Raw genomic sequence first — 72089 nt, 5'->3', positions numbered from 1 at the left:
ATTCTTTACTGGTTATGGGTCTGTTCAAATTTTCTATTTCTTCCTCTTTCAGTTTTCATAGTTTGTGTATTTCTAGGAATTTGTCCATTTCTTCCAGATTGTCCATTTTATTTGGTATATAATTGCTGATAATATTCTCTTATTCTTGTTTGTATTTCTCCTGTGTTGGTTGTGATCTCTCCTCTTTCATTCTTGATTTTATTTATTTGGGTCCTTTCTTTATTCTTTTTGATCCAACTGGCTGGTGGTTTATCAATTTTATTAATTATTTCAAAGAACTAGCTTCTGGTTACATTGATCTCTTCTACTGTTTGTGTGTGGGGGGGGGGTTGTTGTTTGTTTTTGTTTTCAGTTTTGAAAGCATTGATTTTTGCTGTAATCTTTATCATTTCTTGTCTTCTGCTGGATTTGGATTTTATTTGATGATCTTTTTTCCATTACTTTAAGGTATAAGCTTACGTTGTGTATCTGAGACTTTTCTTCCCTCTTTAGGAAGGCCTGGATTGTTAAACTTCCTCTTGTGACTACCTTTGTTGCATCCCAGAGGTTTTGGACTGTGGTGTTATCAGTTTTATTGGCTTCCATGTACTTTTTAATTTTCCCTTTAACTTCTTGGTTCACCCATTCATTCTTTTTTTTTTTAATTTTAGTTTTTATTATTTACAATTTACATCCAAATTAGTTACCGTATAGTGCAACAGTTATTTCATGAGTAGATTCCTTAGTGCCCCTTACCCATTTAGTCCATCCCCCCCACAACCCCTCCAGTAACCCCATGTTTGTTCTCCATATTTATGTGTGCTCTTCTTTTGTACACCTCCCTGTTTTTATTTTTGTTTCCCTTCCATTATATGTTCATCTGTTTTGTGTCTCAAAGACCTCCTATGAGTAAAGTCATATGATATTTGTCTTTCTCTGACTACTAATTTCACTTAGCAGAATACCCTCTAGTTCCAACCATGTAGTTACAAATGGCAAGATTTCATTCTTTTTGATTGCTGAGTAATACTCCATCACACACACACACACACACACACACACACACACACCACATCTTCTTTATCCATTCACCCATCAATGGACATTTGGGCTTTTTCCATACTTTGGCTATTGTTGATCGTGGTGCTATAATCATGGGGGTGCATGTGTCCCTTCAAAACAGCACACCTGTATCCCTTAGATAAATGCCTTGTATTGCAATTGCTGTGTCGTAGGATAGTTCTCTTTTTAGCTTTTTGAGGAGCCTCCGTACTGTTTTCCAGAGTGGCTGCAGCAGCTTGCATTCCACTATTCATTGTTCCATAGGATGTTCTTCAGTCTACAAGTATTTGTTATCTTTCCAAATTTTTTCTTGTGGTTGATTTAGAGTTTCATAGCATTGGGGTCTGAAACTGTGTATGGTATGATCTCTATCTTTTTGTATGTGTTGAGTACAAGTAAACATAAAATTATTTATGTTTATTTATTTTAGAGAGAGAGAGACGGGCAGAGAGAGAGGGAGACACAGAATCCAAAGCAGGCCTCAGGCTCTGAGCTGTCAGCACAGAGTCCGACACAGGGCTCAAACTCACAAACCATGAGATGACGACCAGAGCTGAAGTCAGATGCTTAACTGAATGAGCCTCGCAGGCACCCACTTTAGTGACATTTTAAATGACACCGTTCAAAGTGCACTTGCTACCTTGCAAACTCAGAGAGAGAGAAAGAAATGTGAAGAATCAGGAAGTAGTTAAGAGTTGGCTGCTGAGTTTTACCGTAATTTGGCTTTGGAGGGTTTTTGTTCATTGGGTGTAGTGAGCACAGCATATTTGCCTGCCATTTACCACAGTAGACAGCGGGCCTCTGGGAGCCAAAACTCTTTCTGACCAATGAGCTGGAATTTTACTAGGACCGCCAAGATGAGATTTGCTATTTCAAGGACTAGGAGTTATCTTTTATTTTCACAACTCAGTAATTATCACATCATTCAACTCTGCCCTCCAAGATATGTAGAAAATACCCAAATATAGTTGAGAGAGAAAGGGTGATAGCCAAAGTGTATAATCCTTTCCCTTTAAAAAATATGTTTAAATTATGCTTTATGATTTTTTTTAATTTTAGTGAGGGGGCATGCAAGTGGGGGAGAGGGAAAGAGAGAGAATCTTAAGCAGGATTCACTCTCAGTGTGGAGCCCAACACAGGTCTGGATCACATGATCCTACAATCGTGACCTGACACAAAATCAAGAATCTGATGCTCAACTGACTGAGCCACCCAGGTGCTCAATAGTCTCTTTCTCTCTGAATGCTGAATAGTAAATTTTCAACGTGAATGGGGGATAAACAGGCATACATACATACATACATACACCGCTAAGAAAGCCATGAGTTGTTAGACATGAACTATTTCCATCATCTTTGTCTTCTAGTTATATTCATGCCTCTAGTGTTTGTTGATTGCAATGCACGATCTTGCTGTGTGAGGTACAAATTGTTGTGTGATCAGTTTTCCGTGAAAGTCTTTCCTCATATCTGTCTTAACCACAAGGTGCCAATGTTGAATTTGAGGATGTAGAGCTAAGAGCCTTGAGGTCCAATAACTGTCAACTAGAAGTTATATTTTCTGTTGGGGAGAAATCCCCATATGATGGCAATGACTTTGCATTGGTAAGGGAAAGAATACTTTCATGCCTTCATGGTTCTTGCGCTTTTTGTGTCTCACCAAAATCAAGACTCAGGTCATGTGCATGTTTATCAAGCAAACACCTTTTTTTTTTTTTTCCAGAAAATAAAAACGCCCTGGAAGACAAGTGTAATGCACTGAGGTCTGTGAAAGCCACAAAGGAAGCAAAAGTCAAACAGCTGAAAGAGAAAGCACATAACCTGGAAGAATTCTATGAACAAAGAAAAGTGCCTACAAAAAAAGTAAGATGGGGGCGCTTGGGTGGCTCAGTCGGTTGAGCGTCCAAATTCGGCTCAGGTCATGATCTCACAGTCCATAAGTTCAAGCCCCATGTCAGGCTCTGTGTTGACAGTTCAGAGCCTGGAGCTTGCTTTGGATTCTATATATTCCTCTGGCCCTACCCAACTCTCACTCTGTCTCTATCAAAAAAATGAATAAACGTTAAAAAAATTTAGAAAAGTAAGATGTTCATGTGAGAACTGTCACAAGGACCGTAATGTATGGGAGAACAGGGCAGCCAGTAGAGATAATTGTATTTCTTTTGGAACTGGGTCCAGAGTATTTTTGCCCAATGCATTCAGTAGAATTGGACCTTCCCTTCCTACCTTGCTTTTTGTAACGTAACCTGCATTTTCCTTTCTCCTAAGTGCTTGCCACACATTGTGTTATCTTTTGGGGGCGGCAGAGGGAAGGTACCATCATTAATAACGTTAATACCTGGATTCACTCTGGATCCATCTGCACTGTCCTATAGATTTCAATCGCATCACACTGTTTTGTCACCCAGCAGTTAGGTCATTTTTGTTCAGGACCAGACATGGGTCAAAAGTGTGTGGGGAAAAAAATGAATTCTCTTGCTGCAGAAACAATTGAAGTTGCTTTCTGGAAAGTGGGTAGGGGTACCAGCATCCATTATGCCAGTGAGATTGCTCACTGCAGGCCCAATCCCTAAGAACGTCAAGTTGTTTCCTGTCCCCTGATTTTTCAAGTGTAACTTTTCTGAGTCTTGGCCAAAGCCCGCAGCTTCACTAGGGATCATCTTTGCTGGCCTCCCCTGAGGGATGGCTTTGTCCTGGGCTTCCTTCTTCTCCATCTTGGTCTTGTGTGTCTTTGTGGGGTTGTCAGATACTTGGTGCATTCAGTCCCATGTTTCCTCCTTTGTACAGTATTTCCTTTTGTTCTCAGGAGGAGATGGGGGACTTTAGAGTCCCTCACTCGTGTTGGAAAGTGAAGACTTCTCTTCCCTGGAGACTCACCTTTATGTTCGTCCTTCCCACAGCTGGGGTTAGGGCTTGCTCTCACTGGCATCTTGTTTTTGTTAACTCGTAAGCTCTTTCTGTGAGTGGGTACAGCAACCTGACCACCTCTCTATCTTCAACCCCTTACAACAGAGCCACTACATTACAACCACGCCAGCAAGCATTTGCCCAAGGACTGCCTGAGAGACCAGAAGGAAATGCATGTGCCTTTCTCTGTCTAGTGCTTTTGTGTCATTTGCTAAGAGATTTTCAATTTTGCGTATGATTCTTGAGGACATCAAGTGTCAAGTTGAAACCATCTCAGTCAACACCACAAAGAAAATGGTCTGAGGGCAACACAACAACCCAGCCTTGCCAAGCGTTGCCTTCTGCTGCCTTCACTATCAATGGAATGAGTCTTGTTAAAGTAGATTTGGCTCCATGAAGTTGAGAGTTTTCCACCTGAAATCTCTTTCCTGGAAGTAAACCCAGACTGTTTGACAGTTCATATCAGGTTGTACGTCAGGAGATGAGGTTGTTCTAAGAATGGCCTTTTGAAGATGGAGGCAGGGGTTGCAGTCCTGAACGCTAGCGATGTCTGGGAGTGAGCTGCAATGTTAGTGAAACCATATTCTGGAAGGTCGTCTTTCAGGTGATTGCCTGTGTCATGGTACAACTTTTGGACTGAGAATCAGGGCTCCCCATGGAGGTGTAAGACTAGTGATGATCCCTTGGTTCATCCTAATGGGTACAGTTGGTCAGATACGGTTTTTCACTCACTGATGAAATGGGTCTTCGCCATATCAAACAAAAGACCAACTCTGGGAAGGCACAAAGTACAATGTTATTTGATGACTTTATGATAAAGGAGAGGAAACGAGAACTAGAAAGACAGTTCCAATAGTAGAGACGTGGCAGCAGACAGAAGTTGAATTTTCTTGAACTTAAATGGAGTGTTCACTTAATTTCTCTGATTCGGTTGTCAGTCTGTGCATTTATGGGAGAAGTGGGGGAAGGGATATTTGCATAGGCCTTCAAGAGTGCTGGGAGGTAAAAAGGGAGAACCTCTGGACCTTGTTCCTGACTGTGTATGTATCTTTCCCATCTTAGGAAGCTGAAAATGACACTGTGAACTGGCGGCAAAGAAGAATCAGCTAGCAGCTGCAGGTAAAATTTGAAAATAGCTACAGAAGGGGCGCCTGGGTGGCTCCATCATTTAAGCATCCAACTTCAGCTCAGGTCACAATTTCACAGTCCGGGAGTTCGAGCCCCGTGTCAGGCTCTGTGCTGACAGGTCAGAGCCTGGAGCCTGTTTCAGATTCTGTTACATCACTCTCTGTCCCTCCCCCACTCATGCATGTGCTCACTCTCTGTCCGTCTCAAAAATAAATAAACATTAGGAAAAAAATAGCTACAGAAGAAATAAACAAGTACAAGTGAGTTCAGCTAGTAATTACCAGGAGCTCATGAAACGGCTGTTATTTTTTGGTTTTTAATCTTTTTGAAAAGTTTGAAGTCAACATATGCATAGAGTATTAACAGATAAAAAAGGTAAGTTTTAGAAGGAATAAAATAATTAAGGTTCTAAACATTTGAAGATCTCAAGTAGTGAGCAGACTGTGTGGAAACTTTGTCCATGCTACCATTCCTCGGGGGTGGTGTCAAGTGTCATCATCTGTAGGAAAGCAGTGTGTCGTACAATGAATCATACCCATCAACGTGGTAGTGCCATTTCATGGCCCTTGTCTTTGCAACCCTGGGAAACATGGTGAGGATAAAAGTTATAAAAGAATAGATCTTTATGATAAAAGACACTTGTCACATGATGAATTAGAGAAAGATTGAAAATGGGAAGGAATTCCATGAACTCTGAACCCTACAGGCATGGGATAATGAGTAAGGAAAGGATGTAACAATAGCTTTGATCCTACTGTACATTGATAATCACGGGCAAAGTGTTTCATGTGTAAGAATAAATTGTATCAGGGGACAGATATGAGGTTGTTGGGATCGTGGGCAGCTTATTTAAAATCATACCCAATATTGGGCCTTATCTGACAAGAGCAATTGTAACTCACAGGCCACAAATTGAACAAACACGGGAACAGCTGCAGCAGGCAGAGCTCACCTTTAGATACCAGGTAACCTGAGTTCTGCCTGACATACTGAACCCTTAGCACCTCACGCAGGTAAGTGTAGTGGCCCTTGGAATCCCTCACCACGGGCTTTTCATTGTTGGCTTTTCCCGCTTGCAGTTCATGAGAAGAATGCTCAGGACAACTAGGTAAGTGTTTTCTTGTTTCCTCCTCTTTCTTTGGTGCACAGTGTGGCACCACCTTCCGACTGAAGGTGGATGTGTTTTTTCTCCCCCAGATCAAGACTCAGATCTGGGACAGGGAGATGGCAGAGCAGGGCAGGGAGGTCGCTTACTTGAAATACAGGTGTGGTCATTTGACTTGCGTTTTTATGCGTGTTTCCAGGGATGACACCTGCACTGTTAGTTGTCTAGTAGACGACGTGGTGTTGCAACTCTTATACAAGTCCATTATTTTTCTGTATCCAAGACTGGACGGGGATGGAACCAAAGAGGCTGCCTGAGGGATACACGAGGCAGAAACCAATCACTGCAAGAACCCTCCAAGGAGAGGTAAGGAGCACGTTGTGATGTGCCGCAGTCCAATTTCTGCTGTGCAGCCTGTTCCTGTGTGTGATCATCGTGTGGTCTGGAAAGAATCACACGCACTAAGGACGGCAGGTGGTCTGAAGGGGTGACAGAAGGATGTTGTCCTCTGGTGCCACAGACAGTGAGGCACTTGTCCCTGTGACTGGTAGAGCTCATGCCCCTCCTCTGATGGTGACCCTCCCACCTCCTCTAGCATCCCCCTGTCTGAAGAGCCTGGAAACTTTCTTCCCACCCGGATACAATGTGAAGACTTTAGTTTATTTGAGGAGAAGGTCCTTTATTCACTAGTTTGAAGAGTCTTTCTTTTTGTTTGTTTTGGGAACTGTAGCCCTACATCCCGCCATTCAAGTTCCATAAAGCTTAGCTTAGTCCTCTGATGGTATCAGTGCAACTCTGCAGCTTCACTGCTAACTTCTCGCAGTTTTCCTTTTCTCAATAGTGTCAAATTAGTCTTTCCTTACATAATAACTGCTGTGGAAGGCAGCTTGTAGATAAGCTGGGAGATTGAACAAATTGCCTGAAGAAATGCACCCTTGTTGAGGACTCATTGAGGATATACACCAAACCAGTGTTCTCAGTGTTATTCTTTTTTGTTAAGTTTATTTATTTTGAGAGACGCATAGACAGAATGCCAAGCAGGCGTCACACTGTCAGTGAGGAACCCAACGCTGGGCTTGAATTCACAAGCTGTGAGATCGTGACCTGAGCCAAAATTAAGAGTCGGATGCTGAATCCAAGCATCCTCAGACTAATTCCTGATCTGTAATGAAATCGTGATTTCCGATGATGTATACTGAGAAAACTGTTTTACTGGTGAATTCTAAATTGCTAGTTGCACCTGACCTGTCCACAGTTACGTGATTAATGATGAAACATCATGAACTAGGGCACCGTGAGGTCTTTATCAAGGTGAGGGGACGGTTCTCCCCTTTTTCCTTGGGGGTCACCTGAGGCATTTGGGATACCCTCTGCCTCTGGTCAGGGACCTGACTGTAGGGAATAGTTTAAGATATTTGAGGAATGAGTTCAGGGATTGTTTTCATTCCGCACTGTTCTCTAAAAGCAGAATAAACCTCTGTCCCTTCTAGGGTCTTTAGTAGATCGAGAAACTGCTGAAACCTCTGTGGGTTACAGTGGCTCTGACTGTACCAAGAATGCAGACAAGGGCAAGGTAAATGCTGGGACCATTCTCAGTTGTAACTCTTTTGGGAAACCCTCATCTTTATGTACAGTATGCTCTCCTGGCCTTGTCTCGTTTTGCATGTTGTGTGCTATGTCTGTTTGTTCTTTCTTTTCCAAATGCACACTCATAACCCAGGAGCCCACAGGCTTCTCAATTTTTAGTCTGTCAGCTTTCTGTGGTACGTTTAGAAGCCAAAAGCGCTTAGAGACTGAGTACCTTAAGGTTTTTCTGTGAGTTTCAGGAAATAATGAGAGGAGGATGAGTGCACACTCCAAACCGATGTCTCCCGGCCTGGGTGATCCCTTCCAGACCTCACCTCTGTGGGAACAGTGTGGCTGCTGTGTCTTCCTTTCTTGATTCTGACTAGGAGATGAACCTGTTAGAAACGACATCATGACTCCAACTTTCTATTATGTGCCCTGTGCCATTTAGAGTGGTCATAGAGAAAGCCAATATCATCACTCATCACCTTTCCGTCTTTGTTGGTAAATGACTTGTCTGGAATCCTCCAGCTATGCCTTAGGTAAATACAATTTGCACACTGTGTCCTTCAATTGTGTTTCTATGAGCAGTTTCTGGTTTTGTCCCGTCACTGTTAGAGCTGATATAGTCTCATGATACATACCAGTTTTATACCAAAACACTTGCATGAAATCTGTTATGTGAATTTCTCCCTCTTTTTTTCCATTGCACATAATGACTCTGTGTCCTGTAGTATGCTTAAAGTCAGAATTCCCTACGAATTAAGATGAACACATCTGAGCTTTGTAGACATTCACCACAAGTAACTTGTTCTTCACAGAAGACTCTCCTTCCCCTGCAAGATTCCAGGCATCCTCCACTCCCCAGAGGTCTCCGAGGCCTTTGACAACACTTCCAGAGGGAAGACTCCTTTCTCAGGGAGAGGAGCAGAGGAGGCACAGTGAGGGTCCGGCTGCAGAATATTTTGCCAGGAGTGGCTGTGATTCCACGAGCAGAATATGAGCCGTGTATTCCCACTCATTTTTTTGTGTGTGTTCTTAATATAGCAAAAGCAGAGCATCTGGAGTCGCTGTAGAGGAGGGATGCAGGGTGAACCTGGACATCGATGGCTGCCTGTCTGGAGAATGCTACTTCATTAGTCTGTAATTACTTCTGTTAACCCTCTAGGACAGGACCCTTGCCATTTTACTTCCGCAGACATGGGCAGTGATGTGTGGTATCCAGTGGCAGGGACAGAGTTTTCAGGTACTGATGCTATTCTCTTGGATCCTGGTGGCAGAGAAGGTGGCAGGTGCTGACACATTTTTCTCTGGGTTACAGCTGCTTTTGGTATTGGTTCTTTTGTCTGGAATATGGATGTAGCTTCACTTCTGTTCTGCAGGGCAGTCTGGATCCTGGGGACCTCCTCCGTTAACTGGACGATTCTGCATGCCCTACCCTGGAGACGCCCCACCCCCATGGACTATTAGGCACATACACCTCCTGAACCTTGGCAGCCCTGGGGCCACCCGAAACCCCTCCACCTGCAACACTTGGTAAGACGATCTGAGCACTAGGAGTTGACTTGTAAAACAAACTCACCTTATTTTGTTACTGTTAGGTCTTGGGCCAAGGTGCAGAGGCGGTACCACAGACCATTGTGATGCAAGGGGAATGTGTCTGCTGCCATTACCATATTCCTCAAGTTTCTCAGGATCTCATCTTTGTCCTTTCCCCCACCATGGGTTGGTACAGGCGTCTCTTGTAGGAAGGAATGGGGCCGTATGCAGAAAATCAGACATAGCGCTTCAGCAGAAATGCCCTGTACACAGTCCACATGCTGGGATTTGTGAGGCATGAGGCACAATGTAACGTACGTCCATCTACTTGTGCCCCCAGCCATCCATAGTTGTTCGATGAGTGATGAATACATCTGAGTCAGGGCTTTTAGGAGTCTTCATCAAGTTATAAGGGATGGTTCTTCAAGTTCTTTTTGGGTATCACCAGAGGCATGTGGGACACCCTGTGCATGTAATTTGGGATCTCACTGGGACAAAGAGTTGAAGTGGTCGGAAGTATGAGGGGAGGGTTTTTTGTTTTGTTTTTGACCTCCAAACAGTCTACTCAAATCAGAATAAGCCTGCATCCCTTCTGGGGCTTTTTGCAGATCCAGAAGTAGGTATCACAACCAAGAGTGACATCGACACTGGCTCTGCCAAAACTGCCGAGAAGCACAAAGTAAATGCTGTGGCCATTTTCAGTTCTAAGTCTTTACGGACTGCCACATCTTTCTGTACAGGACACTCTCCTGCCATTGTCTCTGGTTTGTGTGTCGTATGGTCTGTCTGCTGTTTTTTTTTTCCCCCAAATGCAAAACATTTACTGCCGAGTCTACGGGCTTCCCTGTTTCCCAGCTGGCATCATTTTGTGGTAACTTGAGCAGCTAAGCATGCCTAAAGGTGGGGGCCATAGGGCTTTTCTAATGTGTTCCTGGAATAAATCAAGGAGGATGACACCACACTCCACTTGGAAGTCTCCTATCTTGCCTCATTCTTTGTGGATCTCCTCAATGTGGAATCATTGCTCTTGCTGTGTCTTCCTCTCCTGTTTCCTTCTATTGAGGATTTTAACGTGCTCAGAAAAATCTGTGGGTATTGTTACAATTTGAAAATGCGAACTGACTTCACTCCAACTCATATTTTTGTATGTGTCCTTTACAATGGTCTTAGACAAAGTAAATTTCATACCCATCAGCATTTTGGTAAACATGCTGTCCAGAGTCCCTTCAGGTGTGTCCTGGGCACAAATATCTGAACTATAAGAGGTGGCATATTTGTCATGGAAAACATGCACTGGAACTTAAGTTGTGAAGAGAAAAAATCCAAAAGTACCTGTGTGGCAAGTGCCCACGGTGTCCTTCACTTGTGTTCACATGAGCACGTTCTCTCGCTTCCTGTGTCACAGGTACAGCTAAAACATGGAAACTTACACCAGACATCAAAGTGCATTTGTGTTAATTTTGTCTTTTAGAATTTCAGCTCATTTTTCCAGAGAACACAATTCCCCTGCAAAGTGTACTGCACTTAAGCTGAGAAGTACCTCTGAAGTAAAATAAATTAGTTGAACCCAACTAACATGTATAGGTTACCTGTTTCTCTAAGAGCCCACTTTCCCAGGTCCTCTGCAGGTCCTCAGAATCCCCATCTCCCCATGTGTCTCTGTGCCCATGGATAGCACTTCCAGAGAGGAGAAGACCCCATTGTCGGGACAGAAGTAGATTGGGCACAGGCAGGGGCTTAGAGGCAGAGCTTTGAGCCACGAGGACTATGATTCCATGTGTGGACACTGGTATTGTCATTCCTTCTCATTCTGTAGTTCTTCATATACACAATAAACAACCCTTGTGGTGAGGGGGAGAGTGATCCTGGACACAGATGTCTTCCTATCTGGAATATGCTACTTTTTAAAAAATCTTGTAGAAAAAGGGCCCGTGCTGTTTCTACGTTTCCAGACACGTGGGGACACTAGTATTCCCCACCCCAAAGCTGTAAGGGGAACCCAAAGTATGGGTAGAGATTTTGGTGCTGATGTTGCCCTCTTGGAACCTGGTGGTGGGGAAGCTAGTAGGATATGAGCACTGCTGCTTTGGGTTTCCGCTTTTTGCTGGTGTTGGTGCTCTGTTCTGTCCTATGAACATACCTCTCATTTCTTTTCCCCAGGCTATTTTGTATGCAAGAGTCCTGGTCCTTTCCCAGGATCGCCTTGCAGGCTGAACCCCGTGGACCACCCTTCACCACCAGTCATGGGCTATGGGCCAACTCCCCCTCCTCTACCAGCTCCTCCACCTACTCTATTTGTTAAGATGACCTGAACTGGCTGAGTGGCTGGTAAAGTATATTCATCTTCTTCATGATTGACTTTGTGGGAATGATGTAGAGACGGTTGTGAGTCTTGGCAATCCAACTACAAACTGCCTGAGGACACTGTAGCATATCTCAAGTTTCTCAGGCCATACATACAATGGGCAGTGGCATGTCCCTGTAATACAGTGAGCTATACGTTTCTCTTGCCAAATGAAAGAGGAGTTTTTACACAAAAGCAGATGTATCACCAGTACTGGGGCGTATGTTGGAGACACAATGTGTTGGGTTCTGTAATGAATGAGGTGCGCCCCTAACTTTTAGAGCACCAGGTGTCCTGTGTGACAGAGGGACATTCATTAAACGATGCAGACCTTGTGATCACCAACATGGAAACACCAGTGAGGATCCAGGGCAAAACCGGGGGAGCCTTGAATCATACAGGAATAGAAGGGAAGTTGAGCACAGTAAGCAGAGTTTGAGGACGTGCAGAGGGGAGGGTGTTAGGGTCAGGGAGATGCAGTTGGAGGTCATTCCGGCCACAGCCTGAGCAGGGAGTGTGAGGTCCATACAGAACTGCTATGTGGGATCGCTGTCAGTGCAAAGTGCACGCAGGTAATCACCTAAAAAGATTCTCGTCTCCCTGGATTTTCCTGAAGGTTCTGGATATTTGTGGGGGGAAAAGAGCCCTGGATATATGGGGTATTTAACTTGGTCTTATGAAAAGGCTGTATGCCCAAGTTCATATTCCTCAAGAGACTAAAAGTGGAGACAGGGTCTAGATCAGCTGAGTCATCCTACAATTCAGGGCTGGCCAGATGACACCACTGCTGGACCCCTGTCATCGCCCTGACTACAGCTTTGCATCTCCTCAAACTTCGCTCACAATATTATGACAGCTGTGTTATCTGTGAAAACAGGGGTAATATTTGTTTCTAAGAACAAGAGAAAAAGAAGACATTCAGTGCATAAGGCGTCTGCAAAATCTCTGGGAAGGGTCCCCTCACGCTTCTCACAGTTTCCATTAAGATCTCTCCACACAATGATCCTCCAAAAAAGATGGTCACGGGAGTTCATTAAACTAAGACTGTTAACAACTCAGCCCAGGCAGTGGGAATCACTGTTTTAAAAAAGAAGACAATGTCCCTCATTTTTCTATTAGAATTCGGGCCCTGCCACACCATGAAAGAAAAGATAATTATGAGAATGTGTACATTCAGAGACCTAGATCTGAAGACAATCATTTTCTATTACACATCATCTCACAGATGCAGCCACACACTAAAATGTTCATCTGAGGCCACAGATAAACTACAGAAGACAGAATGCATGTAGGAAAACATAAGATCAGAGGGAAATAAACCAAAAATCTCTTTGCCTTGTAGGACAACTCTTTTGAAATTTGAAGAGGACTATGCACGGTGACAGACAATCGTGTTTGTATATACATTTTAAGAAGGTGTCAGATCTACCTGAATGCTTTCCCTGCCCATCCTGTCCCCTGCACTTTGTCCTTCCTACTGTCTCCTAATCTACCTTTCATCGTTTTGTCTCTGTGTCAGCGTCTGCTTCAAGGCCATCTACTCTCGCTCCCCATTGAGTGCACACAGTGGGGTTCCTGTACACACAGGTAACAAAGTGCCAGAAATGGTGGTGAGGGAGGATAGAAGCAAGATCACCCTTTGTGCAGGGGAACCTGAGGGAGTCTCCCGGGTGATGGGAACTACCTATATCTAGATTGATGGGGTGCTTATGCTCAATTATGTTGGAAATATTCCCTGACTCCATGGTGCCTTGGGGTCAGACAGGTATAATGGTGGAGAAGGGTGAGGACCAGCAGTGACTGTGGTAGAGGAGTGAGGGTCAGACCCATGCCCAGGATGCCAGGTCTCCACAGACAGTACCAAGTGTAGGAGGACTCTGGGGAGCAGAGATTTCTTGATCAGACCCATGGACTACATAATCATCCTGCAGTTTCCTCACTGAGCGATGGCCAGAGCACAAGGACAGCAGCTGGAGGACACCCTGATCATCGCTGGAGTGGAGCAGTGGGCCGGGGGGATTGAGTCAGGGAAAGGGACAGGCAGAAGGTAGTGACAGGGAGTCTGAGAGACAAAGAGAAGAGAAGGGACCCTTCTCTGCTGACTTCACCTACATTTCTGTGTGACCGAAACGAGACCTTTGTCTCGCAGGGAAGGGAAGAGGGCTGGCAAAACACCCAGTGACATACTCAGCTCAAGTGCCCAGGGTATCTGCCTTGCTCTTGAGTACCTAACACAGGAAGCACGTGCTTTCTGTCATGATTGGAACTGCAGATCGTAGCATTTAGTGAAAATCAATCCAATTATGCCTCCCTCAGCATTAAAGTACTCCAACAAAATTAAGTGAACACACTGAAAGATACAACGCAGGATAAAGTCCAAAGGTAGATCGACAGCAATACTTACGGGAATACAGTCTATCTGAAAAGGAGGTAGGTACCCTAGTGCAGATCTTCAGACACCTGGCCGATATCTGAAAACGTAAAAAAAATAAAAAAGTCCTTACTCCAAAAGCAACATTAGCGCTAGACACAAAGGGATCATGATTAAGGTTTAGAGAGCAACCATATGACTTCATGGTGCTGTATCCATGAGAACAAGTCTCATCAAATTATACCCTTTAATTTGAGGCTCTTTGTTATATGTACATTATACCTCATTAAAGAGAGTTTCAAAGCACAAAATACTAGAAGCAAATGTGGGAACGTTCCTTTCTAATCCTGAAGTGCATGGATGAGATGAGTCTGTCTCCCATGTCTCAAAAATCCAAAATAATACACTTAAAAAATTAATAATAGCAGACTAAGCAGACCCTGAGCTCACGCTGTCCCATGTTTTCAACTGCATAACATCCACATCCAAGTCCATGAACCAGCGAGGGATCCAAGACTGGCACAACAAACTCCACACCTAAATAGAAGCTGCAGCAGGAAGGTCAGAAAGCTGGAGGCTGGCTGCCTGCAGAAGGAGCAGAGAAAGTGAGCCCTCACACGGGGGAGCTGACACAGGGAAGACTAACCTCCATAACATTTGGTATTAAAACCCAGAGGGGCTGAATTCCCTTGAGTTTACATCCTGGTGCTTTGGAGGTCAGCCGACCCAGCACCGGGTGATCCAGAAGGATGAGTGATAGCCAGGTCCCTGCCTGTGTAGAGACGCAACGTAAACATGGCATTTCACACAATGCTTAGGCCACAGGAGACACATGTATTCATGCTGATTCTTGACTCAGCTGGCCTGCCTGGGTCCCACTGACATCACTGAGAGCAAGCAGAGCCCACAACAGACACGCAATCAGTGCAGACCCTTGCATGCACTGAAAGGAAAAGTAACCCAGACACAACAGCAGGGAGTGAGCAATACCCATACGATATCCTCCTGCAGGTCCAGGGCCTATAAATGGAGACGTGCACTGCTGAGGACTCCAGGACCTCTTTTTCATAAAGGCATTAATTTCAAGATCAGAAGGCACAGCTGACTTTCTTAACACAGAGAAATAGGGCCAGAGAGACAGACAAAATGGACACACAGAGATGTGTATCCACAATGAAAGACCTAGTCAAAGCCACAGCCAGAGATCTAAGCCAAAGAGATATAAGTAACGTACCTGATACAGAATTTAAAGGAATTATCACAAGGATACTCATTGGAGTTGTGAAATGAGTAGAAGAGTGAGACCCCTGACATAGAGATAAGAAATAACACAGTAGACACTGAGGACACAATAAAGGAGAAACATGCTTGCTGGAATGAACAGAGGGATGGAAGAAGCAGGCGAACAAACTAGTGACCTCGAAGACTGAGTGATGGAAATGAATCACATTGAACCAAAGAGAGAGAACAGAATTCTGCAACGTGAGATGACACTAAGGGAACTCAGTAACTACAAGAAACATAATAGTATTCGTATTGTAGGAGTCCAGAAGGAAGAGAAAAGGGGGAAGAAAATGTATTTGAGGAAACAATAGCTGAAAACTTCCCTCATTGGGGGAGGGACACAAACATCCACATCCAGGAGACTAGAGAACTCCCGTCAAAATCAGGCCAACACACAAACCTACTGTAAACAAACTTACAAATTAGGGTGAGAATAAAGAAAAACTCGTAAAAGCAGCAAAACAGTCCTTAACTTACAAGGGAAGACCCATGAGGCTAGCTACATATTTCTGAACAGAAACTTGGCAAGCCAGAAGTGAGTGACATCACATATTCAAAGTGCTGAATGGAAAAATCAGCGGCCAAGAATACTCTATTCAGCAAGGCTATCTTTCAGGATGAAGGAGACACAGACTTTCCCAAACAAAAACTAAAGGAGTTTGTACCACTAAACCAGTCCTGCAAGAAATATTAAGAGGGATTCTTTGAATGGAAAGGAGAGACCAACAGTGACAGTATAGAGGTAGAAGACACAATTCAAGTAAAAAATGAACATTTCTGGAAAAAAATCTATTAAAGACATCAGAGAAATGGATTTGAACTATAATAACATCTACCAAAAACCTAGGGAGGAGAAAGTAATGGGTTCAAAGGTAAATGACCATCAACTTAATACAAACTGCTAAATGCAGAAGAGGTTATATAAACATCTAACAGTAGCCATATCCTAAAACCAGTCATACCTATGCTAAGAATAGAGATAAGGAAATAAAAATATATCACTAAAGAAAATAAGCAATACATGAAAGAAAGGCAAGAAAGGATCAGAGAAACTCATTAGAAACCACAACAAAACAGGCAATAAAATGGCAATACATATATACATATCAATCAATTTTGAGGGAAATGGAGTGAATGCTCCAATCTAGAGAGGTAGGGAGTAAGAATGGATGAAAAAACAAAACAGATTCAGATGCCTACAAGAGACCCACTTTACACCTCAAGAATGATAGTGAGGATAGAGAAACATCACACAAATGAATGTCAAAAGAAAGCTGGAGTAACAATACTTGCATCAGAAAAAAATACACTTAAAAAAGTACATAACAAGAGACAGAGGAGGACAGTCTATAACAGTAAATGGTACAATCCAAAAAGAAGACATAACAACTGTAAATATATCCCACAATTGAGTGGGATTTATTCCCAAGCTACAAAGGTGGTTCAATATTCGCAAATCCATCAATGTGATACAATACATCAACAGGAGAAAGGCTAAGAACCAGATGATCGGGGCATCTGGGTGGCTCATCCTTTAACAGTCTGAAATCAGCTCGGGTCATGACTTCATGATTCCTGAGTTCATGTCCCGCGTCAGACTCTGTGCTGAAAGCTCAGATCCAAGAGCCTCCTTCGAATTCTATGTCTCCCTCTCTCTCTGCCCCTCCCCTGCTCACGCTCTGCCTCTCTCAAAATTAATAAACGTTAAAAGAAAAGAACCATACAGTCATTTCAATACATGCAGAAAGGAACATTTGCAAAGTACAACATCCGTTCATGCATGTAACCCCCTAAAGTAGGTTTACAGGAAACATACATTAACGTCATAAAGGTTAACTATAAAAACCCTGCAGTTATAATCAACCTTAATGGGGAACATCTGAGAGCTTTTCCTGTAAGGTCAGGAAGAAGACAATGATGTTTACTCATACCACTTTTAGTAAACAAATGACTGGAAGTCCTAGCCACATCCAGCAGACAAACGAAACGAAACGATTTGCAGACTACATGACACTATATATAGAAAACCCTAAAGAGCCCACCCAATAACTCTTAGAACTGATAAATGAATTCAGCAATGTCACAGGATACAAAATCATTGTACAGAAATCTGTTGCATTTGTAGATAATACTGAAGCAGTAGAAAGAGACATTAAGAAAACAGTCCCATTTACAGTCATATGCCAAAAATAAGATATCTATGAATAAATCTAACCAAAGTGGTGAGCGACCTATACTCAGAAAAGTATAAAACAGTGATGAAAGAAATTCAAGATGACACAAAGAAATGGAAGGACATTCCGCACTCATGGATCAGAAATACAAATATAGTGAAAATGTCTATACTTCCCAAAGCAATGGACAGAATTCATGGAATTTCCATCAAATTACCGACAGCAGTTTTCACAGAACGACAACAGTCCTAAAATTTGTATGGAACCAAAAAAGCCCGCAATATTCAGAGTAAACAATCTTTATGTGAAGTGATAATTATGGATGGCACTATGCCTCTGGATCTTCTGCTCCAAAACACAATAACTCTGGCTTAAGCATTTGAACAAACGTTAGGCATATCCCAGCCAAGGATCATTCTACAAAATACATTGTACCAACGTACCCTCAACACTTTGCACCTTATGAAAAATATGGAAAAATCTAAAAATTGTCATGGCCAAGTGGAGCCTAAGGAGATGGGATGAGTCTGGGCTAGGAGAGGTTAAAACCGAAGCAATCTGAATACAAATATAAACTTTACTTCATACTACCATATCTCTTTGATACCTTGATTGTGATCATGTACCAACCATTATGACATCAATAGGGAGAAAACAGTCTGATGTATGTGGATACTCAGTATTATCTTCCCAATTTTTTTTGGTAACTAGAAACCCATCATGAGAGAATAGATTATTAGTAATCATGTTTTTTCTACACATAAGAGTATATAACTAGTTCCAGTATTAGTTACTAGTGATGTACATGTACCTATTCTTGTTCTTACTATTGTTTAATTTAAATAATAGCATTCATGGTACAGAAAACTGAATGCATGATAAACACTTCATAGAAACATCTGGCTTTACATATTTTAAGATAATAACGTATGTATATACCACTCTATTATGTGGTATGTAAATTGTTTTTCTGATCTTGAATGAGCATGTCATTGAATGGCTTTCCATAAAGGTGGTTATGCTAGATCATGAATGATTCTCAGATTTTATAGGATGTACGTCACATCATGCCTGAACATTGTCAAAAATAAAAACACACACGCGGACAGATGAAGCATTGTGACTGGCTCACTTATTGTAAAGAACCCTTGCTTTAATATTTTCACGTATACTTTTAGCAGGAATATAAGAGAATCAAATATTTCCAAATCAAGCAGATATTCAAAGACTGGAAGAATGATAGGGAGTTCAAAGGGTTTCAGAAGGATAAGATGTGACCATGAAGGGGGAGTCCACAGGCAAGCAGCTTTCTCTGGTCCACACTGACATGTTTGCATGAGGATATGTGACTTGCCAAAGGGTAAGTCCCAGAAGTACCAGAGGGAAAGACAACGCTTTAGGGCGGGGTGACGTGGAAAGGGTGCTTCTGTGCCTAAGAGATGGGTCAGCAACCTGGCTGGGGGTCCCTGCGTCAAAGATTTCAAAAGGCCAGCAGTAATCTAGACTCACAAAGATCTTAGTAACATAGATCAAAGTAACTTAGAGCCACAAAGATCTTAGAGCCACAGAGTCGATCTTCAACTATGATTAGGAGATGGTCAGAATTTCACAGGATACGATCTTTGAGCCGGCAGTAGATGGCTAAAATATTATTTAGGGCTATACATTTAATAAAAAAATGTATGTGTAAAAATTTGGGTTTGGAATGTTAAGAAAAATCACAGGCCCATCATGGAGTTACTTACGTTAAGGCCACATGTCACGAAACCTAATTTCATTCCTGCAGGAATGTAACCTTTCACCGGTCAGCAAATAATTTCCTAGTCAGTACTGGAAATTTAACTGATAGATCCCTGCCATTCCCCTCACAGAGGCAGTCTTGCCTAAATAAGGTATTCCATGCCACTTTTTTTTTAAAGTTTATTCAAGTTAGAGACAAAGAGAGCACATGCCAGAGAGGGGCAAGACAACAGGGAAAGAGAGAATCCCACAACCAAGAGGTCATGATCTGAGCCAAGATCAAGAGTCAGACACTTAACCAAGCCATCCAGGCACCCCGAGAATGTGGAGTTTCAAAGGTTAGCAGTCTTGGCTGGGATACAGCCATGATGGCACTGGCCTACTCCTGAAAAGAAGGCAGCCAACAACTTGCAGTCAGATGGCATTGAAACAGTGATCTGTACAACGCCTGGTGCACACACTGGAGAGATTATACACTGATCGGGGAGAACATCCCTGAGAAGCAGTGTTCACAATGAGGAGACAAAGAGCTAGGACAGGTGGGCTGCGTGGCACCATTTCCCTGTTCTGCACACCTCCCCCCCAGCAAAAAAAACACAGAGCCATATGCTGGAAACAAGGCAATCCCCACACTGGGTGCCTAAGCTGCTTACACCAACCCCAACTTCCTGTGTTCTGGAGAGACTGGCCTAGGTCATTGAAGCTTGCCTCTGTCGCAATGGACCTGGCCCATTCCCCAGAACACCAGTGGAAGCCCATGACCAGACCACCTCTCTTGACCAGACAGTTATGCTTCACTTCTAGTGGCAATCGTTTCAAGTCTCATTTAACAAGCAGATCGGAGCAGACCTAGATAAGTCTCACCACATTCTGGCCAAGGACCATACATTGCTCATACAACTGGCTTGAAGGATAGTGCAGCCTGAACATAAAACAGTGCATGCAACACACACCACAGACACTCCGTGATGTGCCAGGCCCTGGACACTTGATGATCTCCTCTTCATAAAGCCATTCATCTCAGAGGCAGGTAACACAATGAGCTTTGGTAACAGAGAAGGCAAATACTCAACCAAAATGCCAAGACAAGAGGAATGCATCCCAAATGAAAGAACAAGATAAGGTCATGGCCAGGGACATGGAAGGAACACTTCCAAACTCATTCTATGAGGCCAACATGGCCTTGAGTCCAAACTGGACAAAAACCCCCACCAGAAAGGAAAACTATAGACCAATTTCCCTGATGAACCTGGATGCAAAAATTCTCAACAAAAAGTAGCAAACCGGATCCAACAATACATAAAAAGGATTATTCAGGACAATGAGGTGGATTTTGTTCCTGGAATGCACAATAGATTCAATATCTGCAAATCAACTGATGTGATACATCACATTGATAAAAGAAAGGATAACAACCACATGATCCTCTCCATAGATGCAGAATAAACATTTGACAAAATGCAGCAGCATCCTTTCGTGGTGAAAAAAAAAAAAAAAAACCTCATGAAAGGAGGGATAGAAGTATCATGCCTCAACATGAGACTATCCAGATATGAAAGTCCCACAGCTCATATCATCTTCAATGGTGACAAACTGAGCTTTCCCCCTAAGGTCAGGAACACGATGGGGATATCCACTCTCAGCACTTTTATTCACCATACTATTGGAAGTCTTAGCCTCAGCAATCAGACATCAAAAAGAATACAAGGTGTCCAAGTTGGCAAGGAGGAATCAATCTTTCCCTGCTCACAGACATGATACTCTCCGTGGAAAATCCGAATGACTCCACCAAAAACCATCTAGGATTGATACAAGAATTCAGGAAAGTATCAGAATATAAAATCAATATGCAGAAGTTGATTGCATTTCTATACACCAGTAATGAATCAACAGAGAAATCAAGGAATTGATGTCATTTACAACTGCACTGAAAACCATAAAATACCCAGGGATAAACCCAACCAAAGAGGGAAAAGATCAGTACAGTTAAAACAATAGAGGGTCTCCTGGGTGGCTCAGTCGGTTAAGTGCTGTCTTTGGTTCTGGGCATGATCCTGCATTTGTGGGATTGAGTCCCTTGACGGGCTCTGTGCTCACAGCTCAGAGTCTGGAGCCTGCCTCAGAGTCTGTGTCTCCCTCTCTCTCTCTGCCCCCCCCCCACTCATGCACTGTCACTTGCTCGCTCACTCTCTCAAATATAAATAAACATTAAAAAAATTAAAAGAACAAACCATACAACGTCTATAAAAGAAGTTGAAGAAGACACAAAGAAACGAAAAAAAAATCCCATGCACATGGATTAGAAGAACAAATATTGTTAAAATGTCAATACTACCCAAAGCAATTGACAAATTCAATGTAATTCCTATCAAAATAACACCAGCATTTTTCACAGAGCTAGAGACAACAATCCTAAAATTGTATGGAATCAGAAAAGACCCCAAGGAGCCAAAGTAATGTTGAAAAAGAAAAACAAAGATGGAGACATTCCAACTCTGGACTTTATGGTGCATTAGAAAGCCGCAATCATCAAGACAGTATGGTACGGGCACAAGAACAGACACATAGATCAAAGGACCAGAATAGGGAACCCAGAAATGGAGCCTCAAACACTCAAACATATGGCTGAATAATATTTCACAAAGCAGGAAAGAATATCCAAAGGAAAAAGAAGAGTCTCTTCAGCAAATGGTACTGGGAAAACTGGACAGTGAGAAGTATGAACCTGGACTATGTTCTTAAACTTCTCTCTCTCTCTCTCTCTCTCTCTCTCTCTCTCTCTCTCTCTGTCACACACACACACACACACACACACACACACACACCTCAAAATGGATGAAAGATCTAAATGTAAGACAGGAAACCATCAAAATCCTAGAGGAGAAAACAAGCAACCTACCTCTTTGATCCTGACCGCAACAACTTCTTGCTTGTCATTTCTCCAGAAGCAAGGGCAATAAAACCAAAATAAACTATTGGGACCTCAAGATAAAAAGCTTCTGCACAACAGAGGACACAATCAGGAAAACTAAAAGGAAACTTAATGGAATGGGAGAAGATATTTGCAGGTGACATATCAGATAAAGGGTTATTATCCAAAATCTATCAAGAACTTATCACACTCAACACCCAAAAACCAAATAATCCAGAGAAGAAATGGGCAAAAGACATGAAGAGACACTTTAACAAACAGGACATCTAGATTGGTCACACGTGAAAAGATGCTCACCCTCATTCCTCATAAGTGAAATACACATCAAACCCACAATGAGATATCCCCTCACGCCTATCAGAATGGCTAAAATTAACACCTCAGGAAACGACAGATGTTGGCAAGGATGCAAAGGGAAAGTTTTTCAATGCTGGTGGGAATGCAAAATGGTGTAGCCACTCTGGAAAATAGTATGGAGATTCGTTACAAAAAACAAAGTAGAACTGTACTAGGACCCAGCAATTGCCCTACTAGGTATTTACACAAAGGATACATTAATGCTGACTCCAAGTGGCACATACACTCCAATGTTTATAGCAGCATTATCAACAATAGCTACATTATGCAAAGAGGCCAAATGACCATTGACGGATGAATGGATAAAGAAGATGTATATTCATACAATGGAATATTACACGGCGATCAAAAGGAGTGAAATCTTGCTATTTTCAACAACGCGGAGTGAACTGGACTTTATTATAAGTAAAATATGTCAGAGAAAGACACACATCATATTAAATTCCACAGATGAGAGAATTCATAACACCGAAGAACATAGTGAAAGGAAAGCAAAAATAAGATACAAACAGAGATGGAGTCAAATGATAAGACACCATTAAATAGAGGGAAGAAGCTCAGGGTTCCTGGAGGGTTACTGAATAGGGGTATGTGCTAAATGGGTGATGGGCATTAGAGACAGCACTTGGGATGAGTACTGGATATATTTTTGTAATTGACGGATCACTAAATTCTAATCCTGAAACTGTATTCCACTATAAGGTAACTAACTTGGGGTTAACTTTTAAAAAAGAAGAAATATTAAAAATAAGTAAAGAAATATACTACCAGTCAAAAGAAAAGAGTATATAAATCGGGCTCTTTTAGTGGAAATGAAAGACCAAAATTGTTACAGATAAGAAAGGATCAGAGAAAAATCAAGATACAATGGTAAAACACCTAGTAGGGCACTAAATATATACCTATCAATAATTACTCTAATGTAAATCGACTAAATGCTCCAATCAAAAGACATTGGATAGGGGGTCAGAATGGACAAAGAAAGAAAAGAAAAGAAAAGAAAAGAAAAGAAAAGAAAAGAAACAAACAAACAAAACAAGGCCTATCTAGGTACTGCCTACAAAGCCTTATTTGGACTTAAGTCACCTGCAGATTTAAATGGAGGGAATGAAAAAACATTTTTCATGCCAACAATATCAAAAGAAACCCAGTACCAATATTTATATCGGGCAAAAAAACTTTAAAATCGAGACTGTAGTTTGGTACCCTTTAGGTCAATACCTAGTAGTAAAATTGCATGCACCCAGTATTTATAGCAGCTTTATCAACAGTAGCTAAATTATGGAGAGCTCAAGTATCCATCAAGTGATGAAGGTATAAAGAAGTTGTGGGGTCTGTGTATGTGTGTGTCTGTGTATTCATGTATATGCATGTGTGTGTGTTTGTATATGTATATACATATGTATATACAATCTAATATGTATATACATATGTATGTACAATCTAATATGTCTCAGCTTCAAAACGAATGAAATCCTGCCATTTCCAACGATGTGGATGGATCTAGAATGTGTTATGCTAAGTGAAATATGTCAATCAGAGAAAGACAAATATATGATTTCACTCATGTGGAATTGAAGAAACAAAACAGATGAAAACATGGGAAGGGGGCAGGAAAAGAGAAGAGTGGTAACATACTACATGTGTCTCTTAATGATAGAGAAAAAAAAGTGAAGGTTCATGGAGGGAGATGGGTCAGTTCTGGGCTAGATGGGGGACCTATATTAAGAAGAGCACTTGTTGTGATGAGCACTGGGTGTTGTATGTAAGGGATGAATCACTGAATTCTACTCACGAATCCGAGAATGCACTGTATGTCAACTAAGACTTAAATTTAAAAAATAAATAAAGCTGTAACAAGAGATGAAGACAAACACTATCTCATACTAAAGGGGACAACCAAACAAGAAGATCCAATGATTATAAATTTTGATGCCCCAACATGCAACCACCAAGTATATAAAACATTTAACAACAACCATAAAAGAACTCATTTATAATAATATAACGATATTAGAGGACTTTAACACAAAACTCACATCGATGGACAGAACCTGTAAATAGAAATTCAACAAGGAAACAATGGCTTTGAATGACACACAGGACCAGATGGGTTTAACAGATATATTCAGAACACTCCATACTAAAATGGCAGAGTACACATTCTTTTCAAGTGCACATGGGGCACTCTCCATAATTGATCACATTCTAGGTCACAAAACAGGCCTCAACAGGTACCCAAAGACAGAGATCAGACCAAGCATTTTTTCTGACCACAAAGCTAAGAAACTTGAAGTTAACCACACTCACACTCACACACACACACACACACACACACACACACACACACACACAGGGGGGAAGGCAGCTTCTCTCTGGCGACTCAGGAGATGCCAAGTTGCTGCTAAGCTCCCAAGGTCTCCCCTGGGGCGGGCGGCAGAACCCGCTGGAAACACAGCTCTGCTCTCTGTCCTGAGACAGTGGTAGAGGCCCTGTGTCCTCTGGGAGCAGCAGCAGCCCTTCCTGCTCTGAAGTGCCCTGGGTCAGAAAAGCCGATGGTGCGCCCTCTGCTGGCCATCACTGCCTAGGCAGAGGAGCCCGCCCCTCCAGGTCTGTGGTGCTTGAGCTCTCTCTGCTGGATACCATGGGAATTCCTGCAATGTTGAAGGCCCTGGTCGCTCAGCTGAGGGACTGAAGGTGCTCTGGGCAACTCCGCCTGTTCTCCACAATGGGAAGGGTCTTAGTGACAGGGCCTGGGACACAAAGAAATCTTTTCCTTCTCCTTTTTTTTGAGTGAAGAATGAAACAGAATTTATTAACATAATGACATCATTTGTAATGTTTTAAGCAATGTCCACAGAAAAATAGACCGCCAATTTACACATGCTGAGCAAGTAATTGTGTTTACCACCAGAGTAGTTAGGTTAGATAAAGAATTGACACCTTTGAGAGGGAGATAACTGCTTCCAGCTATGGAACGAATGAGTCCTAGGGATACAAGAGACAGCCAATGGAATAGAGTCAATCCTGTAATAATATTGTTGCATGCTTTCACAGGATAGCTACACTTGTGCTGAAGTACAACATAATTTATAGACATATGGAATGACTACAATGTATGCCTAAAACTAATACAACAAATGTGTGAAGAATATTTCAATGAAAAGTTGACATCCTTTACGCTATCTTTAATTTATCTTTTTTTGCCAATGAACTATCATTCCTGGGGCGCTTGGGTGGCTTAGTCAGTTAAGCATCCGACTTCCCCTCAGGTCATGATCTTGCAGTCCATGAGATTGAGCCTTGCGTCAGGTTCTGTCCGGACAGCTCAGAGCCTGGAGCTTGCCCCAGATTCCATGTCTCCTGCTCTCTCCCCCCTCCCTCCCTCAGGCTCTCTCCAAAAAAGAAAAACAGAAACATTATAAATTAAAAACAATCATTCCTAATTTAGAATCTGTGAAATTCCATTTATACTAGATTCTCTAACATCACCATCTTGATGTAGAGAGCTTATCTGAATAGTCACTAATAATATCTTTGAGGACACATATGTGGCAGGGTCAGAATGCAACTTACAGGGAGCTACACATCTGTTATGAATTTATTGTATGTATCCTTGGCTAACATTTCCAATGAAATGTGCTTTAGTGATACAGATGTATGAAATAATGTCCATCAGTCAATAGGTCAAATTCCTATAGGACCATTCATTATGCCTTCAATTACTAACTGCCATCTCTTCAAAATTAAAAGAAAGCTGGGACAAGAAAATGTCTTTGAATTTGATGTAAGACAAGACTATGGTGTTTTAAAAGGTTCACCTACCATCTGGCATCCTCAGTTTGGCAGTGGACAGGAGGATAAAAACCCACGATCTTGATGCACACCACTAGCTCCAGAGGGAGAATATGGACCTTCTTGTCAAATACTTTTTATCAATATCAGCAGTTCAACTCTGCCAGGTTCAGACTGCCGGCTCTGGGGGCAACACAATGCCTGATGCCTGGGTTCAGAACATGAGGAAGACCAGCTGGTAGGGAGCTGCGGGGAAATCCAACAGGGCCTGGGGAAGTGAGGGAGATGGGTCCGGCTTCCCTCCCCACAGGGCGGCTCTAGTGTTTACCTGCCAAAGAGCAGCACACTCTCCCTCAAGACATCCCTCCCCATGACAGAACATGAGGCTGTGCCCCCACAATTCCAGGAGAAATGAGGGATACCCATCTTTTCAAATGCAATAGCCTCTGCAAAGCTTGGCCCCAGGGATGTTGGAGTCTTGGAGTCATACAACACTGGTGCCCATGATACCTGCCGTTTCTGCCCCAGCACTCAGAGACACTTCATACATCCCCTCTCCCCTGGCCCATCTCACCCCATCCACATTCCTGGACCAGGTCTCTACTTTCTCCTTGTACTTCTTCTTTGTCTCTCTTTATCTCTAACCACATCACTCTCTATTTCTTCCTTTCACTCTCTAGGACTTGCCCAATTCCCCTATCACAAATTCAATGTCTCTCTCCCTGCCTGTCTCTTTCTCCACCTCTCCCCAGGCTTCAGGATATCTGCTTTCTGCATGGAGCCCTGTCCAGGAGCACAGGGCACTCCTGTCTCTCCCTCTCTCATGTCTTGTTTTGTCCCAGGCCCTGATCACAATGGAGGAGAATCCCCTGTACAGCAGCTGCTCATGTTGACATTTGCTAGAGCAATGCTGGCAGCATGTGGACAGCCAGACATTTACCCTTGGTGGCTAATCCATGACCCAAAAGCTTCTGGAGGGCTGGCTGCTTCCCTAAGCTGGGAGGAAAAAGGGGCTCAGAGGTTTCGGGGTGCCTGGGGCAAAGTGGATTGGCTTGGCCGATGTAGAAGGAGCCATATGCTTACCCACAACTCTCCTGGGTGGTGTCCAAGGAACCTATCTCAGACCATGGAGCTCTGCCCTCCCGATTCCTCAATAAGGCAACAGGGGAAGCTTTGTGGGACATCATGTGGGACTCACCACAAAAGCTGCGCCATTTGCCCCCTTGAGGCCACCTAGATTGGTGCTATTGGTGCTATTGGAAGCTGGTAAGGTGCACAAGGGCACAAGAGCTGAGTTAATGCAGGGCCTCCTTACCGGTCTCCTGAATCCATTACTCACCATCGGAAGAGACCCTTTCCTGGAGACAGATACCTGTCCTCCTCATCAGCACGAACCCCATCAACTAGCACGCACGCCATGTGGTCATGAGTATCTATCTACAGATATAACAACCATCACCAGATCTCCCTAAAGGATGTATCCAACTCCTCAGATGGAACTATAGGTCCCTTCCAGGCATTACAACCCCAAAGAATGATCTGTCTTCTTCCACCAATCCTGTACATGCTATGTGTTGGCTGACTGCATATACAGGAACCCCAAAGTGTACGCTTGATGGGGAACGAGTGTTATTTTCCTGGAAGCTGACGCTGACACAGAAACACAACTGTGACAAGTGTATTAGGGGACATTAGGAAGGACAAAGTGGAGTGGACAGGGTGGGCAGGGAAAGCATTCAGACCAAGGGGCAGATTAGACACCATCTCTAAATATATAATAACCATAGCTGGTTTGTAATGGTTCAGTGTTCTCTCCAAATTTCAAACGGATTGTCCTCTACGTCAAAGTGATTTTGACTTATTGCAAAGGGATCTTCTGTTCTCCTCTATGCATTTTGTCTTCTACAATACATCTGTGGCCTTGGATGAGCACATATTTGTGTGGCTGCATTTGTATGTCTACCTCAGATCTTAGATGTAGATGCCTGAATATACACATTCTCATACTTATCTTTTCCTTCTTTGTAAAGTAGGACCTGAATTTTAATGGAAAAAACACAGGGGTCGTTGTTGTATCTTTGGAAACAGGAATTGCCAATCTCCCAACCTCAGGCATTATACCCTTAGTTTCATGAAACTGAATGAACATCTGTTGATGATCTTCTGTGTGCAGATACATTCATTTCCACCCTGAGAAGGGTGAATTCACACTCATCCCATACATTTTACAAATTCCTTATGTGCTTAACCACCTCTTCATCGCACTGACATCAGAGACCAACATTGTTCCTGCTTCTCAGATTACAATGCTGAGGCTCTGAGATGGCCCCACTGAGAGCTGGCATTAGGGCTGAGACAGCAGGATCACAGGCAGTGCCTCTGGAAATTGTGAGGGAAGTTTCAGAGATGTACACCTTCATGCAGGGTCATGACAGTAGGTTCAGGGGTGCGGTGACAAGATTCCAGCAGGGGCGTTTCCTGGTCAACCCTGATTTCCCTGGTAAGAGTCTGATTCAGGCTGAAGGCCAAGGAAGCCACACAGCTAATCTACAACCTTTCATCACATTTAGTCTCACAGGGGCACACAAACTTAGGCAGACAAGCATCCCATAAGAACCAAGGAAAACTACAAATCTCCAGGGAATTCTTTCACAAGGATCCAGAATCTTCAGGAGAACCTCCAAGAGAAACAACAGTCTTTATTTAGATAATGAACTGGGTGCACTTTGGCCACAATGACATTTCAGAGATGATACCTGCATGGACTATCCTTGAACCCATACAGCAGCTCTGTGTGGATGCCGCTCTGCGCTCACTATCCCTGCCCAGGTTGTGGGCCCTGCCACAAATGGCCTCCAACTCGATCTCACTGAGTCCAACACCCTCCTCTCTGTACCATCTCAGCTCTCCCTTCTCATGCACAGTCTCCAATTCATTTCCATGAGTTTCATGTCTCCGTCTCTTGTACTTGAGGACCCATTACTGGAGCTGCCATTATTGTAGACCAGAAGCTCCATGTAATTTAACGCACGTGACTCTCTCCCCATTAGGACAGTTGAAGCCCCTGATGGTAAGGGTTTGCCTCATCTCTCACAGAGCCAGGGACATGGACTGTGTGCTGGGCACATCTGCAGAACTGATATGCCTGCTTTTCTATTAAAAGACTCTTTCCTTCTCCACAAATGATATATGCAGCCCAGCTCAGTAATGGAAATGACACAGCCCAACATATGTATGTCCTGAGAAACTTGAGGAATCTTAACAGTGTCCACATCCAGCAGCACCCTTGCATTACAAAGCGTGTGAGGCCATCTCTCCATCTTCTCAAAGACTCAACAACATAGAAGCTGAACATGCTGAACATGTCAACTCATACAGCTCAGTTTATCTCACAAATAGTCGAGGTGGAGGTGATGGGTACTGTCCCACCATCAAGGAGCTGGAAGCAGCCCATATGGCCCATGAACAGTGATAAATTGTATCTGTGCAGGGTGGACCTGGGAAAGAAGGAGGTCCTCTTGCATCCATAGGGACCTACAGAAGTGACAGGTGTGTTGGTATGACAGACAGAAGCAGAACGCCCACAGGAGCTGAAACACAATGAAGCAGGTGTCAGCACCTGGCCCCTTGTTCATTCATGGGTTCTAGTAGAACAGAGCATCAGTGTCAGAAAACTCTACCCTTCCATGAGGTCCCACATATATCCTGAAGGTACCAGATGCCACAAGGAAAAATGACTATCACCACACATCACTGCCCATGTTTAAAAATGCAGAAAGCCAAGGAGTCCTGTTCTAGAAGATTGATGGCAGTAATGCCAGTCTAATAAAGGAAAGTATTCCAGAGAGGCAGGCATCTGTGTCCAGGATCTCTCTGGTGTCCTCTTCCACCAGATCTGCAGACTTTTTCTTTGCACATTGAGAACAGACAGAACATGAAGGAATGAAAGAAATGACCAGAACCACACAGAGATCCAGGGCCGCCCCAAGGTCAAAGCTCTACCTGTGATCCCATGCCTGTCCTCACTCTGCTTCCCTCCCTTACAAACACATCTTCTGTGCAAGGCCACAAAGACCTCTGAGGAGATGGGGATTCCTGGAGTCCAGCATTGGGGCCTGGATATGAGTTTTCTGAGGGAGACACATTACCTGTGCATATTCATTGGTCTCAAGTATGTTTATCTTAATTCACAGGTAATTCAGATTTTAAATACAACATGAGTTGCAGAGCTATTTTGTGCCTTTGTAAAAGGGAGGTAGAAATTCTACGTAAAAGAATGAACACAAACATGTCTCAATTTCAGGTGAAAAACTCCCATAAGGTATCATGAGACAAAGTACCAATTACAACTGCTCCCGGGACACAAGAGAACCTACTCCTATAAACACAACTGGAGAACTCTATGAGGTATTGTCCTTGCAAGTAATCACTGATTCTCTGCAGTTCCACGTACATTTTTTATTACACATGCCACTTCTGAAAATTCAGAGTATTTCCACCTAGGGGACAACTGGAGAAATTCTCTATCGTACATTTGCCAACACAGAAGGACCAGTAATGAATTCTGAAATTTTTCTAAGAACCCTCAGCACTGCACAAAGCACACAATATAATGTTGGAAAGAGTTTTTATCAATTCCAGTCATGAGGCTCATAGCAGACATTCTGAACACATTCATGGCCTACACTTGAAAAGGAAAAAAAAAAAGAAAATAATCAGGATAATCCCGTGTAAAGAAGGTGTGGAAGGAGTCAGACGCTCCAGAAGACTTGAGGGTGCAGTGAAGTGTCATCCTCCTCAAGTTATTTCCACAAACACTAAGTGAGAGCCAGGTGGTCCTCAGCCTCTATGCACTTGTGGTGTCCAGAGGCACTAGCTAACATGATGATGTTACATTGGAGAAGCCGGGAGGCTTGTGAGGACATAAATCAAACAGTAAAGACACCAGAAGACCAAAACAACAACAACAACAACAACAACAACAACAACAACAACAAAAAAAACAACCCAAAAAACATACAAGGCCAGATAAAAGTTTCCAGAAAGTATTGCAACTGAAACTGGCAACAGAATTTACCTTGTCTTTTTCTGAATCCTTGGTAGAGACACAACTGATATTTCCCATTGGAGCTGCATCACGTCTTAGGTCTCATAAAGGATGGAGGCGGATGGAGGTTGCATAGACTGTGTGGAAGAAAAACAAACCATCCTGAACAGGTTTCATTATATTCAACTCATTCACACTCTCGGGTCCCTTACCAGGGACAGAGCGTTTTCCACGTGCCTCGGGTGACCCTTGAGGACAAGAGGGAGATCTGATCCTGTCCCTGGAGGAAGGCTTACAGGGCCCTGGTTCAGGTCTTTTTTAACTAATCAAGCAGCTGTGAACAGCTCAGGTCTCAACTCGCTAGAAAGTATGTTAGGGGTGTGTTTCATCCCTCAGAGAGCCCAGCACATGGTCTCTGTACAAGCTACATCCTAGGGAATGCTATGTCTGTCAGCACGTATAAGGCCTCTTTCCTTCTCTATCAGAGACATGTGTTGCCCAGCTCACTACGTGGAAATGACTGCCCATTTCATGCATGTCCTGAGAAACTTGAAGAACCTTACAACGTCCTCACTCAGGCTGACCTGAAAGCCCTGTGGTGCCATCAATGCATCTCCTCCAAACACATAACAAGTAGAAGACACAACGTGTTTTATAAGTCAACTCATACTAGTCATATCATCTTTCCACATGGTGGAGGAGGAAGGTGAGGTCCCAGAGGACCCCAGTTTGGAGAAGGTGGGAGTGGTCCATAGCCCATGGGTGGTGATAAATGTCAGCCCACGGGGTATGACATGGAGGGCACTTCTGGGAAAGGAGGAATATCCTGGAAACCACGTGGACCTGCAGGACAGAAATTAAACTTTTGAGATGTGTTAGGGTAAAAGGTGAAAAATTCAACCCCAACCCCAACACTAACATACCTGAACCCCAATGAAGCCGAATGGCACCTGTCTCCTTCCTCTCCACCTGGTTTCAACAGGGCAGCATCAGTGCTTCTAAACTCCACCCTTCCCACTGGGTCCCACCTAGAATTTCTAAGAGTTGGAGGAGGCAAAGCAGTGCATTGCTGGCAGCATGGTACTAGCTGTGTCTGCAAATGTGGGGAAGGAAGTGGCTAGTCTTCAAGAATCAGAGGGATAATTCCAGACTACTAAAGAAAGTCTGTTCCACACACACACAGTCTTCTATGTCCAGGACTACTTTCCACCCAGCCCTTCACCACCTCAACAGCTCCGTCTTGGCATAGTAAGAGCGGAAACGATGAGGAAGAATTTTGTTTCCATACTATTCATTTACATCTTTAATCCATTTCAAGTTAATTCTTGGAGTGGTATAACATAAGGTGCTAAACTTTATTCTTATGCACGTGTATATCCAATTTTCCCAGCCCCAGTTATTCAAGAGAATACCCTTCTCCACTATGTATTCTTGACTCCCTTGTCAAATACTAGTTGACTGTTCGTGCAAGGGTTTAGTTTGGGCTCTCAATTTCCGTTCCATTGTCTTGTGTGTGTGCTTATGCCAGTGACATAACTGATTTCTTTGTATTAGAATGCAGCTAGAAATCGAGAAGTGTGATGCCTCCCATTTTGTTCTTTCTTGCGTTGGCTACTTGGGGTCTTTTTGTGGTTCCAAATACATTTTAGGATATGTTTTTCTAATGGCATAAAAATTGCATTGGAGTCTTGATAAAGATTGCACTGAATCTCTAGATGGCTTTGGGTAATATGGACATTGTATCTATATTAATTCCTCTGAAAGACAGACGTGGGATGGCTTTTCACTGACTTGTGTGTTCTCCTGTTTCTTTCATCCAAATTGAATTTCTTCCGTTTCAGTACATGGGTGTTATAGTTTTCTGTAGAGAGATCTTTCACTTCCTTGGCTAAATTTATTCCTATACAGTTTATTGTTTTTGATGCTATTGTAAATGGATTGTTTTCTTTTCTTCTTAGATAATTTGGTTAGTGTATAGGAAAGCTACAGGATGTGATATAGTGACTTTCTAGTTTGGAACTTTAATGTATTTCTTGATATTAGCAAGTTCTTTTACACTGAACTTTATTTCATTCTTTTACCTTTTTAAAAAATCATGTTATTTGGGAATAGCTGATACAGTATGTTACATTAGTTTCAGATGAACAACAGAGTGAGTGGACAAGTGTATACATTCTGATACACTAACACAGGTGTAGCTACAATCTGTCACCATGCATCACTATTCCAGTACCATTCTCAATGTTCCCTATGCTATATCCTCTATCTATAATTTATTATTCCATAACCAGAAGGCTGAATCACCCAACCCCTTCACATATCTAGGGCATCCTTGTCTTGTTCCTGATCTTAGAGGACAATCTTTCACAATTTCACTATAGAGTATGATGTTAGATATGGGCTTCACATACATGGCCTTTCTTATGTTGAGATATGTTCCCTCTACGGGGAATTTTTAAAGAGTTTTTTAGCACAAATGGATACCAAATTTTCTCAGAACTTTTTTGTGTATCTATTGACATAGTCACAGCAGTTTTCTTTTTAATTTTTAAAATGTATGGGGTGCCTGGGTGGCTCAGTTGGTTGAGCGTCTGACTTGATTCACGTCATGATCTCACGGTCTATGGGTTTGAGCCCCGCATCAGGCTCTGTGCTGACAGCTCAGAGCCTGGAGCCTGCTTCGATTCTGTGTCTCACACTCTCACTACCCCTCCCCTGATCATGCTCGCTCGCTCTCTCTCTCTCTCTCTTTCTCTCTGTCTCTTTCTCTCTCTCTGTCAAAAATAAATAAACATTAAGAAAAATTTAAAAAATGTATTTATTTTGTTAACTTTAAATTTATTTATGTATTTCTTTAGTATGTATTTTTTCCATGTTTTTATTTAAATTCTAGTTGGTTAACATACAGTGTAATGTTAGTTTCAGGAGTACAATGTAGTCATCCATCACTTACATACAACATCCAGTGTTCCTCACTACTAGCGCCCTCCTTAGCCAATCACCCATTTAACCCATCCCCCTGCCCACCTCCCTTCTAGTAATCCTCCGTTTGCTATTTATAGTTGAGTCTGGTTTCTGGACGATTTTTCTTTCATTCAATTATGTGAGGGGTCATATTTATTGATTTTCATTTCTGAAACATCCTTCCTTTACAGGGAAAAACCCTACATCGCAGTCAATGATCCTTTTTATGTGATGGTTAATTTGGTTTGCCTGTATATCACTGGGAATTATTCATCTATAGTCATCATGGGAATACTGGCCTATAGTTTTCTGTTCAGGTAGTATCCTTTTCTGGCTTCCTACCAGGGTAATTCCAGTCTCATGAAATGAGTTTATGGTGTTCATTCCTTTTGAATCAGTGAGAGGACTGCTGTTATTTCTTCTACAAACGTTTGGTCACATTCACCAGTGAATCTACCTGGTCCTGGGCTTTTCTTCCCTGAGAGAATTTCGATTACTGATTCAATTTACTTACTTTGGTTATCTTATTGTATTGATGCAGTCTTCCTTTAATGGGTCTGTGCAAAGCTTCTATTTCTTCCTGATACAGTCTTGGTAGGTTGTGTGTTTCTAAGAACCTATCCATTTCTTCTATGTAGGCGGTTTGCTGGCATCTAATTTAGCCATGGTCGCCTCTTTGTCTCCTTTATGTTTCTTTGGTATCAGGTGTAATGTCTGCCCTTTTATTTATAATTATTTTGAGTTGGGTCCTCTCTGTCTTAGCATAGTCTATGTATAATCTTGAAATTTTTGTTTCACTCTTCAGAAAACCCACTGTTGACCTTCTTCATATTTTCTATTGATTTCATGGTCTCAGTTTCATTGGTTTCCACTCTCATATGCATTACTTCCTCCCTTTTGAGAACATTGGACATAGGTAGATTGTTGTTTTTTTCTAGTTCTTTTAAATTAAAGGTAGGTTGTTCATTTGAATCCCAAATCTACCCTCCACACATGCAAAACCAGTGACTCATCAGAGAACCTTCAATAGGTCTCTTCTGCCCTATTTCTCATTCTCCAAACTCTGAGAAATGGAACCAGAAAATTTATTTGAAGACACAATAGATGAAAACGTCCTTAATGTGGGGAATGAAACAGATCCAGAAGTAGGAGGCACAAAGAACCCCCAAAATATTCAACAGAAGCAGATCCACATCAAGTCATATAGGAATTAAAATGCAAAATGTCGTGATAAAGAAACAATTTAATAGCAGAAAAACCAAAAGATGACAATTACCTACAAGAGAAGCCCCATAAGGTTATCACTGGATGTTTTTCAGAAGAAACTTTGAAACCGTAAGTGAGCAGCACAGTATGGTACAGGTGCTGAATGGATAACATCTGCATCCAGAGAGTCTATCCACAACACTATCATTCAGATGGAAGGAGAGATGAAGAGGTTCCCAAATAAATACTCGGCGAGTTCACAACCAACAAACCACCCCTGAAAGAAATGTTAAAGCGGACACTTTAAGTGGAAAAGAAACACCTAACGTGACACTATTAACGTGCGAAACGCAAAAGCAATAAAAATGAGTACATCTATAAAACATCAGCCAAAGTATTCGCGATATGAAAGGTTTTGAAATATGACACTACATATCTACAACACGGGGAGGAGAGGAGTAAAGAACTGGTTCAAACTTAAACAACTATCAACTAAATATAGACTTCTATATGCACAAGTGGTTAGGTACAAACCTAATAATGACCACAAATCAAACACCACCAATACATATGCAGACTATAAAGACAAGCAATTTCAACTGTGGTACTAAAGAAACCCAGCAAACCATAAAAAAGAGAAAGAGAAGAAAGGATCAGAAAGATTCAGAAACAACAATCATCAAGTAATAAAAGGACAAGTATATGTCTATCAGTAACTTTGAAAGGAAACAGGATAAATGCTCAAATCAAAGGCACAGGGTGACAGATAGGGGCGCCTGGATGGCTCAATCACTTGAGATTTCAACTCTTGACTTTGGATCAGGCTATGATGCCAGGGTCATCGGAATGAGACCTAATTGAGCTCTGCACTGAGCAAGGAACTTACTTAAGATACATACTGAGTCTCATTCTCTCTCTTGCTCTCTGTCTTCCCCCATTTCCCCCAACCAGCCCTCCCATACCCGAGCTCTCTCTCCTCATAAAAAAAGGCACTGGGTGAGAGAATGAATGAAATATAGGACCTATCTATTCTCTACCTACAAGAGAGTAATTACAGAAGTAAATTATCAAAAGAAACAGCAGTAGCCATACCTATATCAAATACATTTAAAAATAAAACTCTGAGAGAAAGAAGGAAATATAATGAAAAAAGGTATAATCCAACAAAAGATACAACAATTGTAAACACATATGTGCTCAATCTGAGAGAATCCAATACACAAAACACTGAAAACCTAAAGTAAATAATTGATACTCATACAATCATAGAAGAGCAAAGACATCACCGCAAAGACATCAAGGGAGATATCATTCCATCAGAAAATACACATTTGTATATTTTCTAATAACAGCATGCACATGGGTTCCAGAATTGATGAAGAAATACTCGACATGGAACGTGGAATATCACCATGTCATTTCCAAAGCGAGACGGCAGCTGCACTGGAGGATACCTGTCGCCTACAGTAAGGGTGGCACATACATATGTCTAGCCTTGGAAACCACAGAATAATCTTGACCGGCACACACCCTTGTGACTCCACTCAGCCCTTTGGAGATACACCTGCTATGCTCTGGGGTAACAACCCAGAGCCTCCAGGGAGCTAACCCTAAACCTAATGGTAGCCCTAACTAGAACACTCACCCTACACCTAACCCTATATATCACACTAACTTTACAACACATCCATGTCAGAGCATGTGCCCTCATTTCAGCCTTCCATGGAATTCAAAACACTGATGTCGCTTCGACCCTGGCGACTTCCCTGGACCGAACTATAAACCTCTGACAACACCACGTGGCTGGGGTCCAGAAGCAGTAAAGGGTCACTCGGAAAGGAATGTGGAACCTCACCATGACATTTCCAGGCCTGACTGCAGCTGCCCGAGAGGATTCCTGAGGCTTACCCTACAGGGGGCCATAGATTTGTGTGAAATAGGAAGCCACAGACTGGTCTTGATCGGCACCCTCCTGTACCCTCAACTCACACCATAACCCCACCACAAAAGGGGACCCTCTACAAAACTAAAGGGGGCCTAGAACCCTACCCTACACTTGAGCATCCCTGTGTCATAGGCCCTGACTTCAGCCCTCGAGGGATATCACAAGACCGGAGTCGCTTCGGGCTTGGCGACATCCCTGGACCGAACAATAACCCTAGCTAAAGCACTCTCCCCATGGGGACCCAATTCCAACGTCTAACAACACCACGTGCCTGGGGTCCAGAAGCGGTGCAGGCTCACAAGGCATGGAACCTGGAAGCTCAGCATGTCGTTTCCCAAGCCGGGCTGCAGCTGACCCAGAGGATTCCGGAGGCCTCCTCGACCAGGGGCCCATTGACGTGTGTGACCTTGGCAGCCAAAGACTGATACTGACCTGCACGCTCCCTTGTGCCCTCAACACAGCCCTTCGGGGAGACCACTGCCCTACTGTGGGTTCAGCACCTGGAGTCTCCTGGGACCTAAACCTAACCTTACCCAAAACCAGGACCCTGCATTGAAAACTATGCCAGCCTCGAACCCTAACCCTACACTTGAGCTGCCCCATTGCATGGGCCCTCACTTCAGGCCTCGAGGAAGAATATGAGACCGGAGTCGCTTCGGCCCTGGCGACGTCCCTGGACCGAACCCTAACCCTAGCTAAGGCTCTCTCCTCATGGGGACCCAATTCCAAGGTCGGACAGCATCACGCGCCTGCGGTCCAGAAGCGGTGCAGGCTGACTCGCCAAGGAACCTGGAAGCTCACCATGTCGTTTCCCAGGCCCGGCTGCAGCTCCCGAGAGGATTCCGGAGGCCTCCTCGACCAGGGGCTTATCGACGTGTGTGGCCTTGGCAGCCAAAGACTGATCCTGACCGGTAGTCTCCCTTGTGCCCTCAAGTCAGTCCTTCAGGGAGACCACTGGTCTGCTAAGGGTTCGGCGCATGTAGACTCCTGAAAACTAACCCAAACCCTAACCCTACCTCAAACCGGTTGCCTCCACTGAAAACTAAGCCGGCCTTGTAACCGAACCCTAAACTTGAGATGCCCCATCTCATGGGCCCTCACTTCAGCCCTCAATGGACATAACGAGAGCGTAGTCGCTTCGGGCTGGTGACGTCCCTTGACCAAACCCTAACCCTAGCTGAGGATCTCTCCCCATGGGGACCCAATACCAACGTCTGACAAAACCACGTGCCTGGGGTACACAATCGGTGCAGACTCACTCGGCATGGAACCTGGAAGTTCACCATGTCGTTTCCCAGGCTCGGCTGAATACGCCCGAGATGTTTCCAAAGGCCTCCCCGACCAGGGCCTGTCGATGTGTGTGGCCTTGTCAGCCAAAGACTGAATCTGACCGGCACCCTCACTTGTGCCCTTAACTCAGCCCTTCGGGGAGACCACAGCCCTGCTCTAGGTTCGGCGCCTGGAACCTACTGGGACATATCCCTAACCCTAAAACTACCTGGATCAGGGAACATCCAATGAAACTTAAGTGGGCCTCGAACCCTAACCCTACACTTCTGTCACCTGGTCGCACGGGCCCTCACTTCAGCACTCGAGGTAGGTCACGAGATCGGAGTCTTTTTGGCACTGGCGACGTCCCTGGACCGAACCCTAAACCTAGCTAGCCACTCTCCCCATGTGGACCCAATACCAAAGTCTAAAAACACCACGGGCCTAGGGGACACAAGAGGTGCAGGCTCACTCAGCATGGAACCTGGAAGCTCACCATGTCTTTTCCAAGGCCAGGCTGCAGCTGCGCGAGAGGATTCTGGAGGTGTCCTCGACTAGGAGCCCATCAACGTGTGTGGCCTTGACAGACAATGACTGAACCTAACCGGCAAACTCATTTATGCCCTCAACTCACCCCTTCGGGGAGACCACAGCCCTGCTGTAGGTTCGGCACCTGGAGCCTCTTGGGACCTAACCCTAAACCTAACACGACCCTTAACTGGGAGCGTCCACCAAAACGTAAGGCTGCCTTGAAACCTAACCCTGTACTTGAGCTGCCTTCTCACATGGGCTTTCACGTCAGCCCTGGAGTGAGATCACAAGACCTGAGTCGCTTCGGCATGGAGATGTCCCTTGACCGAACTCTGATCCTAGCTAAGGCTCTCTCCCCATGGGGATCCAATTCCAACCTCTGAACAAACCACGCGTCTGGGGTCCAGAAGCAGTGCAGGCTCACATGGCATGGAACGTGGAAGCTCAGCATGTCATTTCCCAGGCCGGGCTGCAGCTGCCCCAGAGGATTCCAGAAGCCTCCTCGACCAGGGGCCCATCAACGTGCGTGGCCTTGGCAGACAAAGACTGATCCTGGGTGGCACCATCCCTTGCCCACAATTATACCCTTCAGGGAGACCACTGCCCTCCTGTGGGTTCGGCGCCTGGAGACTCCTGGGACCTAACACTAACCGTAATCCTAGCCCGAACCGGGACACTCCACCGAAACCTAAGCCTGCCTCGATCCTAACCCTGCACTTGAGCTGCCTTGTCCCATCGTCTCTCAATTCAGCCCTGGAGGGAAATCATGAGACCGGAGTCGCATCAGCCCTGGCAACGTCCCTGAACCGTATCTTAAACTTACCTAAGACGTTCTCTCCAAGGGGACCCAATTCTTCCATTTGACAACACCACGTGCCTGGGGTACAGAAGCGGAGCAGGCTCAAAAGGCATGGAACATGGAAGCTCACCATGTCGTTTCCCAGGCCGGCTGCAGCTGCCCAAAAGGATTCCAGAGCCCTCCTCGACCTCGGGCGGAACAACATATGTGGCCTTGGCAGCCAAAGACGGATCCTGACCAGCACTGTCCCAGGTGCCCTCAACTCAGCCCTTCGGGGAGACCACAACCCTGCTGTGGATTCAGCGCCTGGAACCTCCTGGGACCTAACCCTAACCCGAAACCTAAGCCTGCCTCGATCCCTAACCCTGCAATTGACCGCCTTCTGGCATGGGCCCTCAATTCACCCTCGAGGGAGATCATGAGACCGCAGTCTCTTCGGCCGTGCCAGTCCCTGGACCAAACTCTAACCCTAGCTAACACTCAGTCCCCATGGGGACCCAATCGCAATGTCTGAAAACACCACACGCCTGGGGTCCAGAAGTGGTGCAGGCTCACGCGGAATAGAACCTGGATGCTCACCATGTTGTTTCCCAGGCCTGGTTGCAGCTGCCCAATAGGATTCCTGGGGCTCCTCGATCAGGGGCCGATCGACGTGTGGGGCCTTGGCAGCCAAAGACGGATCCTGACCGGCACAGTCCCTTGTGCCCTGAACTCAGCCCTTTGCAGAGACCACGACCCTGCTGTGGGTTTGGCGCCTGGAGCTCCTAGGAGCTAACCCTACCCCTAATACTACCCCGAACCGTTACCCTACACTGAAAACTAAGCCTGCCTCAATCCCTAACCCTACAATACAGCCGCCTTCTGGCATGGGCCCTCCCTTCATAACTCGAGGGAGATAACGAGACTGGAGTCGCTTCTGCCCACGCGACGTCCCTGGACCGAACCCTAACTGTAGCTGACTCTCTCCCCCATGGGGACGAATTCCAACGTGTTAAACACCACGCGCCTGAGGTCCAGAAGCAGTGCAGGCTGACTCGGCATGGACCCTGGAAGCTCACCATGTCGTCTCCCAGGCCCGGCTGCACCTAGCCGAAAGGATTCCGGAAGCCTCCTCGACCACGGCAGGAACAACATGTGTGGCCTTGACATCCAAAGAGGGATCCTGACTGGCACCGTCCCTTGTGCCCTCACCTCAGCCCTTCTCGGAGACCACTGCCCTGCTGTGGGTTCGGTGCATGGAGCCTCCAGGTACCCACCCTAACCCTAACCCGATCCGTGAACTTCCACCGAAACCTAAGCCTGCCTCGATCCCTAATCCTGCATATGAGCCGCCTTCTGGCATGGGCCCTCACTTCAGCCCTCTAGGGAGATCACGAGACCGGAGTCGCTTCAGTACTGGCGACGTCCCTGGACCGAATCCTAAACCTAACTAAGGCTCTCTCCTAATGGGGACCGAATTCCAAGGTCTGAAAGCATCACGCGCCTGGGGTCCAGAAGCGGTGCAGGCTGACTCGGCAAGGAACCTGGAAGCTCATCATGTCGTTTCCAAGGCCCGGCTTCAGCTCCCAAGAGGATTCCGGAGGCCTCCTCGACCAGGGGCTTATCGGCGTTAGTGGCCTTGGCAGCCAAAGAGGGATCCTGACCGGTACCGTTTCTTGTACCCTCAACTCAGCCCTTCGGGGAGACCACTGCCCTGCTGTGGATTGGGCGCCGGGAGCCTTCAGGTACGCAACCCTAACCCTAACCCTACCCCGATCCGGGACCCTCCACCAAAACCTAAGCCTGCCTCGATCCCGAATCCTGCATTTCAGCCGCCTTCTGGTATGGGCCCTCACTTCAGCCCTTGAGGGAGGTCACGAGACCGGAGTCCCTTCAGCCCTGGCGATGGCCCTGGACCGAACCCTAACCCTAGCTAAGGCTCTCTCCTCATGGGGACCCAATTCCAAGGTCTGACACCATCAAGCGCCTGGGGTCCAGAAGCGGTACAGGCTGACTCGGCACAGAAACTGGAAGCTCACCATGTTGTTTCCCAGGCGCGGCTGCAGCTCCTGAGAGGATTCTGGAGGACTCCTCGAACAGAGGCATATCAAGATATGTGGCCTTGGCAGCCAAAGTCGGATCCTGACCGACACCATCCCTTGTGCCCTCAACTCAACCCTTCGTGGAGACCACGACCCTGCTGTGGCTTTGGTGCCTGGGGCTCCTGGGAGTTAACCCTAACCCTAACCCTACCCCGAACTGGGACCCTACACTGAAACCTAACCCTGCCTCGATCCCTAACCCTGCAATTGAGCACCCTTCTGGCATGGGCCCTACTTCAGCCCTCAAAGGAGATCACGAGACTGGAGTCGCTTCGGCCCTGGCCACGTCCCTGGACCAAACCCTAACCCTAGCTGAGGCTCTCTACCCATGGGGACCCAATTCCAACGTCTGAGAACACCACGCATCTGGGGCCCTGAAGCGGTGCAGGCTTTCTCGGCATGGCACCTGGAAGCTCACCATGTGGTTTCCCAGGCCTGGCTGCAGCTGCCCGATAGGATTCCGGAAGCCTCCTCCACCACGGGAGGAACAACATGTGTGGCCTTGGCAGCCAAAGAGGGATCCTGACCGGCACCATCCCTTGTGCCCTCACCTCAGACCTTCGGGGTGACCACTGCCCTGCTGTGGTTTCGGCACCTGGATCCTCCTGGGAACTAACACTAACCCTAACCTACCCCAAACCTGGACCCTCCCCCGAAACCTAAGCCTGCCTCGATTCCTATCCCTGCAATTGAACCGCCTTCTGGCATGGGCCCTGTCTTCATCCCTCCAGGGGGATCACGAGGCTGGAGTCGCTATGGACCTGGCGACATCCCTTTACCTAACCCTAACCCTAGCTATGGCTCTTTCCCCATGGGGACCCAATTTTAACGTCTGACAACACCATGCGCCTGGGGTCCAGAAGCAGTGCAATCTGACTCAGCATGGAACCTGGAAGCTCACCATGTCGTTTCCCAGGCCCGGCTGCAGCTGCCCGAGTGGATTTTGTAGGCCTCCTCTACCAGGGGCCCAATCACGTGTGTGGCCTTGGGAGACCAAGACGGATCCTGACGGGCACCCTCCCTTGTGTCCTCAACCTAGCCCTTCAGGGAGACCGCTGTATTTCTGTGGGTTCGTCGTCTGGAGCTCCTGGGATCTAAACTTCACCCTAAACCTACCCTCTGTCAGAACCCTCCACTGATATCTCATCCATCCTCAAAACCTAACCCTCTACTTGAGCCGCCCATCGCATGGGCCCTCATTTCAGGCCTTGAGAGAGATTACGCGATCAGCATGGCTTCGGCCCTGGCGATGTCCCTGGACCAAACCCTAATCCTAGCTAATGCTCTCTCCCCCTGGGGACCCAATCCCTACGTCTGACAACACCATACGCCTTGTGACCTGAAGGGTTGCATGGTCATTTGGTATGGTATCTGGAAGCTCACCATATCGTTTCCCATGCCTGTTGCATCTGCCAGAGAGGATACCTGAGTCTTCCCCGACCAGGGCTCATAGAGTTGTGTGGCCTTGGAAGAACAGATTCTGACCCTGCCCGGCACTCTCCCTTGTGCCCTGAACTCAGTCCTTCAGGGAGACCGCTGAAGTGTTCTGGCTTCAGCACCTGGGGCGTCCTGGGACGTAACCCCAAACCTACCCTTAACCAGACTCTCCTTCGAATCCTAAGCCGGCCTTGAACCCTATCCCTTCATTTTAACCTCACCTTCACATGAGCCCTCACTTCATCTCTCGAGGGAGATCTCGAGACTGGAGTCACTTCGATCCTGGCTACGTCCCTGGTCCAAACACTAACCGTAGCTAAGACTCTCTCCCCTTGTGGACCCAATACCAAGGTCTGGCAAAGTACGCGCCTAGGGTTCCAGAAGCGGCACAGTGTCCCTCGGCATGGTGCCTGGAACCTCACAATGTCATTCTGCAGGCCCGGCTGCAGTTGTCTGAGAGAATTCCTGAGGCCTACTGGACCAGTGTCCCATAGATTTGCGTGGCCAGGAAGCCAAAGACTGAACCTTCCCGGCCCTCTCCCCTGTGCCCTCAACTTAGCCCATTCGGGTGACCACTGCCCTGCTGTGGGCTCAGTACCTGGGGCCTCTTGGGTCCTAACCCAAACCCTACCCCTAACCGGAAACCTCAACCGAATCCTAACCCGATCTTGAAACCTATTCAAACAATTGACCCCCGCTGTCTCCTGGTCCCTTACTTCATTCCTCTAGGGAGATCACGAGACTGGAGTTGCTTTGGCCCTGGCAACGTCCTGGACCGAACCCTAAGCCTAGTTCAGACTCTCTCCCAATGGGGATGTAAGCAACAAACTATAAATCGTCTATGAGAAAAATTGAAGAAACCCAAAGAAATGGAAAACATTCCATACTCATATATTAGAAGAACAAACATTGTTAAGATGTCAATACTACCAAAGCAGTCGACACACTCAATGCAATCCCTATCAAAATAACACGAGCTTTCTCCACAGAGCTAGAACAAACAACCCTATAATGTGTAAGGATCCAGAAAAGATACCAAAAGCCAAAGTCATGTTGAAAAAGAAAACCAAGGTGGAAACATGACTATTTTGGATTTATGGTGTATTAGAAAGCTGCATTCATCAAGACAGTATGTATAGGCACAGAAACGGAGACAGACGTCAATGGAACAGAATATGGAACCCAGAAATATACCCTCAAACATAAGGTGAGTAATCTTTGTTAACACAGAAATAATATAGAATGGAATCAGAGTCTCTTCAGCAAATGGTACTCGGAATACTGGACAGTGAGAATGATGAACCTGGACACTGTCCTTAAACGACACACACACACACACACACACACACACACACACACACACCTCAAAATGGATGAATTATCTAAATGTAAGTCAGGAACATTCAAAATCCTAGAGGAGATAACAGGCAATGTACCTCCTTGATCCTGGCCGCAGCAACTTCTCGCTTGTCATGTCTCCAGAAGCAAGAGCAATAAAAACCACAATGAACTATTGGGTCCTGAAGATAAAAAGCTTCTTCACAGAAGGGGACAAAATCAGCCAAACTAAAAGGCAACTGAATGAAATGGGAGAAGATATTTGCAGGTGACATATCAGATAAAGGGTTAGTATCCAAAATCTATAAAAAAAGTGATCACACTCAACACCCAGAAACCAAATAATCCCGTGAAGAAATGGGCAAAAGACATGAAGAGACACTTTAAGAAAGATGACATCCGGATTGGTCACACATGAAAAGATGCTCAATCTCACTGGTCATCACTGAAATACAAATGAAACCCACAATGAGATATCCCCTCACACCTATCAGAATGGCTAAAATTAACATCTCCGGAAACGACAGATGTTGGCAAGGATGCAGGGAAAGGGAACCCTTTTGCAATGCTGGTGCGAATGCAAAGTGCTGTAGCCATTCTGGACAATAGTATGGAGATTCGTCACAAACACAAAAAATAGAACTACACTAGGACCCAGCAATTGCACTACTACGTATTTATCCAAAAGATACACTAACGCTGACTCGAAGTGGCACGTGTACTCCAATATTTCTAGCAGCATTCTCAACAATAGCTAAGTTATGCAAAGAGCCCAAATGACCACTGACAGATGAATGGATAAAGAAGATATGGTATATTCATACAATGGACTATGACTCTGCTATCAAAAAGAATGAAATCTCGCTCTTTGCAACAACGGGGATGGAACCAGACTTTCTTAAGCTAAGCAAAATATGTCAGAGAACGACACACATCCTATGATTTCTCTCATCTGTCGAATTTAATGAAACTGATGAACATAGTGCGAGGAAAGCAAAAATAAGATACACACAGAGAGGGAGTCAAATGATAAGAGACTGTTAAATAGAGGGAAGAATCTCAGGGTTCCTGGAGGATTACTGAATAGGAGTATGGGCTAAATGGGTGATGGGCATTAGGGGTGGACCTTGGGATGAGTATTGGGTATATTTTGTACTTGATGGATCACTAAATTCTACTGCTGAAACTGTATTCCTCTATAAGGTAACTAACTTGGGCCTAAATTTTAAAAAGAAGAAATATTAAAAATAAGCAAAGAAATGTACCACCAGTCAAACGAAAAGAATATTTAAGTCGGGCTCTTGAGTGGAAAGGAAAGACTAAAAGTGTCACAGACATGAAAGGATCAGAGAAAACATCAAGAAACAATGAAAAAACAACTAGTAGAATGGGACTAAATGTATACTTATCAATAATCACTCTGAGTATAAATGGACTAAATGCTCCAATTCAAAGCCATTGGATAGGGCGTCAGAAAGGACAGAACAGACAAAGAAACAAGCAAACAAAAAACAATGTCTATCTAGATGCTGCCTACAAACCCTTATTCGGACTTAAGTCTCCTGCAGATTTGTTATTTTTAAAAATTTTTTTTAATGTTTATTTATTTTTGAGACAGAGAGAGACAGAGCATGAATGGGGGAGGGTCAGAGAGAGGGAGAACAGAATCTGAAACAGGCTCCAGGATCTGAGCTGTCAACACAGAGCCCGACGCGGGGCTCGACCTCAGGGACTGCGAGATCATGACCTGAGCCGAAGTCGGCCCCTTAACCGACTGAGCCACCCAGGCGCCCCAAGTCTCCTGCAGATTTGAAGTGAGGGAATGAAGAAATATTTATCATGCCAATAATGTCAAAAGAAAGACAGTAGCAATACTTATATCAGGCAAAATATACTTTAAAACCGAGACTCTATTTTGGTACCCTTTGGGTAAATACCTAAGAGTGACATTGCATGAACCCAATATTTATAGCAGAATTATCAACAGTAGCCCAACTATGGGGAAAGCCTAAGTATCCATCAACTGATGAAGGTGTAAAGAAGTTGTGGTGTATGTACGTATATGTATGTATATGCATATGGACATATGTGTATGTTCATATATACATACATATGTATATACAATGAAATATAACTCAGCTTCAAGAAGAATGAAATCTTGCCATTTGCAACGATGTGGAAGGAGCTCGAATGTATTATGCTACGTGAAATACGTCAATCAGAGAAAGACACATATATGATTTCACTCATGTGGAAGTTAAGAAACAAAACACATGAAAACTAAGGAAGGAGCCAGGAAAAGAGAAGCGTGGTAACAAACGACATGAGTCTCTTAGAGAAAAAAAAAGTGAAAGTTGATGGAGGGAGATGGGTCAGCGCTGGGCTAGATGGAGGACGAGTATTAAGGAGAGCACTTGTTGTGATGAGCACTGGGTGTTCTATGTAAAGGATGAATCACCGAATTCTACTCCTAAACCCGAGAATGCACTGTATGTCAACTAAGACTTAAATTAAAATACATACATACATACATACATACAGCTATAACAAGAGATGAAGACAGACACGATCTGATACTAAAGGGGACAGCCAAACAAGAAGATCCAATGATTGTAAATTTCGGTGCACCCAACATGCGATCACCAAGTATACAAAACATTTAGCAACAACCGTAAAGGAACTCATTTATAATAATATGATGATAGTAGAGGACTTTAATACATCACTCACATCAATGGACAGAACCTATAAACAGAACGTCAACAAGGAAACAATGGCTTTGAATGACACACTGGGCCAGAAGGGTTCAACAGATATATTCAGAACACTCCATACTAAAATGGCAGAGTACACATTCTTTTCAAGCATACCTGGGGCGTTCTACAGAATTGATCACATTCTAGGTCACAAATCGGGCCTCAAGAGGTACCCAACGACAGAGATCAGACCAAGCATCTTTTCTAACCACAAAGCTAGGAACCTTGAAGTCAACCACAAAAAGAGGGCGGGGGGGGGGTGGGGGGGTGGGAAGGCCACAAATAAAGGGAGGTTAAGTAACATGCTACTAAATGAATGGGTCAAACAGGAAATCAATGAGAAAATACACTGAAACAAATGAAAATGAAAATACACTGGTAAAACCCTTTGGAATGCGGCAAAAGAAGTCTATGATGGAAGTATATAGCAATACAAGCCTACCTTAAAGAGCAAGAAAAATCTCAAAGAATCCTAACTTACACCTAAAGGAATGAGAAAAAGAGCAGCAGAAGGAAGGAAATAATAGAATTTAGGGCAGAAATAAGGAATATAGAAACCAAAAAGACACTAGACCAAATCAATGAAAGCAGGGGCTGGTTCATTGAAAGCAGTAATCAACTTGAAAACCTCCTAGGCAGACTCTTCACAAAGAAGACAGAAAGGACCCAAATAAATGAAATCACAAATAAGAAAGGAGAAATGACAGTCAACACCACAAAAATACAATTAGAAGATAATATTATGAACAACTATAGGCAACAAATTGGACACTCTGAGAAAAATGGACAACTTCCTAGAAACACACACACTACCAAAACTGAAACAGGAAGATACCTAAAACCTGAAAACAGGCAGATACCCCATCAGTAATTAAAAAAATCTCCCCCCAACACAAGAGTTCATGGCCAGATGGCTTCGTGGATGAATTCTACCATCCATTCAAGGAAGAGGTAATATGTATTCTCATCGAATTATTACAAAATTAAAAAAAGAAGGAAAACTTACAAATTCATCGTATGAGGCCATCATTACCCTGATACCAAAACGAGATGAAGCCTCCACTGAAACCGAAAACTGCAGCGGCGCCTGTGTGGGTCGGTCGGTTTACTGTCCAACTCTTAATTTTGGATGAGGACATTATCTTGCGGTATGTGGGTTCAAGTTCTACGTTGGGCCCTGCCATGACAGTGTGGGGCATGGCCAGGATTCTCTCTCTCCTTGTCTCTCTGCCCCTCCCTCACTTTTATGTACTCTAAGGAAAGAAAGAAGCTTTTATAAAGATGTTTACAAGTTTTTAAATAAAACTGCAGAGCAATAGCCTGATGACTATGTATGCCGAAATGCTCATTAAAAAACCTTCAAATTAAAGTCAACAATACATTGATAGAATCATTTCCCATAATCAAGTGGTATATATTCCTGGGCTGCAAGCGTGTTTCCACATTCACATATCAATCAACATGATGCACCACAGTAATAGAAGAAAGGATAAGAACAATAGGATGCTTTCAACAGAGGCAGGAAAACTTTTTGATAAAATGTCACATCGTTTCATGATAAAAACCCTCAGAAAAGTACATTGGGACTCAACCTACCTGCACATAATAAAGGTCGTCTATGAAAAACCCACAGCTCGTCTCATCCTCAATGGGTAAGAATTGAAAGTTTTTCTTCCAAAGTCAGGGACAAGCTAGGAATGACCCCTCTCACCACTGTTATCCCACATAGTACGGGAAACCCTAACCACAGCACTCAGACAACAAAAAGAAATAAGAGGCATCCAAATCGGCAAGGAAGAAGAAGCACTTTCGCTGTTTGCAACTGACATGATAGGTTCTATAAAAAACATGAAAGGCTCCCTTAAAAATTGCTAGAATCAATATATGAATTCGACAGGTCACAATCTACAGAAATCAAGGAACATAGATGTATTGAATTTCTAACACAAATCATGAATTAACACAGAGAGAAAGTAAGGGATCAATCCCATTGACAGGCTCACAAATACCACAAGAAACCAGGAATCAACCTAACCAAAGAGGTGAAAGACCTGTACTCTAAACGCTATGAAACAATGATGAAATAAATGGAAGAGGACACAAAGAAATGGACATACATTTCATGTTCATGGATGGGAAGCACAAAATACTGTTAAAATGTCTACACTCCTCAAAGCAATCTACACATATAATGAAATGAAGTGTGATAGGGATATCACACTCACAAAAGCATTTGTCACAGAACAAGAACAAATAATCTCAAAATTTGTATGGAATGACAAAAGTCCCCATACAGCCAACACAAACTTGTAAAAGAAAAGCAGAGCTGGAGACATCACAATTCCAGACTTTAGGTTATATTACAAAGCTATACTGATCAGAACAGTATGATCAGTATGCCCGTACTGAACAGTACTGACAAAACAACAACAAAAAGTAACAACAACAAACTCATATGCATAGATCAATAGCATGGACACCCAGAAATAAACTCACCCCTCTATGGTCAATTAATTCTCAACAAAGCAGGAAAGATAATCCAATGGAAGAAAAGATAGTCTTGGGACACATGGGTGGCCCAGGCAAGAAAGCGTGTGATGGTGGATTCAGCTCAGGTCATGATCTCAGGGAAGTGCAGAGCATGCGTGGGATTCTCTCTTTCCATATCTCTCTGCCCCACTTCTGCATGCTCTCACGCTCTCTCTCTCTCTCAAAAATAAATACATAAATTTAAAAAAAGGCTCCTCAACATATGGTTTTGGAAAAACTAGACAGCCATCTGCAAAACAAAACAAAAACAACGGACCACTGTCTTACAACATACACAAAAATAAATCCAACATGGACAAAGACCTCTATGTGAAACCTGAAACCATAAAAATCCCAGAGGATAACACGGGTAGTATCTTACTTGACATTGCCTGTACAAACGTCTTTGTAGATCTATCTCTAGAGGTAAGGGAAACACAAGCAAAAATAATGAGACTTTATAAAAATAAAACCTTCCGTCACCAAGGAAAAAATCAACAAAACGAAATCACCAACAGAATGATATTTGCAAACGACATCGGATACAGGGTTAGTGTCCAAAATATATACAGTTATACATCACCCCAAAAATGAGAAATCTGATTAAAAATGGGCAGAAGACACGAGTGGACATTTCCCGAAGGAAGACATATATATGGCCAAGAGACACATGAAAAAATGCTCAACAATACTGATCTTCAGGGAGATACAATTCGAAAGTACAATGAGAGAACACATCACCTCTGTCACAAAGGCTAAAATCAATGAAGGATGACACAGCAGGTGTTGCCAAATATGTGGGGAAAGAATAACCCTCTTGCACTATGGGTAGGAATGCAAACTGGTGCAGCCACTATGGAAGACCACATGGAGATGTCAAAAACAAAACAAAACTGGAAATAGAAGTACCTTACAATCCAGCAACTTCACTACAAGGTATTTCCACAAAGAATACAAAATCTTCAAAGGGATATATGCACCGTGATGTTTACAGCAGCATTTTCTACAAAAGCCAAATGACAGAAACTATCCAAGCACCCATCAACAGATGAATAAATTGAGATGTGGGCTATGGAATGTAAGATGATGTAGCCGTAAAAACGTGAAATCTTGCCATTTGCCACGAGGTGGATGGAGAGAGAGAATGTTATGCTGGGTGAAATAAGCCTGTCGGAGAAAGACAAATACCCAATGATTTCACTAACACATGGCAAGAAAACAAAACAAAGGGGCGGGGGGAGGAGACAAACGGACTCTTAACTAGGAAACAAACTGAGGAGTTCCACAGCGAGGTGAGGGAATGGGTGAAACAGCTGATGGGGATTAAGAAGTGCACCTGGGATGAGCACCGGGTGACGTGTGGAAGTGTTGCTCTATATTGGACACCTGAAACTACTATTACACTGTGTCTTCACTCAGTGGAATTTAAATTAAAAGATAACATAAGGTTACTGAGACTTACCTACCGGGTTTTCGGTAGTGTTCAATCACTTCACTAGGTTGGAAAAATAACCATGAAATTTTTTAAAAAGCATGTATGATGTGTGGGACAGTTTTTGCCCTTACCTTGCTCTCTGGGTCCAGCAGGACTCGGAACATGGGTCCCAGCTCCTTCTTCTGGAAGGTCGTGAGACGAGCATTTCATTAATCCACGTCCTAATTGAATGCAGCTCCCGTGCTTCTGAATTTCTGTTAGGGTTCCTTCCCGGAAACAAGCCTGGATCTGGAACAAACCATCGACTGCATCTATGAGGTGATGTCGTGGGACCCCGCAATCCACAAGTCCTTTAGCAAAATACGTCTTGTGCAAACACTGTCCGGGAAGGGGTGGAATGAAACACGGGAACAGCCCAGAAAATGCAAAGGCCTGTGCAGCTCAGCGACCAGCTTGACCAGGGAAGCCACCCGGCGCCCCCTCCTCAGCACTCAGTACAACAAGGCAGCTTCTCTCTGGCGACTCAGGAGATGCCAAGTTGCTGCTAAGCTTCCAAGGTCTCCCCTGGGGCGGGTGGCAGAACCTGCTGGAAGTGCAGCTCTGCTCTCTGTACTCAGGCACCAGCAGAGGCCTGAGTCCTCTGAGAGCAGTCTAAGCCCTTCCTGCTCTGAGGTGCCCTGGGTCAGAAAAACAGATGGTGCGCCCTCTGCTGGCTATCACTGCCCAGCAGAGGAACCCGCCCCTCGGGGGTCTGTGGTGCTTGAGCTCTCTCTGCTGGCCACCATGGGAATTCCTTCAATGTGGAAGGCCCTGGTTGCTCAGCTGAGAGACCGAAGGTGCTCTGGGCAACTAAGCCTGTTCTCCTCATTGGGAAGGTCTTAGTGACAGGGTCTGGGACACAAAATCTTTTCCTTCTCTTTCTTGTGAGTGAAGAATGAAACCGAATTTATTAACGTAACGACATCATTTGTAATGTTTTCAGCAATATTCACAGAAAAATAGACCACCGATTTACACATGCTGAACAAGACGTAATGTTGTTTACCACCAAAATACTTAAGTTAGATAAAGAATGGACACCTTTGAGAGAGAGAGATACCGGCGTCCAGCGATGGAGTGAATGAGTCCTAGGGATACAAGGGACAGCCAATGGAATGTTACAATCCTGTAACAATATTGTTGCATGCTTTCACAGGATAGGTACACTTGTGGTTGAGTAAAACATAATGTAGAGACAAATGGAATGACTACAATGTATGCCTAAAACTAACACAACTAATGTGTAAACAATATTTCATTTAAAAATAGACATCCTTTACACTATCTTTAATTTATTCTTCTTTGCAACTAAACTATCCTTCCCGGGGCGCTTGGGTGACTTAGTCGGTTAAGCGTCCGACTTTGAGTCAATATATATTTTACCAATATTACTAGTCCACCTCTGCCAGGTCCAGACTGCAGGACCTGGGGGCAACGCAATGCCTGATGCCTGGGTTCAGAACTTGAGGAAGGCAGGCTGGCGGGGGAGGGGGGAAATCCAACAGAGCCTGGGGCAGTGAGGGAGATGGCCCTGGGACACCTCCCCACAGGGCAGGCTATGGAGTTTACCTGCCAAAGAGCGGCACACTCTCCCTCAAGACATCCCTCTCCATGACAGAACGTGAGGCTGAACCTCACAATTCCAGAAGAAATGAGGGCTACCCATCTTTTCAATTCCAATGGCCTCTGCAGAACTTGGACCCAGGGATGTTGGAGTCTTGGGGCCATGGAACCCTGATTCCCATGATAGAAGCCCTTTCTGCCCCAGCACTCAGAGCCACTTCCTACATCCCCTCCCCCCTGGCCCATCTAACTGTCTCCCCATACCGGACCAGGTCTCTACTTTCCTTCTTATACTTCCTCTTTGTCTCTATTTCTCTCTAACCACATCTCTCTCTATTTCTTCCTTTCACTCTCTAGGGAGTGGTGTATTATACGGTGCTAAACTTTGTTCTTGTACATGGGAATATCCAATTTTCGCAGCACCAGTTATTCAAAAGACTACTCTTCTCCACTGTGTATTATTGACTCCCTTGTCGAATACTAGGTGACTGTGATGCATGGGTTTAGTTTGGGCTCTCAATTTCTGTTCCATTGTCTTGTGTGTGTGCTTATGTCAGTGACATAATTGATTTCTTTGTGTTAGAATGACGCTTGAAATCAAGAAGGGGGATGCCTCCTGTTTTGTTCTTTCTTGCGTTGGCTACATGGGGTCTTTTGGTGGTTCCAAATAAATTTTAGGATATGATTTTCTAATTGCATAAATATTGCATCGGAGTCTTGATAGAGATTGCACTGAATCTCTAGATGGCTTTGGGTAATATGGACATTGTATCTGTATTAATTCCTCCGAAAGTTGGACATGGGATGGCTTTTCACTGACTTGTGTGTTCTCCACTTTCTTTCACCCAAATTGAATTTCTTCCATTCCTGCACACAGGTTTTATAGTTTTCTGTAGAGAGATTTTCATTTCCTTGGCTAACGGTATTGCTATAATTTTTATTGTTTTTGATGCTATTGTAAATCGGATTGTTTTCTTTACTTCTTCTGAGATAATTGGGTTAGTGTATAGGAATGATACAGAATATGATATGGTGACTTTATAGTTTGGAGCTTCACTGCATTTCTTGATTAGATATTAACAGGTTCTTTTACATTAAACTTTTTATTTAGGTCCTTTACCTAGTTAAAAACAACAACAACATGTTATTTGGGAATAGCTGACACACTACGTACATTAGTTTCATATGAAAAACATAGTCATTGGCAAATGTATACATTCTGCTACGCTAACACAGGTGTAGCTATCACCCAGTGATCTTCACTACTAGTGCCCTCCATAGCCCATCACCCATTGAACCCATCCCCCTATGCCACCTCCCTGGCGACGTCCCTGGACCGAAACCTAACCCAAGCTATGGCTCTCCCCCATGGGGACCCAATTCCAACGTTTGACAACACCACGCAACTGGGGTCCATAAGCGGTGCAGGCTGACTCGGCATGGAACCTGGAAGTGCACCATGTCGTTTCCCAGGCCCGGCTGCAGCTACTAAGAGGATTCTGGAGGCCTCCTCGACCAGGGGCAAATCGTCGTCTGTTGCCAAGGCAGCCAAAGACAGATCCTGCACGGAACCATCCCTTGTGCCCTCAGTTCAGACCTTTGGGGAGACCACTGCCCTGCTGAGGGTTCGGCGCCTGGAGCCTGCGGGGACCTAACCCTAAACCTAACCCTACCCCGAACCGGGACCCTCCACACAAAACTAAGCCTGCCTCGATACCTAACCCTGGTATTGAGCTGCCTTCTGGCATGGGCCCTCAATTCAGCCCTCGAGGGAGATCACAAGACTGGAGTCACTTCGGCACAGGCTATGTGCCTGGACCGAACACTAACAGAGCTAAGGCTAAGTCCCCATGGGGACACTATTCCAACGTCTGACAACACCACGGGCCTGGGGTCCAGAAGAGGTGCAAGCTGACTCCGCCTGGAACCTGGAAGCTCACCATGTCGTTTCCCAGGCCTGGCTGCAGCTGCACGATAGGATTCCGGAGTCCCCTCGACCAGGGGCCGATCGACGTGTGTGGCCATGGCAGCCAAAGAGGGATCCTGACCGGCACCGTCCCTTGTGCCCTCAACTCAGCCCTTCGGGGACACCACTGCTCTGCTGTGGGTTCGGCGCCTGGAACCTCCTGGGACCTAACGCTAACCCTCACCATACCCCGAACCGGGAACTTCCACTGAAACCTAAGCCTGCCTCGATCCCTAATCCTGCATTTGAGCCGCCTCCTGGAATGGGCCCTCACTTCAGCCCTCGAGGGAGATCATGAGACCGGAGTGGCTTCGGCCCTGGCGACGTCCCTGGAACGAACCCTAACCCTAGTTAAGGCTCTCTCCTCATGGGGACCCAATTCCAAGGTCGGACAGCATCACGCGCCTGGGGACCAGAAGCGGTACAGGCTGACTTGGCAAGGAACCTGGAAGCTCACCATGTCGTTTCCCAGGCCCGGCTGCATCTCCTGAGAGGATTCCGGAGGCCTCCTTGACCAGGGGCTTATCGAAGTGTGTGGCCTTGGCAGCAAAAAAGGGATCCCCCCTGGAACCGTCCCTTGTGCCCTCAACTCAGCCCTTCGGGGAGACCACTGCCCTGCTATGGATTCAGCACCTGGAACCTCCTGGGACCTAACCCAAATCCTAACCCTACCCCGAACCAGGACCATCCACCGAAACCTAAGCCTGCCTCGATCCCTAATCCTGCATTTGAGCCGCTTTCTGGCATGGGCCCTCACTTCACCCCTCGAGGAAGATCACGACACCGGAGGCGCTTCGGTCCTGGCGACGTCCCTGGACCGAACCCTAACCCTAGCTAAGGCTATCTCCTCATGGGGACCCAATTCCAAGGTCGGACAGCATCACGCGCATGGGGAACAGAAGCAGTGCAGGCTGACTCGGCATGGAACTTGGAATCTCACCATGTCGTTTCCCAGGCCCGGCTGTAGCTCCCGAGAGGATTCCGGAGGCTTCCTCACCAGGGGCTTAACGACGTGTGTGGTCTTGGCAGCCAAAGAGGGACCCTGATTGGCACCATCCCTTGTGCCCTCAACTCAGCCCCTCGGGGAGACCACTGTCCAGCTGTGGGTTTGGCGCCTGGAACCTCCTGGGACCTAACCCGAACCCTAACCCTACCCCGAACCGTTTCCCTCCACCGAAACCTAAGCCTCCCTCGTTCCCTTATCCTGCATTTGAGCCGCCTTCTGGCATGGGCCCTCATTTCAGCCCTCGAGGGAGATCACGAGACCGGAGTCGCTTCGGCCCTGGCGTCGTCCTTGGACCGAACCCTAAACCTAGCTTAGCCTCTCTCCTCATGGGGACCCAATTCCAAGGTCGGACAGCATCACGCGCCTGAGGTCCAGAAGCGGTGCAGGCTGACTCGGCAAGGAACCTGGAAGCTCACCATGTCGTTTCCCAGGCCCGGCTGCAGCTCCCGAGAGGATTCCGGAGGCCTTCTCGACCAGGGGCTTATCGACGTGTGTGGTGGCAACCAAAGAGGGACCCTGACTGGCACCGTCCCTTGTGCCCTCAACTCAGCCCTTCGGGGAGACCACTGCCCTGCTGTGGGTTCGGCGCCTGGAACCTCCTGGGACCTGAGCCTAACCCTAACCCTACCCTGAACTGTTACCCTCCAACGAAACCTAAGCCTACCTAGATCCCTAATCCTACATTTGAGCCGCCTTCTGGCATTGGACCTCACTACAGGCCTCGAGGGAGATCACGAGACAGGAGTCGCTTCGGCCCTGGCGACGTCCCTGGACCGAACCGTAACCCTAGCGAAGGCTCTCTCCTCATGGGGACCCAATTCCAATGTCGGACAGCATCACGCGCCTGGGGAACAGAAGCGGTGCAGGCTGACTCGGCAATGAACCTGGAAGCTCACCATGTCGTTTCCCAGGCCCGGCTGCAGCTCCCGAGAGGATTCCGGAGGCCTCCTCGACCAGGGGCTTATCGACATGTGTGGCCTTGGAAGCCAAAGAGGGACCCTGACCGGCACCGTCCCTTGTGCCCTCAACTCAGCCCTTCGGGGAGACCACTGCCCTGCTGGGGGATCGGCGCCTGGAACCTCCCGGGACCTAACTCTAACACTAATCCCACTGTGAACCGTTACCCTCCACCGAAACCTAAGCCTGCCTCGACACCTAATCCTGCATTTGAGCCGCCTTCTGGCATGGGCCCTCACTTCAGTCCTCGAGGGAGATCAGGAGACCGGAGTCGCTTCAGCCCTGGTGTCGTCCCTGGACCGAACCCTAACCCTAGCTAAGGCTCTCTCCTAATGGGGACCCAATGGCAAGGTCGGACAGCATCACGCGCCTGTGGACCAGAAGTGGTGCAGGCAGACTCGGCAAGGAACATGGAAGCTCACCATGTCGTTTCCCAGGCGCGGCTGCAGCTCCCGAGAGGATTCCGGAGGCCTCATCGACCACGGGCTTATCGACGTGTTTGGCCTTGGCAGCCAAAGAAGGATCCTGACCGGCACCGTCCCTTGTGCCCTCAACTCAGCCCTTCGGGGAGGCCACGGCCCGGCTGTGGGTTCGGCGTCTGGAACCTCCTGGGACCTAACTCTAACCCTAACCCTACCCCAAACCGTTACCTCCACCGAAACCTAAGCCTGCCTCGTTCCCTTATCCTGCATTTGAGCCGACTTCTGGCATGGGCCCTCACTTCAGCCCTCGAGGGAGATCATGAGACCGGAGTCGCTTCGGCCCTGGCGACGTCCCTGGACCGAACCCTAACCCTAGCTAAGGCGCTCTCCTCATGGGGACCCAATTCCAAGGTCGGACAGCATCACGCGCCTGGGGTCCAGAAGCGGTGCAGGCCGACTCGCCAAGGAACCTGGAAGTTCACCATGTCGTTTCCCAGGCCGGGCTGCAGCTCCCGAGAGGATTCCGGAGGCCTCCTCGACCAGGGGCTTATCGAAGTATGTGGCCTTGGCAGCCAAAGAGGGACCCTGACCGGCACCGTCCCTTGTGCCCTCAACTCAGCCCTTCGGGGAGACCACTGCCCTGCTGTTGGTTCGGCGCCTGGAATCTCCTGGGACCTAACCATAACCCTAACCCTACCCCGAACCAGGACCCTCCAACGAAACCTAAGCCAGCCTCGACCCCTACTCCTGCATTTGAGCCGGCTTCTGGCATGGGCCCTCATTTCAGGCCTCGAGGGAGATCATGAGACCGGAGTCGCTTCGGCCCTGGCATCGTCCCTGTACCGAATCCGAACCCTAGCTTTGGCTCTCTCCTCATGGGGACCCAATTCCAAGGTCAGACAGCATCACGCGCCTGGGGTCCCGAAGCGGTGCAGTCTGACTCGTCAAGGAACCAGGAAGCTCACCATGTCGTTTCCCAGGCCCGGCTGCAGCTCCCGAGAGGATTCCGGAGGCCTCCTCGACCAGGAGCTTATCGACGTGTGTGGCCTTGACAGCCAAAGAGGGACCCTGACCGGCACGGTCCCTTGTGCCCTCAACTCAGCCCTTCGGGGAGACCACTGCCCGGCTGTGGGTTCGGCGCCTGGAACCTCCTGGGACCCAACCCTAACCCTAACCCTACCCCGAACCAGGACCCTCCACCAAAACCTAAGCCAGCCTCGATCCCTATTCCTGCATTTGAGCCGCAGTCTGGCATGGACCCTCATTTCAGGCCTCGAGGGAGATCACGAGACCGGAGTCGATCCTGCCCTGGCGACGTCCCTGGACCGAACCCTAACCCTAGATAAGGCTCTCTCCGCATGGGGACCCAATTCCAAGGTAGGACAGCATCACGAGCCTGGGGTCCAGAAGCGGGGCAGGCTGATTTGCCAAGGAACATGGAAGCTCACCATGTCGTTTCCCAGGCCAGGCTGCAGCTCCCGGGAGGGTTCCGGAGGCCTCCTCGACGAGGGGCTTATCGACGTGTGTGGCCTTGGCAGCCAAAGAGGGATCCTGACCGGCACCGTCCTTTGTGCCCTCAACTCAGCCCTTCGGGGAGACCACTGGCTGCTTTGGGATCGGCGCCTGGAACCTCCTGGGACCTAACCCTAAACCTAACCCTACCCCGAACCAGGACCCTCCACCGAAACCTAAGCCAGCCTCGATCCCTATTCCTGCATTTGAGCGGCCTTCTGGCATGGGCCCTCACTTCAGCCTCGAGGGAGATCACGAGACCGGAGTCACTTCGGCCCTGGCGACGTCCCTGGACAGAACCCTAACCCTAGATAAGGCTCTCTCCGCATGGGGACCCAATTCCAAGGTAGGACAGCATCACGAGCCTGGGGTCCAGCAGCGGTGCAGGCTGACTTGCCAAGGAACCTGGAAGCTCACCATGTCGTTTCCCAGGCCCGGCTGCAGCTCCCGAGAGGATTCCGGAGGCCTCCTCGACCAGGGGCTTATCGAAGTGTGTGGCCTTGGCAGCAAAAAAGGGATCCCCCCTGGCACCGTCCCTTGTGCCCTCAACTCAGCCCTTCGGGGAGACCACTGCCCTGCTATGGATTCAGCACCTGGAACCTCCTGGGACCTAACCCAAATCCTAACCCTACCCCGAACCAGGACCATCCACCGAAACCTAAGCCTGCCTCGATCCCTAATCCTGCATTTGAGCCGCTTTCTGGCATGGGCCCTCACTTCAGCCCTCGAGGAAGATCACGAGAGCGGAGTCGCTTCGGTCCTGGCGACGTCCCTGGACCGAACCCTAACCCTAGCTAAGGCTATCTCCTCATGGGGACCCAATTCCAAGGTCGGACAGCATCACGCGCATGGGGAACAGAAGCAGTGCAGGCTGACTCGGCATGGAACTTGGAATCTCACCATGTCGTTTCCCAGGCCCGGCTGTAGCTCCCGAGAGGATTCCGGAGGCTTCCTCACCAGGGGCTTAACGACGTGTGTGGTCTTGGCAGCCAAAGAGGGACCCTGATTGGCACCATCCCTTGTGCCCTCAACTCAGCCCCTGGGGGAGACCACTGCCCAGCTGTGGGTTTGGCGCCTGGAACCTCCTGGGACCTAACCCTAACCCTAACCCTACCCCGAACCGTTTCCCTCCACCGAAACCTAAGCCTGCCTCGTTCCCTTATCCTGCATTTGAGCCGCCTTCTGGCATGGGCCCTCATTTCAGCCCTCGAGGGAGATCACGAGACCGGAGTCGCTTCGGCCCTGGCGTCGTCCTTGGACCGAACCCTAAACCTAGCTTAGCCTCTCTCCTCATGGGGACCCAATTCCAAGGTCGGACAGCATCACGCGCCTGAGGTCCAGAAGCGGTGCAGGCTGACTTGGCAAGGAACCTGGAAGCTCACCATGTCGTTTCCCAGGCCCGGCTGCAGCTCCCGAGAGGATTCCGGAGGCCTTCTCGACCAGGGGCTTATCGACGTGTGTGGTGGCAGCCAAAGAGGAACCCTGACTGGCACCGTCCCTTGTGCCCTCAACTCAGCCCTTCGGGGAGACCACTGCCCTGCTGTGGGTTCGGCGCCTGGAACCTCCTGGGACCTGAGCCTAACCCTAACCCTACCCTGAACTGTTACCCTCCAACGAAACCTAAGCCTACCTAGATCCCTAATCCTACATTTGAGCCGCCTTCTGGCATTGGACCTCACTACAGGCCTCGAGGGAGATCACGAGACAGGAGTCGCTTCGGCCCTGGCGACGTCCCTGGACCGAACCGTAACCCTAGCGAAGGCTCTCTCCTCATGGGGACCCAATTCCAATGTCGGACAGCATCACGCGCCTGGGGAACAGAAGCGGTGCAGGCTGACTCGGCAATGAACCTGGAAGCTCACCATGTCGTTTCCCAGGCCCGGCTGCAGCTCCCGAGAGGATTCCGGAGGCCTCCTCGACCAGGGGCTTATCGACATGTGTGGCCTTGGAAGCCAAAGAGGGACCCTGTCCGGCACCGTCCCTTGTGCCCTCAACTCAGCCCTTCGGGGAGACCACTGCCCTGCTGTGGGATCGGCGCCTGGAACCTCCCGGGACCTAACTCTAACACTAATCCCACTGTGAACCGTTACCCTCCACTGAAACCTAAGCCTGCCTCGATCCCTAATCCTGCATTAGAGCCGCCTTCTGGCATGGGCCCTGACTTCAGCCCTCAAGGGAGATCACGAGACCAGAATCGCTTCGGCCCTGGCGACGTCCCTGGTCCGAACTCTAATCCTAGCTAAGGCTCTCTCCTCATGGGGACCCAATTCCAAGGTCTGACAGCATCACGCGCCTGGGGTCCAGAAGCGGTACAGGCTGACTAGGCAAGGAACCTGGAAGCTCACCATGTCGTTTCCCAGGGCCGGCTGCATCTCCTGAGAGGATTCCGGAGGCCTCCTCGACCAGGGGCTTATAGACGTGTGTAGTCTTGGCATCAAAAAAGGCATCCCCCTGGCACGGTCCGTTGTGCCCTGAACTCAGCCCTTCGGGGAGACCACTGCCCTGCTGTGGGTTCTGCGCCTGGGACCTCCTGGAACCTAACCCTGACACTAACCCTACCCCGAAACGTTACCCTCCACCGAAACCTAAGCCTGCCTCGTTACCTTATCCTGCATTTGAGCCGCCTTCTGGCATGGGCCCTCACTTCAGTCCTCGAGGGAGATCAGGAGACCGGAGTCGCTTCAGCCCTGGTGTCGTCCCTGGACCGAACCCTAACCCTAGCTAAGGCTCTCTCCTCATGGGGACCCAATGGCAAGGTCGGACAGCATCACGCGCCTGTGGACCAGAAGTGGTGCAGGCAGACTCGGCAAGGAACCTGGAAGCTCACCATGTCGTTTCCCAGGCGCGGCTGCAGCTCCCGAGAGGATTCCGGAGGCCTCATCGACCACGGGCTTATCGACGTGTTTGGCCTTGGCAGCCAAAGAAGGATCCTGACCGGCACCGTCCCTTGTGCCCTCAACTCAGCCCTTCAGGGAGGCCACGGCCCGGCTGTGGGTTCGGCGTCTGGAACCTCCTGGGACCTAACCCTAACCCTAACCCTACCCCAAACCGTTACCTCCACCGAAACCTAAGCCTGCCTCGTTCCCTTATCCTACATTTGAGCCGACTTCTGGCATGGGCCCTCACTTCAGCCCTCGAGGGAGATCACGAGACCGGAGTCGCTTCGGCCCTGGCGACGTCCCTGGACCGAACCCTAACCCTAGCTAAGGCGCTCTCCTCATGGGGACACAATTCCAAGGTCGGACAGCATCACGCGCCTGGGGTCCAGAAGCGGTGCAGGCCGACTCGCCAAGGAACCTGGAAGCTCACCATGTCGTTTCCCAGGCCGGGCTGCAGCTCCCGAGAGGATTCCGGAGGCCTCCTCGACCAGGGGCTTATCGAAGTATGTGGCCTTGGCAGCCAAAGAGGGACCCTGACCGGCACCGTCCCTTGTGCCCTCAACTCAGCCCTTCGGGGAGACCACTGCCCTGCTGTTGGTTCGGCGCCTGGAATCTCCTGGGACCTAAACATAACCCTAACCCTACCCCGAACCAGGACCCTCCAACGAAACCTAAGCCAGCCTCGACCCCTAATCCTGCATTTGAGCCGGCTTCTGGCATGGGCCCTCATTTCAGGCCTCGAGGGAGATCATGAGACCGGAGTCGCTTCGGCCCTGGCATCGTCCCTGTACCGAATCCGAACCCTAGCTAAGGCTCTCTCCTCATGGGGACCCAATTCCAAGGTCGGACAGCATCACGCGCCTGTGGACCAGAAGTGGTGCAGGCAGACTCGGCAAGGAACCTGGAAGCTCACCATGTCGTTTCCAGGCGAGGCTGCAGCTCCCTGGAGGATTCCGGAGGCCTCTCGACCAGGGGATTATCGACGTGTGTGGCCTTGGCGGCCAAAGAGGGATCCTGACCGGCACCGTCCCATGTGCCCTCAACTCAGCCCATTGAGGAGACACCTGCCCTGCTGTGGGTTCGGCGCCTGGAGCTTCCTGGCACCTAACCCTAACCCTAACCCTATCCTGAACCAGGAACCTCCACCGAAACCTCAGCCTGCCTCGATCCCTAATCCTGCATTTGAGCCACCTCCTGGCATGGGCCCTCACTTCAGCCCTCGAGGGAGATCACGAGACCGGAGTCGCCTCGGCCCTGGCATCGTACCTGGACCGAACCCTAACCCTAGCTAAGGCTATCTCCTCATGGGGACCCAATGGCAAGGTCGGACAGCATCACGCGCCTGGGGTCCAGAAGCGGTGCAGGCTGACTCGCCATGGAACCTGGAATCTCACCATGTCGTTTCCCAGGCCCGGCTGCAGCTCCCTAGAGGATTGGGGAGGCCTCCTCGACCAGGGGCTTATCGACGTGTGTGGCCTCACAGCCAAAGAAGGACCCTGACCGGCACCGTCCCCTGTGCCCTCAACTCAGCCCTTCGGGGAGACCACTGCCCTGCTGTGGGTTCGGCGCCTGGAACCTACTGGTACCTAACCCTAAACCTAACCCTACCCCGAACCAGGACCCTCCACCGAAACCTAAGCCTGCCTCGATCCCTAATCCTGCATTTGAGACGCCTCCTGGCATGGGCCCTCACTTCAGCCCTCGAGGGAGTTCACGAGACCGGAGTTGCATCGGCCCTGGCGACGTCCCTTGACTGAACCCTAACCCTAGCTTAGCCTCTCTCCTCATGGGGACCCAATTCCAAGGTCGGACAGCATCACGCGCCTGGGGTCCAGAAGCGGGGCAGTCTGACTCGCCAAGGAACCTGGAGGCTCACCATGTCATTTACCAGGTCCGGCTGCACCTCCCGAGAGGATTGCGGAGGCCTCCTCGACCAGGGGCTTATCGACGTATGTGGTCTTGTCAGCCAAAGAGGGATCCTGACCGGCACCGTCCTATGTGCCCTCAACTCAGCCCTTCGGGGAGACCACAGCCCTGCTGTGGGGCCGGCGCTTGGAAACTCCTGGGACCTAACTCTAACCCTAACCCCACCGCGAACCGTTACCCTCCACCGAAACCTAAGCCTGCCTCGATCCCAGTCCTGCATTTGAGCCGCTTTCTGGCATGGGCCCTCACCTCAGCCCTCCAGGGAGATCATGAGACCGGAGTCGCTTCGGCCCTGGCGACGTCCTTGGACCGAACCCTAATCCTAGCTAAGGAAGGGGGACCCAATTCCAATGTCGGACAGCATCTCTCCTCATGGGGACCCAATTCCAAGGTCGGGCAGCATCACGAGCCTGGGGTCCAGAAGCGGTGCAGGCTGACTTGCAAAGGAACCTGGAAACTCACCATGTCGTTTCCCAGGCGCGGCTGCAGCTCCCGAGAGGATTCCGGAGGCCTCCTCGACCAGGGGCTTATCGACGTGTTTGGCCTTGGCAGCTAAAGAGGGATCCTGACCGGCACCGTCCTTTGTGCCCTCAACTCAGCCTTTCGGGGAGACCACTGCCCTGCTGTTGGTTCCACGCCTGGAACCTCCTGGGACCTAACCCTAACCCTAACCCTACCCCGAACCAGGAACCTCCAACGAACCCTAAGCCAGCCTCGATCCCTAATCCTGCATTTGAACCGCCTTCTGGCATGGGCCCTTACTTCACCCCTCGAGGGAGATCACGAGACCGGAGTCGCTTCAGCCCTTGCATCGTCCCTGGACCGAACCCTAACCCTAGCTAAGGCTCTCTCCTCATGGGGACCCAATTCCAAGGTCGGACAGCATCACGCGCCTCGGGTCCAGAAGCGGTGCAGGCTGACTCGCCATGGAACCTGGAATCTCACCATGTCGTTTCCCAGGACCGGCTGCGGCTCCCGAGAGGACTCCGGAGGCCTCCTCGAACAGGGGCTTATCGACGTGTGTGGCCTTGGCGGCCAAAGAGGGATCCTGACCGGCACCGTCCCTTGTGCCCTCAACTCAGCCCTTCGGGGAGGCCACGGCCCGGCTGTGGGTTCGGCGCCTGGAACCCCCTGGACCTAACCCTAACCCTAACCCTGCCCCGAACCGTTACCCTCCACCGAAACCTAAGCCTGCCTCGTTCCCTTATCCTGCATTTGAGCCGCCTTCTGGCATGGGCCCTCACTTCAGCCCTCGAGGGAGATCATGAGACCGGAGTCGCTTCGGCCCTGGCGACGTCCCTGGACCGAACCCTAACCCTAGCTAAGGCTCTCTCCTCTTGGGGACCCAATTCCAAGGTCGGACAGCATCTCGAGCCTGGGGTCCAGAAGCGATTCAGGCTGACTTGCCAAGGAACCTGGAAGCTCACCATGTCGTGTCCCAGGCCCGGCTGCAGCTTCCGAGAGGATTCCAGAGACCTGCTCGACCAGGGGCTTATCGACGTGTGTGGCCTTGGCAGCCAAAGAGGGATCCTGACCGGCACCGTCCCATGTGCCCTCAACTCAGCCCATTGAGGAGACACCTGCCCTGCTGTGGGTTAGGCGCCTGGAGCTTCCTGGGACCTAACCCTAACCCTAACCCTATCCCGAACCAGGACCCTCCACCGAAACCTCAGCCTGCCTTGATCCCTAATCCTGCATTTGAGCCTCCTCCTGGCATGGGCCCTCACTTAAGCCCTCGAGGGAGATCACGAGACCGGAGTCTCCTCGGCCCTGGCATCGTCCCTGGACCGAACCCTAACCCTAGCTAAGGCTCTCTCCTCATGGGGACCCAATGGCAAGGTCGGACAGCATCACGCGCCTGGGGTCCAGAGGCGGTGCAGGCTGACTCGGCAAGGAACCTGGAATCTCACCATGTCGATTTCCAGGACCGGCTGCAGCTCCCGAGAGGTTTCCGGAGGACTCCTCCAACAGGGGCTTATCGACGTGTGTGGCCTTGACAGCCAAAGAGGGACCCTGAACGGCACCGTCCCTTGTGCCCTCCACTCAGCCCTTCGGGGAGACCACTGCCCTGCTGTGGTTTCGGCGCCTGGAACCTCCTGGGACCTAACCCTAACCCTAACCCTACCCCGAAACGTTACGCTCCACCGAAACCTAAGCCTGCCTCGTTCCCTTATCCTGCATTTGAGCCGCCTTCTGGCATGGGCCCTCACTTCAGTCCTCGAGGGAGATCACGAGACCGGAGTCGCTTCAGCCCTGGTGTCGTCCCTGGACCGAACCCTAACCCCAGCTAAGGCTCTCTCCTCATGGGGACCCAATGGCAAGGTCGGACAGCATCACGCGCCTGTGGACCAGAAGTGGTGCAGGCAGACTCGGCAAGGAACCTGGAAGCTCACCATGTCGTTTCCCAGGCGCGGCTGCAGCTCCCGAGAGGATTCCGGAGGCCTCATCGACCACGGGCTTATCGACGTGTTTGGCCTTGGCAGCCAAAGAAGGATCCTGACCGGCACCGTCCCTTGTGCCCTCAACTCAGCCCTTCGGGGAGGCCACGGCCCGGCTGTGGGTTCGGCGTCTGGAACCTCCTGGGACCTAACCCTAACCCTAACCCTACCCCAAACCGTTACCTCCACCGAAACCAAAGCCTGCCTCGTTCCCTTATCCTGCATTTGAGCCGACTTCTGGCATGGGCCCTCACTTCAGCCCTCGAGGGAGATCAAGAGACCGGAGTCGCTTCGGCCCTGGCGACGTCCCTGGACCGAACCCTAACCCTAGCTAAGGCTCTCTCCTCATGGGGACCCAATTCCAAGCTCGGACAGCATCACGCGCCTGGGGTCCAGAAGCGGTGCAGGCCGACTCGCCAAGGAACCTGGAAGCTCACCATGTCGTTTCCCAGGCCGGGCTGCAGCTCCCGAGAGGATTCCGGAGGCCTCCTCGACCAGGGGCTTATCGAAGTATGTGGCCTTGGCAGCCAAAGAGGGACCCTGACCGGCACCGTCCCTTGTGCCCTCAACTCAGCCCTTCGGGGAGACCACTGCCCTGCTGTTGGTTCGGCGCCTGGAATCTCCTGGGACCTAACCATAACCCTAACCCTACCCCGAACCAGGACCCTCCAACGAAACCTAAGCCAGCCTCGACCCCTAATCCTGCATTTGAGCCGCCTTCTGGCATGGGCCCTCATTTCAGGCCTCGAGGGAGATCATGAGACCGGAGTCGCTTCGGCCCTGGCATCGTCCCTGTACCGAATCCGAACCCTAGCTAAGGCTCTCTCCTCATGGGGACCCAATTCCAAGTTCGGACAGCATCACGCACCTGTGGACCAGAAGTGGTGCAGGCAGACTCGGCAAGGAACCTGGAAGCTCACCATGTCGTTTCCCAGGCGCGGCTGCAGCTCCCGGGAGGATTCCGGAGGCCTCCTCGACCAGGGGCTTATCGACGTGTGTGGCCTTGGCGGCCAAAGAGGGATCCTGACCGGCACCGTCCCATGTGCCCTCAACTCAGCCCATTGAGGAGACACCTGCCCTGCTGTGGGTTCGGCGCCTGGAGCTTCCTGGCACCTAACCCTAACCCTAACCCTATCCCGAACCAGGAACCTCCACCGAAACCTCAGCCTGCCTCGATCCCTAATCCTGCATTTGAGCCACCTCCTGGCATGGGCCCTCACTTCAGCCCTCGAGGGAGATCACGAGACCGGAGTCGCCTCGGCCCTGGCATCGTACCTGGACCGAACCCTAACCCTAGCTAAGGCTATCTCCTCATGGGGACCCAATGGCAAGGTCGGACAGCATCACGCGCCTGGGGTCCAGAAGCGGTGCAGGCTGACTCGCCATGGAACCTGGAATCTCACCATGTCGTTTCCCAGGCCCGGCTGCAGCTCCCTAGAGGATTGGGGAGGCCTCCTCGACCAGGAGCTTATCGACGTGTGTGGCCTCACAGCCAAAGAAGGACCCTGACCGGCACCGTCCCCTGTGCCCTCAACTCAGCCCTTCGGGGAGACCACTGCCCTGCTGTGGGTTCGGCGCCTGGAACCTACTGGTACCTAACCCTAAACCTAACCCTACCCCGAACCAGGACCCTCCACCGAAACCTAAGCCTGCCTCGATCCCTAATCCTGCATTTGAGACGCCTCCTGGCATGGGCCCTCACTTCAGCCCTCGAGGGAGTTCACGAGACCGGAGTTGCATCGGCCCTGGCGACGTCCCTTGACTGAACCCTAACCCTAGCTTAGCCTCTCTCCTCATGGGGACCCAATTCCAAGGTCGGACAGCATCACGCGCCTGGGGTCCAGAAGCGGGGCAGTCTGACTCGCCAAGGAACCTGGAGGCTCACCATGTCATTTACCAGGTCCGGCTGCACCTCCCGAGAGGATTGCGGAGGCCTCCTCGACCAGGGGCTTATCGACGTATGTGGTCTTGTCAGCCAAAGAGGGATCCTGACCGGCACCGTCCTATGTGCCCTCAACTCAGCCCTTCGGGGAGACCACAGCCCTGCTGTGGGGCCGGCGCTTGGAAACTCCTGGGACCTAACTCTAACCCTAACCCCACCGCGAACCGTTACCCTCCACCGAAACCTAAGCCTGCCTCGATCCCAGTCCTGCATTTGAGCCGCTTTCTGGCATGGGCCCTCACCTCAGCCCTCCAGGGAGATCATGAGACCGGAGTCGCTTCGGCCCTGGCGACGTCCTTGGACCGAACCCTAATCCTAGCTAAGGAAGGGGGACCCAATTCCAATGTCGGACAGCATCTCTCCTCATGGGGACCCAATTCCAAGGTCGGGCAGCATCACGAGCCTGGGGTCCAGAAGCGGTGCAGGCTGACTTGCAAAGGAACCTGGAAACTCACCATGTCGTTTCCCAGGCGCGGCTGCAGCTCCCGAGAGGATTCCGGAGGCCTCCTCGACCAGGGGCTTATCGACGTGTTTGGCCTTGGCAGCTAAAGAGGGATCCTGACCGGCACCGTCCTTTGTGCCCTCAACTCAGCCTTTCGGGGAGACCACTGCCCTGCTGTTGGTTCCACGCCTGGAACCTCCTGGGACCTAACCCTAACCCTAACCCTACCCCGAACCAGGAACCTCCAACGAACCCTACGCCAGCCTCGATCCCTAATCCTGCATTTGAACCGCCTTCTGGCATGGGCCCTCACTTCACCCCTCGAGGGAGATCACGAGACCGGAGTCGCTTCAGCCCTTGCATCGTCCCTGGACCGAACCCTAACCCTAGCTAAGGCTCTCTCCTCATGGGGACCCAATTCCAAGGTCGGACAGCATCACGCGCCTCGGGTCCAGAAGCGGTGCAGGCTGACTCGCCATGGAACCTGGAATCTCACCATGTCGTTTCCCAGGACCGGCTGCGGCTCCCGAGAGGACTCCGGAGGCCTCCTCGAACAGGGGCTTATCGACGTGTGTGGCCTTGGCGGCCAAAGAGGGATCCTGACCGGCACCGTCCCTTGTGCCCTCAACTCAGCCCTTCGGGGAGGCCACGGCCCGGCTGTGGGTTCGGCGCCTGGAACCCCCTGGACCTAACCCTAACCCTAACCCTACCCCGAACCGTTACCCTCCACCGAAACCTAAGCCTGCCTCGTTCCCTTATCCTGCATTTGAGCCGCCTTCTGGCATGGGCCCTCACTTCAGCCCTCGAGGGAGATCATGAGACCGGAGTCGCTTCGGCCCTGGCGACGTCCCTGGACCGAACCCTAACCCTAGCTAAGGCTCTCTCCTCTTGGGGACCCAATTCCAAGGTCGGACAGCATCTCGAGCCTGGGGTCCAGAAGCGATTCAGGCTGACTTGCCAAGGAACCTGGAAGCTCACCATGTCGTGTCCCAGGCCCGGCTGCAGCTTCCGAGAGGATTCCAGAGACCTGCTCGACCAGGGGCTTATCGACGTGTGTGGCCTTGGCAGCCAAAGAGGGATCCTGACCGGCACCGTCCCATGTGCCCTCAACTCAGCCCATTGAGGAGACACCTGCCCTGCTGTGGGTTAGGCGCCTGGAGCTTCCTGGGACCTAACCCTAACCCTAACCCTATCCCGAACCAGGACCCTCCACCGAAACCTCAGCCTGCCTTGATCCCTAATCCTGCATTTGAGCCTCCTCCTGGCATGGGCCCTCACTTCAGCCCTCGAGGGAGATCACGAGACCGGAGTCTCCTCGGCCCTGGCATCGTCCCTGGACCGAACCCTAACCCTAGCTAAGGCTCTCTCCTCATGGGGACCCAATGGCAAGGTCGGACAGCATCACGCACCTGTGGACCAGAAGTGGTGCAGGCAGACTCGGCAAGGAACCTGGAAGCTCACCATGTCGTTTCCCAGGCGCGGCTGCAGCTCCCGGGAGGATTCCGGAGGCATCCTCGACCAGGGGCTTATCGACGTGTGTGGCCTTGGCGGCCAAAGAGGGATCCTGACCGGCACCGTCCCATGTGCCCTCAACTCAGCCCATTGAGGAGACACCTGCCCTGCTGTGGGTTCGGCGCCTGGAGCTTCCTGGCACCTAACCCTAACCCTAACCCTATCCCGAACCAGGAACCTCCACTGAAACCTCAGCCTGCCTCGATCCCTAATCCTGCATTTGAGCCACCTCCTGGCATGGGCCCTCACTTCAGCCCTCGAGGGAGATCACGAGACCGGAGTCGCCTCGGCCCTGGCATCGTACCTGGACCGAACCCTAACCCTAGCTAAGGCTATCTCCTCATGGGGACCCAATGGCAAGGTCGGACAGCATCACGCGCCTGGGGTCCAGAAGCGGTGCAGGCTGACTCGCCATGGAACCTGGAATCTCACCATGTCATTTCCCAGGCCCGGCTGCAGCTCCCTAGAGGATTGGGGAGGCCTCCTCGACCAGGAGCTTATCGACGTGTGTGGCCCTGACAGCCAAAGAAGGACCCTGACCGGCACCGTCCCCTGTGCCCTCAACTCAGCCCTTCGGGGAGACCACTGCCCTGCTGTGGGTTCGGCGCCTGGAACCTACTGGTACCTAACCCTAAACCTAACCCTACCCCGAACCAGGACCCTCCACCGAAACCTAAGCCTGCCTCGATCCCTAATCCTGCATTTGAGACGCCTCCTGGCATGGGCCCTCACTTCAGCCCTCGAGGGAGTTCACGAGACCGGAGTTGCATCGGCCCTGGCGACGTCCCTGGACCGAACCCTAACCCTAGCTACGGCTCTCTCCACATGGGGACCCAATTCCAAGGTCGGACAGCATCACGCGCCTGGGGTCCAGAAGCGGGGCAGTCTGACTCGCCAAGGAACCTGGAGGCTCACCATGTCATTTCCCAGGTCCGGCTGCACCTCCCGAGAGGATTGCGGAGGCCTCCTCGACCAGGGGCTTATCGACGTATGTGGTCTTGTCAGCCAAAGAGGGATCCTGACCGGCACCGTCCTATGTGCCCTCAACTCAGCCCTTCGGGGAGACCATAGCCCTGCTGTGGGGCCGGCGCTTGGCAACTCCTGGGACCTAACTCTAACCCTAACCCCACCGCGAACCGTTACCCTCCACCGAAACCTAAGCCTGCCTCGATCCCAGTCCTGCATTTGAGCCGCTTTCTGGCATGGGCCCTCACCTCAGCCCTCCAGGGAGATCATGAGACCGGAGTCGCTTCGGCCCTGGCGACGTCCTTGGACCGAACCCTAATCCTAGCTAAGGAAGGGGGACCCAATTCCAATGTCGGACAGCATCTCTCCTCATGGGGACCCAATTCCAAGGTCGGGCAGCATCACGAGCCTGGGGTCCAGAAGCGGTGCAGGCTGACTTGCAAAGGTACCTGGAAACTCACCATGTCGTTTCCCAGGCGTGGCTGCAGCTCCCGAGAGGATTCCGGAGGCCTCCTCGACCAGGGGCTTATCGACGTGTTTGGCCTTGGCAGCTAAAGAGGGATCCTGACCGGCACCGTCCTTTGTGCCCTCAACTCAGCCTTTCGGGGAGACCACTGCCCTGCTGTTGGTTCCACGCCTGGAACCTCCTGGGACCTAACCCTAACCCTAACCCTACCCCGAACCAGGAACCTCCATCGAAACCTAAGCCAGCCTCGATCCCTAATCCTGCATTTGAACCGCCTTCTGGCATGGGCCCTCACTTCACCCCTCGAGGGAGATCACGAGACCGGAGTCGCTTCAGCCCTTGCATCGTCCCTGGACCGAACCCTAACCCTAGCTAAGGCTCTCTCCTCATGGGGACCCAATTCCAAGGTCGGACAGCATCACGCGCCTCGGGTC

The sequence above is a fragment of the Prionailurus viverrinus genome, unplaced genomic scaffold (assembly GCF_022837055.1).
Source record: "Prionailurus viverrinus isolate Anna unplaced genomic scaffold, UM_Priviv_1.0 scaffold_75, whole genome shotgun sequence".
In the NCBI taxonomy this organism is placed as follows: Eukaryota; Metazoa; Chordata; class Mammalia; order Carnivora; family Felidae; genus Prionailurus; species Prionailurus viverrinus.
This window is presented reverse-complemented; position numbering follows the sequence as displayed.